A 72089-nucleotide genomic window follows, 5' to 3' on the forward strand; every position below is an offset into this window, starting at 1 on the left:
GCAAATTAAAAATGTCATGGTATTTTATAATTGAAAAAAATGCTGCCACTTTCCTTGATCAAAACGAAAATTTCCATTAAATTTGGAACCCCTGGATCTATAACTATTTAGGGGAAACTCCCAGGGGCGGACTGACAACTCATGGGGCCCCCGGGCAATAGGAGATTATGGGGCCCCCAGATAATCAGAGATTATGGGGCCACACAGTAGACACAAACACACACACACACAGTATACAATCACACAGTATACACAGACATGTTTCTATTGGCTGAGAAGGTACTGGAGAGGTGGGGCAGCTATAATCTCAGGATTTTTAGACCAAAAGGATGTCGGTAAGGGACATTTCAGAGACAGATGTTAAAAAAACAACACACATTTTTACATACTGTCCCTGGTTTACTGAGGCTGGCAACCCTGATGGGCCCCCCTAGTGGCATGGGGTCCTCGGGCAGTGCCCGAGTGGCCCAATGGTCAGTCCGCCCCTGGAAACTCCTTCTCGTCCAACATGGTCAACATAACCCTTTATGCCTCACTATATTGATTATCCCTTCCTAGGCAGAGTTTGAACTTTATGTCGCTCCAATCCTTTTTCTTTTTCAATCTCCTTTTCCTTTTCTTTTCCTCACTTCCCTTTTTTATGTTTGATTCTTATTGTATTTTATTATTACATTTTTTTCTGCATAAATTGTAGTTTCTTTCACCCCATAAGTTAATGTCTTATAGTTGTTTTTTTCCTGGGATCCTTATTTATGCTGATTTTATTTTTATTTTTTGTACAATTAATTCCCACCCTTTTATTCACCTAACTACATCAAACAATTATTTAAATCATCTTACCAACAATTGTATTTTGTGTGATGCATGATGCCTTTTTGTTGTGACTTTTCTTCTGTTATGCTGCTAATATACAGTATGTCAATTACTTTTTTTAATTCTAAAATTCAATAAAAATCTTAAAAAGAAAAAGAAAATCAATTGCAGCCATCACATAAGAACTGGGGATCTGCAATATATTAGAGTTTTATTTGGTTTATATATACAAAATGTAGTTCTTGTCAAAAACTTTTTGTCTAGTTTTGAATAAAGTGGGGAAAGTATTAGAACTATCATCAGATTTTTTGGCTATACCTTTATTTTCTGTCCTGCTGATGACATTGTACCAAACAGAAAGCGAGGGCAACTCTCCAAAAGCAACACATAAACAAATCTATTTTTTATAGTTCCATGAACAACGACAGATAAAATGCAGTCAGCTTTGGATATTGTTTGCCTTGACTTACTATTCCGGCTTTCCTGTTGAGTAAAATAAAGCTTATTAATGTCAAATCTATTTATTTTTAATCAGTTGGCAAAATCCTACTTTCAATCAGGATGAAGAGTTCATGTCCAAGCATACTTTGTTGGGAGCCATTATGCTATGCCAAATAAATGACTTGAAACATGTTTGGACACGGATGTGAATTGAACAGAAAAGCCATGAAGAGCCCTATTCATCTTGTCTATGACCCTCTTGGTAAAAGATGCTGCATGAAAAGATCTCCATATAATAAATGGAATTAGGGGGAGTTGAGAGAAAAGACACATATTTTACAATTCACAAAAGCAGTGATAATAAGCAATCTATTAAAATTGCCCTCAGCTTCCATGAAGGCAATTGTAACTTTTTTCTAGGGCCTCTTCAGAAGGCTTTTTTCCTTTTACCTTTATGGAATTATTCTAAATTGTTTTCCAGAATTACTTCTCCACACCCTTGAATACAGAGGCTCCCCAAGCATAAAATAGAAGTAAAGGGCCATTCTTTCTAGTGTCTGAGGATGAATACTAGCAGTTACAATGAATGATGAGATAGGATGATAATTGCAAAGATAGGCTAGGTTCACTCCTGTGCTTCTGCTTCGTCATGTGTTTTTTTTTTGGTGTGTTTTTGCAGCACATTGTTGATACATTGCAATGTATTTTGTACATGTTTTCATGCTTTATGCCACATACACACGACCGGACTTTTTGACAGCAAAGGTCCGACGGAACGAGTCCATCGGACAATTCGATCGGTTTGTGGGGTCCATCGGACTTTAGAAATAGAACATGTTTTAAATTCTCCCACCGGAACTCCGCCGGACCTAGAAATCCGTTCGTGTGTATGCTAGTCCGACGGAAAAAAAAACAACGCTAGGGCAGCTATTGGCTACTGGCTATGAAGTTCCTTATTCTAGTCCGGTCGTACGTCATCACGTTCAAATCCGTCATTCGGAAAGTCCGTCAGAACTCCACCGAAAGTCCGTCGGAAAGACCCTCGGACCTAGTCCCTCGAAAAGTCCGGTCATGTGTACGCAGCATTATGTTTTCTTTTTGTTTTGGCCAATGACAAGCAATAAAAGATTTTTATGCATAGTTAGCAACAATAAAGCAAGACTGTTTGTATATAGAAGTATCATTTTAATAAGCATATGTTAGCATCTGCATTAAAGATTTGTCCAGAAGAAACTTGTTTGCTTTCTTTCTCTGTGGTCAAGGAACTCATCTAATCCTCGTGTACCGCTCAGGAAATGTCCTGCTACATCCTCTACAATCTTTGTAAGTGTTGTCAGATGGGTCATAGACAAAGGTCTTGCCCTCACCAGCCAGATTAGCTATTCTGTGATCTTCCTACTTCTGTGTTATATGCAGCCAGTAGAGTAGATGTTACTAGGAGGAGGTGTTGTGTTGTCATGCTACACATCACATCAAAAATGCATCTACATGCTTTTTGATGGGCTTCCATTGAAGTCTTTAGTTCCACAATTGCACCATCAGCACAAAAAGAAATGCCTGCAGCTTTTCCACAATTCAACTGAAAGCACATGAGAGTGAATAGGCTCCATAGAACCGAATGAGCTTGTTGTGCGGTGTTGCACTTTACCAAACGGGAAACAAATTTGCACATGTGTGATCGAAGTCCTATAAAAAGACAATGTGAAAATGATGCTGTTACCTTAATAGCTTATACCTAGCTCTAGTGGTTAGTATGTTACCAGCTTAAAACCGATCTACTCCAAGAAATGGTGGTAATGTAATGGCCACTGAGTAATGTGGGGGACCAGGAGACTGACGCTTCCAGTCAGTGAGTTTGCATCATCAGAATGGTATTCGGCAATTCGGCAATGTTTGCAGTGGGAGAGGCAAATTATACTTTCTTTTTAACAGAGCAAACTTTAATTCATATCTTTTTTTTTTAACAACAGAGTCACTTTAAACAGTTATAAAATATATAATAAATGCTAGATACTTTAGAAACAATGCAGTATTTCTGCAGTAATACTAGACCTCATGTTGTGTAGGGATGAGCAAATCTACATGGGTTCAAGTTTCCAATGGTTCAGCAAAACCTGTTTGAAATGATTCCATCTCCTTCTGTCCTAGTGACAAATGGTCAATTGTATGGAAAATAAGGCTAAATCTCCCCACTGGGAACTCATGTGTCAATAAAGCCTCAAGGAAGGTTTCAAAGCTTTCTTACACTATCTAAAAGTTTTTAAAATGTTTTGTCTGGAGTTCCTTTTTACGATGTCATCCCTCTTACAGCAATGAACATAGTCAATAATTCTAATTAAATCAGTGCAATTGCATCTGAGTTATATAAGGCCGCTTGATTGTAATTGCGATGAATCTTTGGGCTGATTACCATTAGAAGTAGAAGAGCAGAGCCTTGTCAATAATCTCTCATTTACCAACACATGGTTAAACACAGAACCTTCTAGTGGCGTGCGGATGTAAGTAATATACAGTTTATGCTATATATACAGTGCCTTGAAAAAGTATTCAAACCCCTTGAAATTTTCCACATGTTGGCATGTTACAGCCAAAAACGTAAATGTTTTTTTTTTCATTGGGATTTTATGTGATAGACCAACACAAAGTGGCACATAATTGTGAAGTGAAAAGAAAATGAAAAATGTTTTTCAATTTTTTTTTTTTTACAAATAAATATCTGAAAAGTGTGGCATGCATTTGTATTCAGCCCCTTTACTCTGATACCCCTAACTAAAATCTAGTAGAACCATTTGACTTCAGAAGTCACCTAATTAGTATATGGTCCACCTGTGTATAATTTAATTTCAGTATAAATACAGCTGTTCTGTGAAGCTCTTTGAGATTTGTTAGAGAGCCTTGGCCAGAGAGAGCATCAAGTCAACATCTCAAGTAAGAAGAAGAGAAGAAGAGAAGGCGGTGGTGGCGACAGAAGACCGGGCCACCGCTAGTAAAAAAGCTGGAGGAGTCCGGCGAAAAGACCCCCCCCCCAAGATGGAAGACTACAGGAGCTGTCCAATAAATTATTCTAAAAACATGTGTTGTGTTTTTTTCTTTTTTTTTTTTACACTTTTTTCACCAGGTGAATGGGTAGGGGTACCCCAATACTCATTCACATAGGGTGGAGGGCCAGTATCTGGGGCCCCCTTATTAAAGGGAGCTTCCGGATTCCGATAAGCCCCCCGCCCGCAGACCCCGACAACCAACGGCCCTTGTCCTCATCAACACGGGAACAAGGTGCTTTGGGGTGGGGGGGCGCAGGGCCCCCCTTCCCCAAAGCACCCCCCATGTTTAGGGCACGCGGCCTGGTACGGCTCAGGAGGGGGGGCGCTCGCTCGTCCTTACCCCCTTTCCTGACTGGCCAGGCTGCGTGCTCGGATAAGGGTCTGATATGGACTTTGGGGGGAACCCCACGACGTTTTTTCGGCGTAGGGCTTACCCTTTAAGCCCATACCAGGTGAGAGGGCCAGCAAGGTGTCAATCTCGCCAATGGAGGTGGCGACATTGACCTCCTTTGCTAGTCCCGTCTACCTGGAGCCGAGTTCAAAATGAACGGACTTTTCTCTGTGTGTGGGCAAGTCCATTCATTTCAAAAGTCCGGCGGACTAGCACACAGATGGGCGGACAATTTTGAGTCAAAACTTCTTTCTAAGTCCGCCAGAGCCCACACATGGGCGGATTGTCCGGCGGACTCTGGTCGCCGGAACAAGTCCACCATATAGTCTGATTGCGTGTGCGTGCCATTAGGATGCAGCAGCTGTACAAATACAGCCAGGGATCCTAATTTGACAAGTGTGCAGGTGTGGTGAGTGGCCCCGAATGCACTCTTTATGTGTTTGGACCCATACACCTGCATCCACACACCTGTCAAATTAGGACCTGCAGCAGTGTTTGTACAGCTGCTGCATCCCCATAGTGTAACATAGCTCGGCTACACACAGCTCCAGCTACATAAAAAGAAACACTGATTCACACTGTACAAGCCACAGCACCCATGTGAATCAGCTCTAAGATCTCATCCACACATGGAGCTTTATTTAACAACTCAATAAAAGATGTACTTTTAGATTTAGCAGGAACTTTGTAAATTATGTTGTGTATGTGTCCGCTAATTTTAGGGGGGGGGGGGGGGGCTGTCATCCACCCTGCTGACCCTGTACACTTCCCTGTTGACTCCTGTCCTATACCATGATAACCACTGTACACTGCCCTGCTGAGTGCTGACCCCTGTCTTCTACCCTGCTGACCTCTATCCTCTGGCTTACTGACCCTCTGTACACTGCCCTACTGCCCCCTGTCCTTTGCCCTGCTAGTCCCTGTACATTGCCCTACAAACTAAAAGCCTCTGTAAACTGCCACACAAACTGCTAACCTTATCCTTTGCCATGCTGACCCTGTGTACACTGCCCTGCTGATCTTCCATCCTCTGCCCCCTAACATTTTTTGCTGCATCCCTACATCAGACAAGCTAGATTTGGACCTGATATACACACTACACTTTAAGGGCTCTCCCAACTCTTCTCTTATTCTTTCCCTGCTCCTGTCCTACACACTGCTAACCCCCCCCCCCGTACACTGCCCTGCTGACCCCTGTCTTCTACCCGGCTGACCCCTATCTTCTGGCTTACTGACCCTCGGTACACTCCCTTGCGGCCCCCTGCCCTCTGCCCTGCTGATACCCAGTACCCTGCTCTGCTGCCCTTATGCACCCTGTCCTTTGCCCTGCTGATCCCTGTGCACTGCCCTACAAACTTAAAGCCTCTGTACACTGCCGCACAAACTTCTATCCTTATCCTCTACCCTGCTGACCCCCTGTACACTGCCCTACTGATCCCATCCTCTACCCCCCTGTTTTTTTTTTGTTTTACTGTACCCCAACATCAGGCAGGCTAGATCTGGCCCTGATATACACATTACACTATAAGGGCTCTCTCAACTTTCCTCTTATTTTTCAATAAACACCCTTCTCATGTCCCCACCTTGCAGATCCCTGAGGACCGTTGCCACATGAATACCAAGAATTTGTTTACAATGTCATTACACCATCAATAGCTTAAAATGTTAAAACAGGTCTGGATGGATCCATTGACTACTTTACACAACATGTAGACCTTGTCATTTGCATTTATACAGATTGAAATTCAGAGCATTCATTATGGATATTTATTCATCTGATCTGTCTTTTCTATTAAACGCAACTTTTTTCCAAGCAGTTTATTCACAAATAAAAATATACTATACCTGCCATAGTCACATATTATAATTTACAAAATTTGTTTGCCGGATCTCTTTTTTTTCCAATACAATTTTAACACAAAGGCAGCAGACGGCAAATGGCAGTCGGTACTTCCCATTAACATTTGTTGGGCTGGGGACCTTGTATTACACCAACACATTTATCTTGTAATACATGTTCCTCTAATTCTCCAAACAGAGCTATGTGTGTGGTAAATAATTTCTATCATTTATTATTCATATTGCTCATCAAATTATAATAATTGCACAGCTTCATGTTTTATTCAGCTGTTCAGTACTCCAAAGGAGTCAGAGATGCAGTCAATATTTAGTCAATACAACTCGGGTGCTGAGGAAAATGATTGAATCCAGGGGATCTGCATGAGAAATGTTGTCTTTCCCGGCAATGAGTATTTGTCGTCAAAATACTCATCAGAAGTTTGAATGGCGCAGCATAGTTATTTTGATAGCGAGAATCTCTCAAGGAAGAAATTATCTGTCTAGTGTCTCATCTGAATTACTAGATTTTTAGATTGATGAATTCCTAAAATAATGGAACTGCTTTTCGGCTTTTCAGTTTCTCTGCATCCTACTTGGAGTATGAATTAATGCAGATGTAAAGTAAACTTGCAAAAGAATTATAAGTCACATCTTTCACTCTAAAAAAATTATTTCATTAGTAAACATTTTTAAACTGCTTCCGGACGCCCCACGTACTTCAGAGCCTAATCATAATACATGATTTAATTTTCCTGATCTGGGGCGCACCCTGGCGATCAGCTCTGGCTGTGATTGGACACAGCAGGAGCCAATCAGCAGGTTTGGTGGGCCCATGTCTGCCGAGACCCACCAATCATTACTGAGACAGACAGAACAGTGGTCTGCCTTACGTAAACAAGGTAGATCGCCACTCTGTGACAGGGCAAGACAGAGATCTTGTGTTTCTGCTAATCAGGAACATGGATCTCTGTATTCTTACAGTACAAGCACCTCTCCCAAAGCATTCCCTGGGGACACATTTAACCCTTTGATTGCCCTTGATGTAAAACCCCTTCCCTGCCAGTGTCATTAGTACAGTAACAGTGCATATTATTTAGGACTATTCAATGTGCTGGTGTCACTGGTCCCCAAAAAAACGTCACTTAGTGTCTGATTCGTCTGCCACAATGTTGCAGTCCCTCTATAAGGTGCTTATTACTACCATTACCTATAGTACGTGGTGATGTGTGCAATAAGCTTGTGTACCTCTTTCCAGAATGGCTGGGGGGAGTCACAGTCCCACCATATGTGGAGCATGGTTTTCTTTGCCTTCCTGCATCTCCAGCATGTATCTGGGATAGATGGGGAGAATTTATGCAAGCGTGATGGGGTCCTATACCAGCGTGTCTCAATTTTATAGCCATTTTCCTGCATGGCAACATTGAGGGAACCCTTGTGGACATATTCATTAATGCGGGTCCTATCATCATCAGTGAGGGAGACCTGGAGGTCAGACTCCCAGGCAATGCATGCTGAATCTAGGGTGCTGGGGGTATCTTCTATGAGTATATTATATATACACAAAATCAGATGTCTTTGTCGGTCGGTTGTGTATATAGTGTTTCAAAGAGCGTCAATTGTCTCGTCCATGTCTCTGTTGTCATCTGGGCGGAAAGGAAATGTTGGATCTGTCTATACGACCAGAACAGAAAAGAGTTGGAAGGGGATGAAGCTACTAAGTCCTCATAGGAGCGTGGGGATCCGCGGGTAAAGAACTGATGTGCCATTATTTTATCATGTGGCCATTCCTGACTGAAGAAAGAAGTTGAGACTCCCGAAGTAAACCAGGGCTTCCCCTCAATGGAGTTAGGGGTCCTGGGACTGAAGAAACCCTTGCAGTTTTTATCGCTCGCCCAAAGGCCCCAAGAGACAGATGTATAAGGGGGTGTATCACCAACTCTGGTGTATTGGATATGTTTTATAACAGAAAGTAAAAAATATTGTTTTCTTTTTCAAAATTATCTGTCTTATTTAGTGTATAGCGCAAAAAATAAAAACTGCAGAGGTGAACAATTACCACCAAAAGAAAGCTGTATTTGTGGGGAAAAGAGGACATCAATTTTATTTGTGTACAGCGTTGCCTGACAGCGCAATTGTCAATTAAAATAATGCAGTGGCGTATTGTAAAAAAAAAATGGCCTGCTCATGAAGGGGGGTAAACCTTCCAGGGCTGGAGTGGTTAAGCACGTTTTGTAGTGGTTGCGTGACTTCTCTCCTCCGTTTCCTCATCCATTGAACAAAGGCTGTATAGGAGATAAGCATTTATACTTCTTTTCTTCTCTTTTACGTCATCACACTAGGGTTAAAGACTTGCTCTGTTATGTTTGCTACACCTTGGTTTTGAAGACTTTGTATTAGGCCTGTGAAGGTTTTCATTTATTGAGGTAATGGTATAGCTAGTAGCAGTAGCTAGTCACTTCATTCTGCCTTGTTCTTAGGGCTCCATTCACACCTGAGCGTATCAATTTACTGGCGTTTTTCTGGCATTTTTAACCACTTCAGCCCCGGACCAATTGTCAGCCTAAGGACCAGAGGTCTTTTTACAATTTCGCACTGCACTGCTTTAACTGGTAATTGCGCGGTTATGCAATGTTGTACCCAAACGAAATTTGCGTCCTTTTCTTCCCACAAATAGAGCTTTCTTTTGATGGTATTTGATTGCCTCTGCGATTTTTATTTTTTGCGATATAAAAGGAAAAAGACCCAAAATTTCGAGAAAAAAAGATATTTTCTACTTTTTGTTATAAGAAAAAATGAATAAACTCAATTTTAGTCATACATTTAGGGCAAAATGTATTCAGCCACATGTCTTTAGTAAAAAAAATGTCAATAAGTGTATATTTATTGGTTTGCGCAAAAGTTATAGCGTCTACAAACTAGAGTACATTTTCTGGAATTTACACAGCTTTTAATTTATGACTGCCTATCTCATTTCTTGAGGTGCTAAAATGGCAGGGCAGTACAAACCCCCCCCCCCCAAATGACCCCATTTTGGAAAGTAGACACCCCAAGGAAATTGCTGAGGGAGAATGTTGAGCCCATTGAATATTTTTTTTTTGTCCCAAGTGATTGAATAATGACACAAAAAAAATGTTTTTTTTCAAAAAGTTGTCACTAAATGATATATTGCTCACACATGCCATAGTTATATGTGGAATTGCACCCCAAAATATATTCTGCTGCTTCTCCTGAGTACGGGGATACCACATATGTGGGACTTTTTGGGAGTCTAGCCGCGTACGCCATACCCGGAAACCAATCACTGCCTTCAGGAATTCTAAGGGTGCAAATTTTTGATTTCACTCCTCACTACCTATCACAGTTTCAAAGGCCATAAAATGCCAAAATAACACAACCCCCCCCCCCCCCAAATGAACCCATTTTGGAAAGTAGACACCCCAAGGAAATTGCTGAGGGGCATGTTGAGCCCATTGGATATTTTTTTTTGTCCCAAGTGATTGAATAATGACACAAAAAAAAAAAAGTTTACAATAAGTTGTCACTAAATGATATATTGCTCACACATGCTATGGGCATAAGTGAAATTACACCCCAAAATAAATTCTGCTGCTTCTCCCGAGTGTGGGGATACCACATGTGGGGGACTTTTTGGGAGCCTTGCCACGTACAGGACCCCGAAAACCAAGCACTGCCTTCAGGATTTAAATATAAAACGCTACAAAAAAAACTGTTAGCGATCGCAGGCCTGACTTTGCGAACGCTGCAGTTATGTGTTTAGTGTTTTGTAAGTGACAGTGATCGATCGATACTGCACTTGGGTGGGCTGGGCGGAGGGGCAAAACGCAGATGCTAGCAGGTATCTGGGCTGATCCCGCTAACAATGCATTTTTTTGGAACCCTAAACTGCTGGGGACGCTAGTATAGATCTGATCAGATCAGATATTGATCTGTTCAGATACTATACCACTACGGGAGGTGTATGCTTTGCGAGTGGGTGTTAGCGGTACTGGCACTAACCTAACGCTGCCTGGGGCGACGCAGACCCTGACCCTAAAACCTAATTGATATCACCTGCCGGGTGATCAGGGGGTTAAACCTTTATTGGGTAATAAATGGTGGGTGCCCTGATGCTATAAAAAGCAAAGTAACTAACCAGAGTCACCCGTAATACTTATACAGTGATCACTGGTGAAAGGGTTAACTAGGGGCAATCAGGGGGTTAAAATCTTTATTAGGTAGTATATGGGGGTCCCTGGCGCTATATAAAAACCTGACGTGGAACCTAAATAACTAACTGGCTAACCAGCGTCACCAGTGGCACTTATACAGTGATCGCTGGTGAAAGGGTTAACTAGGGGCAATCAGGGGGTTAAACCCATTATTGGGTAGTATATCAGGGTACCTAGCGCTATAAAAACCTGGCAGTGAACCTAAAAAATAACTAGCTACCTAGCGACACTAGTGACACTAAGGCAGCGATCAGAAAAACGATCGCTTAGCGATACTGGCAAAAGGGGGTGAAAGGGTTAACTCTAGGGGCAATAAGGGGGTTAAACCTTTATTAGGGGGGTAGGGGGCTACCCTGGACCTAACACTAACTGCCCTGACAGTTTTTACTGTCACAACTGACACTAAATGCAGTGATCAGTAAATAAATGATCACTGCAATCAGTGACACTGTGACTGGGGGGGGGGGGGGGGGGTGATCAGGGGGGGGGGGGGGATTTGTTTGCCTATGTGTACCTACATGTCAGTGTAGTGTTTGGTGCACTTACTTTCTCTGTTCTCCTCGCAGTCTGGTCAAAAAGACCGCCCAGAGGAGAATGACATCACTTCCTCCCTGCCTGTGTTTACAATACACAGCGGGGGAAGCTTCTCATTCGCCAGGAGCGATCGAGAGGCATACCAACGGCCATCCCCTCATCCCAAATCGCTCCTGAAGCGAAAAACAGACCGCCTCATCCAGCGGGAGGGGGTCCGATCAGATCCCCCACCTGCTGGAAGGCAAGCACGTACATGTACGTGCTTGTGCCTGTCGGTGCCATTCTGCCAACGTACATTGCCATGCGGTGGTCCTTAAGTGGTTAAAAGTTTTTTTGCAGCTTTTACAAGCATTTTTAAAGCATTTTAGAAGTGTATTGCAAGCATTTTACAGCTACAGATGTTTTTGTTTAGTCAATAGAAAGCATTAGGGGGAGGAGAAATTAGGGGTAGAGAGCTGTTATTTGAGCAGAAAATGCTCATAAAATGCTTGTAAAACGCTCAAGTCAGGCGCTTCTATTGAAGTCTAAGGGGACAAAAATGCTTGTAATTTGCCAAAAAAGAAGTTCTGGTACTTTTTTGAGCGACAGGCATTTTGCTTTAGGTGACAGAAAGCTCAGATGTGAGCAGGGGCCATTGAAATGATTAGGAATTCGCTTGTTCAGTTTTTTTGTTCTACAAGCTTCAAGCAGCAAATCGCTCAGTGTGAAATGGGTCTGAGAGCCAGTTCACACAGGGGCGACACGACTTCCAGGACGACTTTGTGAGGCAACTTGGAGACGACTTCAACGCGACTTAGACACGACCTGGGGCAACTTACAACACGACTTTAAGTAGCCCCAGGCCAGGCGACTTTTGCCGAGGCCAATCAGAGAATGAGCTCTGAAGGGGGAACTCCACACCAAATTTATGAAAAAAATTTGGCGTGGGTTCCCCCTCCGAGAGCATACCAGGCCCTTAGGTCTGGTATGGATTCTAAGGGGAACCCCCTACACCGAAAAAACGGCGTGGGGTCCCCCCCAGATCCATACCAGACCCTTATCCGAGCATGCTACCCGGCCGGCAAGAAAAGGGGGTGGGGACGAGCGAGCGCCCCCCTCCTGAGCCGTACCAGGCCGCGTGCCCTCAACATGGGGGGTGCCTTGGGGAAGGGGGGGCCGCGCTGCCCCCCCGCGCTGCACCCTGTCTCCATGTTAATGAGGACAAGGGCCTCTTCCCGACAACCCTGGCCGTTGGTTTCGGGGTCTGCGGGCGGGGGGCTTATCGGAATCCGGGAGCCCCCTTTAATAAGGGGGCCCCTGGATACCGGCCCCCCACCCTATGTGAATGAGTATGGGGTACAATGTACCCCTACCCATTCACATGTGAAAAAAAATGTTTAAAAAAAAAACACAACACAGGGTTAAAATAGTTTATTGCACAGCTCCGGGGGTCTTCGGGGGTCTTCTCGCCGGACTCCTTCGCTATCTTCTGCTAGCCCTTTTGCTAGCGGAGGAGCCCGGCTTTCTTCTTCGTCGCCGCAGCCCTCTTCTTCCGACTTCGGGGGTCTTGTCCCCCTCTTCGGTTCTTCTTGCCGGGCCACCGCTTCTTCTTCCAGCTCTTTTACTAGCGGTGGCCCGGTCTTCTGTTGCCACTGTCGCTGACGCCGCTGCTGCCGCCGCCGCCGCCACCGCTGCCGCCTTCCGTTCTTCTTCTTCTGGACATGTTGACTCAACGCTCTCTCCGGCCTCAATGCCAGGGACGCGGTGCGCGGCGACTTATATAGGGACAAGGGGCGGGGTCACCGATTGATGTTACAGTCCCGGAGGATGCTGGGACTGTGACATTGTAAGGGGGTGGGGTCACCATGTGACATCAACCGGTGATCCCGCCCCCTTGTCCCTATATAAGTCGCCGCGCACTGCGTCCCTGGCATTGCAGCCGGAGAGAGCGTCGAGTCAACGTGTCCAGAAGAAGAAGAAGAACGGAAGGCGGCAGCGGTGACGGCGGCAACGGCGGCGACAGAATACCGGGCCACCGCTAGTAAAAGAGCTGGAAGAAGAAGCGGTTAGTGATGGACGAACTTCCGACGGGACGTTTCGCTAACGCGGACCGCAAACGCAGCCGATAGTTCGCGAACCGGAACGTTCGCGGCGGGCCCCATTGACTTCAATGGGAGGCGAACTTTGCAAACCTACAGGTCAAATTTGCAGCCACAAAATAATTAATAGCTGTGCAAACATAGTCCCACCACATGGCCAATGACATAACACATGTATGAGGTGAATCTGGGATTGATAACTACAAGCATTCTTTTTTTATATGGGAAATTGTTGTGACAATTCAGGAGTGTGGAGCGCATGAAGGCAATGGAGGAGAGGGAAGGTCAGGGTAGGCAAAGAAGAGGGTGCAGGAGATGATCACCAGCAGCGTGACATACAGCAATGAACCCTGCACCGTGATAGAGTCATCTGACATCAGCACCGTGATAGAGAGCACTGACATCAGCAGCGTGACATACAGCAATGACACCTGCACCGTGATAGAGAGCACTGACAACAGCACCGTGATAGAGAGCACTGACATCAGCAGCGTGACATAAAGCACTAACACCAGCACCGTGATATACAGCACTGACAGCAGCACCGTGATAGAGAGCACTGACATCAGCAGCGTGACATACAGCAATGACACCTGCACCGTGATAGAGTGATCTGACAACAGCACCGTGTTAGAGAGCACTGACATCAGCAGCGTGACATAAAGCACTAACACCAGCACCGTGATATACAGCACTGACAGCAGCACCGTGATAGAGAGCACTGACATCAGCAGCGTGACATACAGCACTGACACCTGCACCGTGATAGAGTCATCCGACACCAGCACCGTGATAGAGAGCACTGACATCAGCAGCGTAACATAAAGCACTAACACCAGCACCGTGATATATATCACTGACAGCAGCACCGTGATAGAGAGTACTGACATCAGCACCGTGATATACAGCACTGACACCTGCACCGTAAGCAGCCCCAGGAGGAAGTCAGCATAGCACAGGAATGGTGGGAGCCCCTCATAATAAGCATAGCACAGGGATGGTGGGAGCCCCTCATAAAATGCACAACAGAGGTACACCCCCAGGAGGAAGTCAGCACAGAACAGGGATGGTGGGAGCCCCTCATAATAAGCAGCCCGTACCCTCCCGCACAGGAGGGTACGGGCATATAGTACGGTGTGATTTTTTTGGACAAGGGGCGGGGTCACCGATTGATGTTACAGTCCCGCGGATGCTGGGACTGTGACATTGTAAGGGGGTGGGGTCACCATGTGACATCAACCGGTGATCCCGCCCCCTTGTCCCTATATAAGTCACCGCGTCCCTGGCATTGCAGCCGGAGAGAGCGTCGAGTCAACGTGTCCAGAAGAAGAAGAAGAAGAAGAACGGAAGGCGGCAGCGGTGACGGCGGCAACGGCGGCGACAGAATACCGGGCCACCGCTAGTAAAAGAGCTGGAAGAAGAAGCGGTTAGTGATGGACGAACTTCCGACGGGACGTTTCGCTAACGCGGACCGCAAACGCAGCCGATAGTTCGCGAACCGGAACGTTCGCGGCGGGCCCCATTGACTTAAATGGGAGGCGAACTTTGCAAACCTACAGGTCAAATTTGCAGCCACAAAATAATTAATAGCTGTGCAAACATAGTCCCACCACATGGCCAATGACATAACACATGTATGAGGTGAATCTGGGATTGATAACTACAAGCATTCTTTTTTTATATGGGAAATTGTTGTGACAATTCAGGAGTGTGGAGCGCATGAAGGCAATGGAGGAGAGGGAAGGTCAGGGTAGGCAAAGAAGAGGGTGCAGGAGATGATCACCAGCAGCGTGACATACAGCAATGACCCCTGCACCGTGATAGAGTCATCTGACATCAGCACCGTGATAGAGAGCACTGACATCAGCAGCGTGACATACAGCAATGACACCTGCACCGTGATAGAGAGCACTGACAACAGCACCGTGATAGAGAGCACTGACATCAGCAGCGTGACATAAAGCACTAACACCAGCACCGTGATATACAGCACTGACAGCAGCACCGTGATAGAGAGCACTGACATCAGCAGCGTGACATACAGCAATGACACCTGCACCGTGATAGAGTGATCTGACAACAGCACCGTGTTAGAGAGCACTGACATCAGCAGTGTGACATAAAGCACTAACACCAGCACCGTGATATACAGCACTGACAGCAGCATCGTGATAGAGAACACTGACATCAGCAGTATGACATACAGAAATGACACCTGCACCGTGATAGAGTCATCTGACACCAGCACAGTGATAGAGAGCACTGACATCAGCAGCGTGACATAAAGCACTAACACCAGCACCGTGATATACAGCACTGACAGCAGCACCGTGATAGAGAGCACTGGCATCAGCAGCGTGACATACAGCAATGACACCTGCACCGTGATAGAGTCATCTGACACCAGCACCATGATAGCGAGCACTGACATCAGTAGCGTGGCATAAAGCACTAACACCAGCACCGTGATATACAGCACTGACAGCAGCACCGTGATAGAGAGTACTGACATCAGCACCGTGATATACAGCACTGACACCTGCACCGTAAGCAGCCCCAGGAGGAAGTCAGCATAGCACGGGGATGGTGGGAGCCCCTCATAATGAGCATAGCACAGGGATGGTGGGAGCCCCTCATAATGAGCATAGCACAGGAATGGTGGGAGCCCCTCATAATATGCACAGCAGAGGTACAGCCCCAGGAGGAAGTCAGCACAGTACAGGGATGGTGGGAGCCCCTCATAATAAGCAGCCCCAGGAGGATGTCAGCATAGCACAGGGATGGTGGGAGCCCTCATAATAAGCAGCCTCAGAAGGATGTCAGCATAGCACAGGGATGGTGGGAGCCCCTCATAATAAGCAGCCCCAGGAGGAAGTCAGCACAGCACAGGGATGGTGGGAGCCCCTCATAATAAGCAGCCCCAGGAGGAAGTCAGCACAGCACAGGGATGGTGGGAGCCCCTCATAATAAGCCTAGCACAGGGATTGTGGGAGCCCCTCATAAAATGCACAGCAGAGGTACAGCCCCTGGAGGAAGTCAGCACAGCACAGGGATGGTGGGAGCCCCTCATAATAAGCAGCCCCAGGAGGAAGTCAGCACAGCACAGGGATGGTGGGAGCCCCTCATAATGAGCATAGCACAGGGATGGTGGGAGCCCCTCATAATGAGCATAGCACAGGGATGGTGGGAGCCCCTCATAAAATGCATAGCAGAGGTGCAGCCCCAGGAGGAAGTCAGCACAGCACAGGGATGGTGGGAGCCCCTCATAATAAGCAGCCCCAGGAGGAAGTCAGCACAGCACAGGGATGGTGGGAGCCCCTCATAATGAGCATAGCACAGGGATGGTGGGAGCCCCTCATAATGAGCATAGCACAGGGATGGTGGGAGCCCCTCATAAAATGCACAGCAGAGGTACAGCCCCAGGAGGAAGTCAGCACAGCACAGGGATGGTGAGAGCCGCTCATAATAAGCAGCCCCAGTAGAAATATGACACCGCTCAACCTCTTCAAATAGGAGGGTACGGGCATATAGTACAGTGTGCTTTTTTTGGACAAGGAAGTGAGCCAAATGAAGAAAGAAGGTCTGTGTGCTCGATTAAAAAAGTTGTTTATAAACATATACATGGTCTACTGGTCACATGTGTTGAATTCCTCCGAGATCCATGCCTCATTCATTTTTAGAAATGTGAGGTAGTTAACACTGTCGTGAGATAGGCGAGTATGCTTATCGGTCACGATCCCCCCTGCTGCACTCAACGTCCTTTCGGACAGGACACTGGACGAGGGGCAAGCCAACAGTTCGATTGCAAATTGGGCAAGCTCTGGCCAGAGGTCAAGCCTGCCCACCCAGTAGTCCAGGGGTTCATCACTCCTCAGAGCGTCCACATCGGCCGTTAACCCGATGTAGTCGGACACCTGACGGTCTAGGCTTTCCCTGATGCTGGATCCGGATGACACCTGTCGATGGGTCGGCTGAAAGAATGACCTCATATCCGAAGTCACCAACACATCTTCAAACCGGCCTCTTCTTGCAGGCGCTGTTGGATTGGTACCCGCAACTCCTTCTCTGGGAGTGGGAATTGCTCCTCTGCCAGCGCACACAAAAGCAGAATGCAGCATTTCTCGAAGCAAGGCCTGGAAGTGCTGCATTCTGACAGCCCTCTGTGGCGGCGGTAGCATTTCCGCCATTTTGTGTTTGTACCGGGGGTCTAAGTACGTTGCCACCCAGTACTGGTCCATGACCCTTATGCTTTTTATACGGGGGTCCCTATTAAAACACTGGAGCATGAAGGTCCCCATTTGCACTAAACTTGAAGCGGTGTGGTGGCCTGGCTCCTGCTCATCATCCAGGATAATGTCGTCCTCTTCATTCTCCTCTCCCCATCCACGCACAACAACAGGGATCCCAGAAAGGTTTAAAGCATGCTCTTCTTGCTCCTCCTCATCCGCCCCGGAACCATCCTCCTCTGACTCCTCTTCAGACTCCTGTTGTTGACTTGTCTCAGATAAAGTAGCCCCCCCTGGGAATTCATCCAGCATTGCGACTTCCTCATCTTCCCGCTCCTGGTCCTCCACAGCTTGATCAATGACACGCCGCAATGCACGCTCCATAAAGAAGGCATAAGGTACCATGTCACTGATGGCGCCATGGCTGCGACTGACCAGTTTGGTGATCTCCTCAAATGGCCGCAGAAGTCTGCATGCGTCACGCATGAGCAGCCACTGGCAAGGTGAAAAAAACCCCAGCTCCCCAGAACCTGTTCTGCCGCAGAGTCCATTCAGGTGGACGTTAACTGCACGTTTCTGCTGGAGCAGCCTATCAAGCATATAGAAGGTTGAGTTCCATCGCGTCGGGCAATCACAAATAAGACGTCTGACCGGCAGATTGTGTCGCCGCTGAATGTCAGCAAGGCGAGCCATGGCCGTGTAAGATCTTCTAAAATGGGCCGAGATTTTCCTTGCCTGCCGCAAGATGTCATGGACCCCAGGGTATTTGACAACGAATCGCTGCACGACCAAGTTTAAGATGTGTGCCATGCATGGCACGTGCGTGCTTTTGCCCTGTTTTAATGCGCTAAGCAGATTGGCACCGTTGTCACACACCATTTTACCAATTGTCAAATTGAGCGGTGTTAGCCACTGATCTGCCTGTGAACGCAAAGCTAAAAAGAGTGTCGGGCCAGTGTGGCTCTTGGCTTCGGCACAACAGACGCAGCACGGCATGGCAACGTCTCACCTGGCATGTCGAATAGGTTCTGGGGAGCTTGGGCGGCGCAGCGGAAGAGACGCTAGCAGCGGAAAAGGAGGAGTCAGCCGAGGAGGAGAGGGAGGAGGATGGAGTAGGAGGAGGAGGAGAAGAAGAGCCAGGCCTGCATGCAATCCGTGGCGGTAAAAACAAATCTACACGGGTGCCACGGGTTGCATGCTTGACGGCCGTCAGAAGGTTCACCCAGTGGGCAGTAAAAGTGATATACCTTCCCTGCCTGTGTTTGCTAGACCACGTGTCTGTGGTCAGATGTATCTTGGCACCGACACTGTGTGCCAGAGATACATTCACTTGCCGCTGAACATGGCCATATAGCTCTGGGATGCCCTTCTCTGAGAAATACTTCCTTCCTGGGACCTTCCATTGTGGTGTTCCAATGGGCACAAATTTTCGAAAGGCCTCTGAGTCCACCAGTTTATATGGCAGTAGTTGGCGGGCTGTCAGTTCTGACAAGCCAGCCGTCAACCGTTGGGCAAGAGGGTTATCCGGCGTCATAATTTTTTTACGCTCGAACATTAGGCCCACGGAAGTCTGCCTTTTTGCAGAAAAACGTGAGCTTGGCGTGATGGAAGGTGGAGTGGAGGACAATTGTGAGGAGAGAGGAGAAGGAGAAGTAGAAGACGAGGCTGGACAGTGAGAGCCTGGAGTGTGGCTTTGTGTGTTCCGTTGCTCCCACTGGGCTCGGTGATGGCTGCTCATGTGCCTTCTTAAGGTGGTCGTCTCTAGGTGAGTGTTGGGCTTACCGCGACTAATGCGTTGACTGCAAAGATTGCAGATGGCAACGCTATTGTCAGCAGCGGACACGTTAAAAAAAGCCCACAATGCGGAGCTATGTGCCGGTGTCCTGGGAGCGCCAGAAGTGACCGTACATGGTCGATGACTCGCTCCTGATACATTTGCAGTCTGCTTTGTCCCTCCTGTGCAATGTAAGTTATTCCTGCTTCTCCTCCCTATCTGCTGGTCCATATCTCCCTCTGAACTCCCCTCCTCTTCCTCTCTTGTGGGCACCCACGTGACATCACTAGACACGTCATCATCGACGTCACCTTTCCCACCGCTATAAGTAGAGATCTCGGAGTAGGCAGCAACACCGGGGACCAACCTCCTCTTTGGGCTGATCTGGGCACTGTCGTCAGACTGCTGAGTAGCGATTGTTGCTACCTCCTCTTCCTGATCCAATACCAAGAGTGGCTGCGCATCAGAAATGTCTTGATATGGATCGGAAAATAATTCCTGTGACTCAAGCGGAAGGTATGTGGTGGTGGTGGTGGTGTTGTTGGTTGTAGTGTCTTTGGGGGTGCACATAGCAGAGAGTGAAGAAGAGGGTGCAGATCGAGAGGATGAGAAGGGTGCAGAAGAGTAAGGCTGAGTGAGCCACTCAACCAAGTCTGGTGCGTCCTTTAAAGTAATTGAACGCACCTTCTGCAACTTCCCACTTTGGCTCAAGCCTGTTGCTCCTGCCCTACCCCTACCACCCCTGTGGAAGGGCCTGCCTCTTCCTCTGCCTGTCATTTTTTAAATGACCCTGTGACAAAACTCTCAGTCCCTATACTGATGAAGGACTGCTGCAGTATAGGGCAGCGGTCAGCAGTAGTGCACCTCAACCCTATGTATTGTGGACCTATACCAGAATTAAGGAATAGCAGACTGTACCTCACTCAACCCTATGTACTGTAGTACCCTATACCTTACCAGTCCTTATAAGGACCTTTGTGGAACAAGTAGGTTGTGACTGATTAGCAGACTGTACGTCAGTCCCTATACTGATAAAGGACTGCTGCAGTATAGGGCAGAGGTCAGCAGTAGTGCACCTCAACCCTATGTATTGTGGACCTATACCAGTCCTTAAGGAATAGCAGACTGTACCTCACTCAACCCTATGTACTGTAGTACCCTATACCTTACCAGTCCTTATAAGGACCTTTGTGGAACAAGTAGGTTGTGTGTGACTGATTAGCAGACTGTACGTCAGTCCCTATACTGATGAAAGACTGCTGCAGTATAGGGCAGCGGTCAGCAGTAGTGCACCTCAACCCTATGTATTGTGGACCTATACCAGTCCTTAAGGAATAGCAGACTGTACCTCACTCAACCCTATGTACTGTAGTACCCTATACCTTACCAGTCCTTATAAGGACCTTTGTGGAACAAGTAGGTTGTGACTGATTAGCAGACTGTACGTCAGTCCCTATACTGATAAAGGACTGCTGCAGTATAGGGCAGCAGTCAGCAGTAGTGCACCTCAATCCTATGTATTGTGGACCTATACCAGTCCTTACAGAATAGCAGACTGTACCTCACTCAACCCTATGTACTGTAGTACCCTATACCTTACCAGTCCTTATAAGGACCTTTGTGGAAAAAGTAGGTTGTGACTGATTAGCAGACTGTACGTCAGTCCCTATACTGATAAAGGACTGCTGCAGTATAGGGCAGCAGTCAGCAGTAGTGCACCTCAACCCTATGTATTGTGGACCTATACCAGTCCTTACAGAATAGCAGACTGTACCTCACTCAACCCTATGTACTGTAGCACCCTACACCAGGTTACCAGTCCTTATAAGGACCTTTGTGGAACAAGTAGGTTGTGTGTGACTGATTAGCAGACTGTACGTCAGTCCCTATACTGATGAAGGACTGCTGCAGTATAGGGCAGCGGTCAGCAGTAGTGCACCTCAACCTTATTTATTGTGGACCTATACCAGTCCTTACAGAATAGCAGACTGTACCTCACTCAACCCTATGTACTGTAACACCCTACACCAGGTTACCAGTCCATATAAGGACCTTTGTGGAACAAGTAGGTTGTGACTGATTAGCAGACTGTATGTCAGTCCCTATACTGATGAAGGACTGCTGCAGTATAGGGCAGCGGTCAGCAGTAGTGCACCTCAACCCTATTTATTGTGGACCTATACCAGTCCTTACAGAATAGCAGACTGTACCTCACTCAACCCTATGTACTGTAACACCCTACACCAGGTTACCAGTCCTTATAAGGACCTTTGTGGAACAAGTAGGTTGTGTGTGACTGATTAGCAGACTGTACGTCAGTCCCTATACTGATGAAGGACTTCTGCAGTATAGTGCAGCGGTCAGCAGTAGTGCACCTCAACCCTATGTATTGTGGACCTATACCAGTCCTTAAGGAATAGCAGACTGTACCTCACTCAACCCTATGTACTGTAGTACCCTATACCTTACCAGTCCTTATAAGGACCTTTGTGGAACAAGTAGGTTGTGACTGATTAGCAGACTGTACGTCAGTCCCTATACTGATAAAGGACTGCTGCAGTATAGGGCAGCGGTCAGCAGTAGTGCACTTCAACCCTATGTATTGTGGACCTATACCAGTCCTTAAGGAATAGCAGACTGTACCTCACTCAACCCTATGTACTGTAGTACCCTATACGTTACCAGTCCTTATAAGGAGCTTTGTGGAACAAGTAGGTTGTGTGTGACTGATTAGCAGACTGTACGTCAGTCCCTATACTGATGAAGGACTGCTGCAGTATAGGGCAGCGGTCAGCAGTAGTGCACCTCAACCCTATGTATTGTGGACCTATACCAGTCCTTACAGAATAGCAGACTGTACCTCACTCAACCCTATGTAATGTAGCACCCTACACCAGGTTACCAGTCCTTATAAGGACCTTTGTGGAACAAGTAGGTTGTGTGTGACTGATTAGCAGACTGTACCTCAGTCCCTATACTGATGAAGGACTGCTGCAGTATAGGGCAGCGGTTAGCAGTAGTGCACCTCAACCCTATGTATTGTGGACCTATACCAGTCCTTACAGAATAGCAGACTGTACCTCACTCAACCGTATGTACTGTAGCACCCTACACCAGGTTACCAGTCCTTATAAGGACCTTTGTGGAACAAGTAGGTTGTGTGTGACTGATTAGCAGACTGTACGTCAGTCCCTATACTGATGAAGGACTTCTGCAGTATAGTGCAGCGGTCAGCAGTAGTGCACCTCAACCCTATGTATTGTGGACCTATACCAGTCCTTAAGGAATAGCAGACTGTACCTCACTCAACCCTATGTACTGTAGTACCCTATACCTTACCAGTCCTTATAAGGACCTTTGTGGAACAAGTAGGTTGTGACTGATTAGCAGACTGTACGTCAGTCCCTATACTGATAAAGGACTGCTGCAGTATAGGGCAGCGGTCAGCAGTAGTGCACTTCAACCCTATGTATTGTGGACCTATACCAGTCCTTAAGGAATAGCAGACTGTACCTCACTCAACCCTATGTACTGTAGTACCCTATACCTTACCAGTCCTTATAAGGACCTTTGTGGAACAAGTAGGTTATGTCTGATTAGCAGACTGTACGTCAGTCCCTATACTGATAAAGGACTGCTGCAGTATAGGGCAGCGGTCAGCAGTAGTGCACCTCAACCCTATGTATTGTGGACCTATACCAGTCCTTACAGAATAGCAGTCTGTACCTCACTCAACCCTATGTACTGTAGCACCCTACACCAGAGTACCAGTCCTTATAAGGACCTTTGTGGAACAAGTAGGTTGTGTGTGACTGACAAGCATACTGTACGTCAGTCCCTATACTGATGAAGGACTGCTGCAGTATAGGGCAGCGGTCAGCAGTAGTGCACCTCAACCCTATTTATTGCGGACCTATACCAGTCCTTACAGAATAGCAGACTGTACCTCACTCAACCGTATGTACTGTAGCACCCTACACCAGGTTACCAGTCCTTATAAGGACCTTTGTGGAACAAGTAGGTTGTGTGTGACTGATTAGCAGACTGTACGTCAGTCCCTATACTGATGAAGGACTTCTGCAGTATAGTGCAGCGGTCAGCAGTAGTGCACCTCAACCCTATGTATTGTGGACCTATACCAGTCTTTAAGGAATAGCAGACTGTACCTCACTCAACCCTATGTACTGTAGTACCCTATACCTTACCAGTCCTTATAAGGACCTTTGTGGAACAAGTAGGTTGTGACTGATTAGCAGACTGTACGTCAGTCCCTATACTGATAAAGGACTGCTGCAGTATAGGGCAGCGGTCAGCAGTAGTGCACTTCAACCCTATGTATTGTGGACCTATACCAGTCCTTAAGGAATAGCAGACTGTACCTCACTCAACCCTATGTACTGTAGTACCCTATACCTTACCAGTCCTTATAAGGAGCTTTGTGGAACAAGTAGGTTGTGTGTGACTGATTAGCAGACTGTACGTCAGTCCCTATACTGATAAAGGACTGCTGCAGTATAGGGCAGCGGTCAGCAGTAGTGCACCTCAACCCTATGTATTGTGGACCTATACCAGTCCTTACAGAATAGCAGTCTGTACCTCACTCAACCCTATGTACTGTAGCACCCTACACCAGAGTACCAGTCCTTATAAGGACCTTTGTGGAACAAGTAGGTTGTGTGTGACTGACAAGCATACTGTACGTCAGTCCCTATACTGATGAAGGACTGCTGCAGTATAGGGCAGCGGTCAGCAGTAGTGCACCTCAACCCTATTTATTGCGGACCTATACCAGTCCTTACAGAATAGCAGACTGTACCTCACTCAAACGTATGTACTGTAGCACCCTACACCAGGTTACCAGTCCTTATAAGGACCTTTGTGGAACAAGTAGGTTGTGTGTGACTGATTAGCAGACTGTACGTCAGTCCCTATACTGATGAAGGACTTCTGCAGTATAGTGCAGCGGTCAGCAGTAGTGCACCTCAACCCTATGTATTGTGGACCTATACCAGTCTTTAAGGAATAGCAGACTGTACCTCACTCAACCCTATGTACTGTAGTACCCTATACCTTACCAGTCCTTATAAGGACCTTTGTGGAACAAGTAGGTTGTGACTGATTAGCAGACTGTACGTCAGTCCCTATACTGATAAAGGACTGCTGCAGTATAGGGCAGCGGTCAGCAGTAGTGCACTTCAACCCTATGTATTGTGGACCTATACCAGTCCTTAAGGAATAGCAGACTGTACCTCACTCAACCCTATGTACTGTAGTACCCTATACCTTACCAGTCCTTATAAGGAGCTTTGTGGAACAAGTAGGTTGTGTGTGACTGATTAGCAGACTGTACGTCAGTCCCTATACTGATAAAGGACTGCTGCAGTATAGGGCAGCGGTCAGCAGTAGTGCACCTCAACCCTATGTATTGTGGACCTATACCAGTCCTTACAGAATAGCAGTCTGTACCTCACTCAACCCTATGTACTGTAGCACCCTACACCAGAGTACCAGTCCTTATAAGGACCTTTGTGGAACAAGTAGGTTGTGTGTGACTGACAAGCATACTGTACGTCAGTCCCTATACTGATGAAGGACTGCTGCAGTATAGGGCAGCGGTCAGCAGTAGTGCACCTCAACCCTATTTATTGCGGACCTATACCAGTCCTTACAGAATAGCAGACTGTACCTCACTCAACCCTATGTACTGTAACACCCTACACCAGGTTACCAGTCCTTATAAGGACCTTTGTGGAACAAGTAGGTTGTGTGTGACTGATTAGCAGACTGTACGTCAGTCCCTATACTGATGAAGGACTTCTGCAGTATAGTGCAGCGGTCAGCAGTAGTGTACCTCAACCCTATGTATTGTGGACCTATACCAGTCCTTAAGGAATAGCAGACTGTACCTCACTCAACCCTATGTACTGTAGTACCCTATACCTTACCAGTCCTTATAAGGAGCTTTGTGGAACAAGTAGGTTGTGTGTGACTGATTAGCAGACTGTACGTCAGTCCCTATACTGATGAAGGACTGCTGCAGTATAGGGCAGCGGTCAGCAGTAGTGCACCTCAACCCTATGTATTGTGGACCTATACCAGTCCTTACAGAATAGAAGACTGTACCTCACTCAACCCTATGTACTGTAGCACCCTACACCAGGTTACCAGTCCTTATAAGGACCTTTGTGGAACAAGTAGGTTGTGTGTGACTGATTAGCAGACTGTACCTCAGTCCCTATACTGATGAAGGACTGCTGCAGTATAGGGCAGTGGTCAGCAGTAGTGCACCTCAACCCTATGTATTGTGGACCTATACCAGTCCTTACAGAATAGCAGACTGTACCTCACTCAACCGTATGTATTGTAGCACCCTACACCAGGTTACCAGTCCTTATAAGGACCTTTGTGGAACAAGTAGGTTGTGTGTGACTGATTAGCAGACTGTACGTCAGTCCCTATACTGATGAAGGACTGCTGAGTATAGGGCAGCGGTCAGCAGTAGTGCACCTCAACCCTATGTATTGTGGACCTATACCAGTCCTTAAGGAATAGCAGACTGTACCTCACTCAACCCTATGTATTGTAGTACCCTATACCTTACCAGTCCTTATAAGGAGCTTTGTGGAACAAGTTGGTTATGACTGATTAGCAGACTGTTTGTCAGTCCCTATACTGATAAAGGACTACTGCAGTATAGGGCAGCGGTCAGCAGTAGTGCACCTCAACACTATGTATTGTGGACCTATACCAGTCCTTAAGGAATAGCAGACTGTACCTCACTCAACCCTATGTACTGTAGTACCCTATACCTTACCAGTCCTTATAAGGACCTTTGTGGAACAAGTAGGTTGTGACTGATTAGCAGACTGTATGTCAGTCCCTATACTGATAAAGGACTGCTGCAGTATAGGGCAGCGGTCAACAGTAGTGCACCTCAACCCTATGTATTGTGGACCTATACCAGTCCTTAAGGAATAGCAGACTGTACCTCACTCAACCCATGTACTGTAGCACCCTATACCTTACCAGTCCTTATAAGGACCTTTGTGGAACAAGTAGGTTGTGTGTGACTAATTAGCAGACTGTATGTCAGTCCCTATACTGATGAAGGACTGCTGCAGTATAGGGCATCGGTCAGCAGTAGTGCACCCCAACCCTATGTATTGTGGACCTATACCAGTCCTTAAGGAATGGCAGCCTGTACCTCACTCAACCCTATGTATTGTAACACCCTACACCAGGTTACCAGTCCTTATAAGGACCTTTGTGGAACAAGTAGGTTGTGTGTGACTGATTAGCAGACTGTACGTCAGTCCCTATACTGATGAAGGACTGCTGCAGTATAGGGCAGCGGTCAGCAGTAGTGCACCTCAACCCTATGTATTGTGGACCTATACCAGTCCTTACAGAATAGCAGACTGTACCTCACTCAACCCTATGTACTGTAGCACCCTACACCAGGTTACCAGTCCTTATAAGGACCTTTGTGGAACAAGTAGGTTGTGTGTGACTCATTAGCAGACTGTACGTCAGTCCCTATACTGATGAAGGACTGCTGCAGTATAGGGCAGCGGTCAGCAGTAGTGCACCTCAACCATATGTATTGTGGACCTATACCAGTCCTTAAGGAATAGCAGACTGTACCTCACTCAACCCTATGTACTGGAGTACCCTATACCTTACCAGTCCTTATAAGGACCTTTGTGGAACAAGTAGGTTGTGTGTGACTGATTAGCAGACTGTACGTCAGTCCCTATACTGATAAAGGACTGCTGCAGTATAGGGCAGCGGTCAGCAGTAGTGCACCTCAACCCTATGTATTGTGGACCTATACCAGTCCTTACAGAATAGCAGTCTGTACCTCACTCAACCCTATGTACTGTAGCACCCTACACCAGAGTACCAGTCCTTATAAGGACCTTTGTGGAACAAGTAGGTTGTGTGTGACTGACAAGCATACTGTACGTCAGTCCCTATACTGATGAAGGACTGCTGCAGTATAGGGCAGCGGTCAGCAGTAGTGCACCTCAACCCTATTTATTGCGGACCTATACCAGTCCTTACAGAATAGCAGACTGTACCTCACTCAAACGTATGTACTGTAGCACCCTACACCAGGTTACCAGTCCTTATAAGGACCTTTGTGGAACAAGTAGGTTGTGTGTGACTGATTAGCAGACTGTACGTCAGTCCCTATACTGATGAAGGACTTCTGCAGTATAGTGCAGCGGTCAGCAGTAGTGCACCTCAACCCTATGTATTGTGGACCTATACCAGTCTTTAAGGAATAGCAGACTGTACCTCACTCAACCCTATGTACTGTAGTACCCTATACCTTACCAGTCCTTATAAGGACCTTTGTGGAACAAGTAGGTTGTGACTGATTAGCAGACTGTACGTCAGTCCCTATACTGATAAAGGACTGCTGCAGTATAGGGCAGCGGTCAGCAGTAGTGCACTTCAACCCTATGTATTGTGGACCTATACCAGTCCTTAAGGAATAGCAGACTGTACCTCACTCAACCCTATGTACTGTAGTACCCTATACCTTACCAGTCCTTATAAGGAGCTTTGTGGAACAAGTAGGTTGTGTGTGACTGATTAGCAGACTGTACGTCAGTCCCTATACTGATAAAGGACTGCTGCAGTATAGGGCAGCGGTCAGCAGTAGTGCACCTCAACCCTATGTATTGTGGACCTATACCAGTCCTTACAGAATAGCAGTCTGTACCTCACTCAACCCTATGTACTGTAGCACCCTACACCAGAGTACCAGTCCTTATAAGGACCTTTGTGGAACAAGTAGGTTGTGTGTGACTGACAAGCATACTGTACGTCAGTCCCTATACTGATGAAGGACTGCTGCAGTATAGGGCAGCGGTCAGCAGTAGTGCACCTCAACCCTATTTATTGCGGACCTATACCAGTCCTTACAGAATAGCAGACTGTACCTCACTCAACCCTATGTACTGTAACACCCTACACCAGGTTACCAGTCCTTATAAGGACCTTTGTGGAACAAGTAGGTTGTGTGTGACTGATTAGCAGACTGTACGTCAGTCCCTATACTGATGAAGGACTTCTGCAGTATAGTGCAGCGGTCAGCAGTAGTGTACCTCAACCCTATGTATTGTGGACCTATACCAGTCCTTAAGGAATAGCAGACTGTACCTCACTCAACCCTATGTACTGTAGTACCCTATACCTTACCAGTCCTTATAAGGAGCTTTGTGGAACAAGTAGGTTGTGTGTGACTGATTAGCAGACTGTACGTCAGTCCCTATACTGATGAAGGACTGCTGCAGTATAGGGCAGCGGTCAGCAGTAGTGCACCTCAACCCTATGTATTGTGGACCTATACCAGTCCTTACAGAATAGAAGACTGTACCTCACTCAACCCTATGTACTGTAGCACCCTACACCAGGTTACCAGTCCTTATAAGGACCTTTGTGGAACAAGTAGGTTGTGTGTGACTGATTAGCAGACTGTACCTCAGTCCCTATACTGATGAAGGACTGCTGCAGTATAGGGCAGTGGTCAGCAGTAGTGCACCTCAACCCTATGTATTGTGGACCTATACCAGTCCTTACAGAATAGCAGACTGTACCTCACTCAACCGTATGTATTGTAGCACCCTACACCAGGTTACCAGTCCTTATAAGGACCTTTGTGGAACAAGTAGGTTGTGTGTGACTGATTAGCAGACTGTACGTCAGTCCCTATACTGATGAAGGACTGCTGAGTATAGGGCAGCGGTCAGCAGTAGTGCACCTCAACCCTATGTATTGTGGACCTATACCAGTCCTTAAGGAATAGCAGACTGTACCTCACTCAACCCTATGTATTGTAGTACCCTATACCTTACCAGTCCTTATAAGGAGCTTTGTGGAACAAGTTGGTTATGACTGATTAGCAGACTGTTTGTCAGTCCCTATACTGATAAAGGACTACTGCAGTATAGGGCAGCGGTCAGCAGTAGTGCACCTCAACACTATGTATTGTGGACCTATACCAGTCCTTAAGGAATAGCAGACTGTACCTCACTCAACCCTATGTACTGTAGTACCCTATACCTTACCAGTCCTTATAAGGACCTTTGTGGAACAAGTAGGTTGTGACTGATTAGCAGACTGTATGTCAGTCCCTATACTGATAAAGGACTGCTGCAGTATAGGGCAGCGGTCAACAGTAGTGCACCTCAACCCTATGTATTGTGGACCTATACCAGTCCTTAAGGAATAGCAGACTGTACCTCACTCAACCCATGTACTGTAGCACCCTATACCTTACCAGTCCTTATAAGGACCTTTGTGGAACAAGTAGGTTGTGTGTGACTAATTAGCAGACTGTATGTCAGTCCCTATACTGATGAAGGACTGCTGCAGTATAGGGCATCGGTCAGCAGTAGTGCACCCCAACCCTATGTATTGTGGACCTATACCAGTCCTTAAGGAATGGCAGCCTGTACCTCACTCAACCCTATGTATTGTAACACCCTACACCAGGTTACCAGTCCTTATAAGGACCTTTGTGGAACAAGTAGGTTGTGTGTGACTGATTAGCAGACTGTACGTCAGTCCCTATACTGATGAAGGACTGCTGCAGTATAGGGCAGCGGTCAGCAGTAGTGCACCTCAACCCTATGTATTGTGGACCTATACCAGTCCTTACAGAATAGCAGACTGTACCTCACTCAACCCTATGTACTGTAGCACCCTACACCAGGTTACCAGTCCTTATAAGGACCTTTGTGGAACAAGTAGGTTGTGTGTGACTCATTAGCAGACTGTACGTCAGTCCCTATACTGATGAAGGACTGCTGCAGTATAGGGCAGCGGTCAGCAGTAGTGCACCTCAACCATATGTATTGTGGACCTATACCAGTCCTTAAGGAATAGCAGACTGTACCTCACTCAACCCTATGTACTGGAGTACCCTATACCTTACCAGTCCTTATAAGGACCTTTGTGGAACAAGTAGGTTGTGACTGATTAGCAGACTGTACGTCAGTCCCTATACTGATAAAGGACTGCTGCAGTATAGGGCAGCGGTCAGCAGTAGTGCACCTCAACCCTATGTATTGTGGACCTATACCAGTCCTTAAGGAATTGCAGACTGTATCTCACTCAACCCTATGTACTGTAGTACCCTATACCTTACCAGTCCTTATAAGGACCTTTGTGGAACAAGTAGGTTGTGTGTGACTGATTAGCAGACTGTACGTCAGTCCCTATACTGATGAAGGACTGCTGCAGTATAGGGCAGCGGTCAGCAGTAGTGCACCTCAACCCTATGTATTGTGGACCTATACCAGTCCTTACAGAATAGCAGACTGTACCTCACTAAACCCTATGTACTGTAACACCCTACACCAGGTTACCAGTCCTTATAAGGACCTTTGTGGAACAAGTAGGTTGTGTGTGACTGATTAGCAGACTGTACGTCAGTCCCTATACTGATGAAGGACTTCTGCAGTATAGTGCAGCGGTCAGCAGTAGTGCACCTCAACCCTATGTATTGTGGACCTATACCAGTCCTTAAGGAATAGCAGACTGTACCTCACTCAACCCTATGTACTGTAGTACCCTATACCTTACCAGTCCTTATAAGGACCTTTGTGGAACAAGTAGGTTGTGACTGATTAGCAGACTGTACGTCAGTCCCTATACTGATAAAGGACTGCTGCAGTATAGGGCAGCGGTCAGCAGTAGTGCACTTCAACCCTATGTATTGTGGACCTATACCAGTCCTTAAGGAATAGCAGACTGTACCTCACTCAACCCTATGTACTGTAGTACCCTATACGTTACCAGTCCTTATAAGGAGCTTTGTGGAACAAGTAGGTTGTGTGTGACTGATTAGCAGACTGTACGTCAGTCCCTATACTGATGAAGGACTGCTGCAGTATAGGGCAGCGGTCAGCAGTAGTGCACCTCAACCCTATGTATTGTGGACCTATACCAGTCCTTACAGAATAGCAGACTGTACCTCACTCAACCCTATGTAATGTAGCACCCTACACCAGGTTACCAGTCCTTATAAGGACCTTTGTGGAACAAGTAGGTTGTGTGTGACTGATTAGCAGACTGTACCTCAGTCCCTATACTGATGAAGGACTGCTGCAGTATAGGGCAGCGGTTAGCAGTAGTGCACCTCAACCCTATGTATTGTGGACCTATACCAGTCCTTACAGAATAGCAGACTGTACCTCACTCAACCGTATGTACTGTAGCACCCTACACCAGGTTACCAGTCCTTATAAGGACCTTTGTGGAACAAGTAGGTTGTGTGTGACTGATTAGCAGACTGTACGTCAGTCCCTATACTGATGAAGGACTTCTGCAGTATAGTGCAGCGGTCAGCAGTAGTGCACCTCAACCCTATGTATTGTGGACCTATACCAGTCCTTAAGGAATAGCAGACTGTACCTCACTCAACCCTATGTACTGTAGTACCCTATACCTTACCAGTCCTTATAAGGACCTTTGTGGAACAAGTAGGTTGTGACTGATTAGCAGACTGTACGTCAGTCCCTATACTGATAAAGGACTGCTGCAGTATAGGGCAGCGGTCAGCAGTAGTGCACTTCAACCCTATGTATTGTGGACCTATACCAGTCCTTAAGGAATAGCAGACTGTACCTCACTCAACCCTATGTACTGTAGTACCCTATACGTTACCAGTCCTTATAAGGAGCTTTGTGGAACAAGTAGGTTGTGTGTGACTGATTAGCAGACTGTACGTCAGTCCCTATACTGATGAAGGACTGCTGCAGTATAGGGCAGCGGTCAGCAGTAGTGCACCTCAACCCTATGTATTGTGGACCTATACCAGTCCTTACAGAATAGCAGACTGTACCTCACTCAACCCTATGTAATGTAGCACCCTACACCAGGTTACCAGTCCTTATAAGGACCTTTGTGGAACAAGTAGGTTGTGTGTGACTGATTAGCAGACTGTACCTCAGTCCCTATACTGATGAAGGACTGCTGCAGTATAGGGCAGCGGTTAGCAGTAGTGCACCTCAACCCTATGTATTGTGGACCTATACCAGTCCTTACAGAATAGCAGACTGTACCTCACTCAACCGTATGTACTGTAGCACCCTACACCAGGTTACCAGTCCTTATAAGGACCTTTGTGGAACAAGTAGGTTGTGTGTGACTGATTAGCAGACTGTACGTCAGTCCCTATACTGATGAAGGACTTCTGCAGTATAGTGCAGCGGTCAGCAGTAGTGCACCTCAACCCTATGTATTGTGGACCTATACCAGTCCTTAAGGAATAGCAGACTGTACCTCACTCAACCCTATGTACTGTAGTACCCTATACCTTACCAGTCCTTATAAGGACCTTTGTGGAACAAGTAGGTTGTGACTGATTAGCAGACTGTACGTCAGTCCCTATACTGATAAAGGACTGCTGCAGTATAGGGCAGCGGTCAGCAGTAGTGCACTTCAACCCTATGTATTGTGGACCTATACCAGTCCTTAAGGAATAGCAGACTGTACCTCACTCAACCCTATGTACTGTAGTACCCTATACCTTACCAGTCCTTATAAGGACCTTTGTGGAACAAGTAGGTTATGTCTGATTAGCAGACTGTACGTCAGTCCCTATACTGATAAAGGGCTGCTGCCGTATAGGGCAGCGGTCAGCAGTAGTGCACCTCAACCCTATTTATTGTGGACCTATACCAGTCCTTACAGAATAGCAGACTGTACCTCACTCAACCCTATGTACTGTAACACCCTACACCAGGTTACCAGTCCTTATAAGGACCTTTGTGGAACAAGTAGGTTGTGTGTGACTGATTAGCAGACTGTACGTCAGTCCCTATACTGCTAAAGGACTGCTGCAGTATAGGGCAGCGGTCAGCAGTAGTGCACTTCAACCCTATGTATTGTGGACCTATACCAGTCCTTAAGGAATAGCAGACTGTACCTCACTCAACCCTATGTACTGTAGTACCCTATACCTTACCAGTCCTTATAAGGAGCTTTGTGGAACAAGTAGGTTGTGTGTGACTGATTAGCAGACTGTACGTCAGTCCCTATACTGATAAAGGACTGCTGCAGTATAGGGCAGCGGTCAGCAGTAGTGCACCTCAACCCTATGTATTGTGGACCTATACCAGTCCTTACAGAATAGCAGTCTGTACCTCACTCAACCCTATGTACTGTAGCACCCTACACCAGAGTACCAGTCCTTATAAGGACCTTTGTGGAACAAGTAGGTTGTGTGTGACTGACAAGCATACTGTACGTCAGTCCCTATACTGATGAAGGACTGCTGCAGTATAGGGCAGCGGTCAGCAGTAGTGCACCTCAACCCTATTTATTGCGGACCTATACCAGTCCTTACAGAATAGCAGACTGTACCTCACTCAACCGTATGTACTGTAGCACCCTACACCAGGTTACCAGTCCTTATAAGGACCTTTGTGGAACAAGTAGGTTGTGTGTGACTGATTAGCAGACTGTACGTCAGTCCCTATACTGATGAAGGACTTCTGCAGTATAGTGCAGCGGTCAGCAGTAGTGCACCTCAACCCTATGTATTGTGGACCTATACCAGTCTTTAAGGAATAGCAGACTGTACCTCACTCAACCCTATGTACTGTAGTACCCTATACCTTACCAGTCCTTATAAGGACCTTTGTGGAACAAGTAGGTTGTGACTGATTAGCAGACTGTACGTCAGTCCCTATACTGATAAAGGACTGCTGCAGTATAGGGCAGCGGTCAGCAGTAGTGCACTTCAACCCTATGTATTGTGGACCTATACCAGTCCTTAAGGAATAGCAGACTGTACCTCACTCAACCCTATGTACTGTAGTACCCTATACCTTACCAGTCCTTATAAGGAGCTTTGTGGAACAAGTAGGTTGTGTGTGACTGATTAGCAGACTGTACGTCAGTCCCTATACTGATAAAGGACTGCTGCAGTATAGGGCAGCGGTCAGCAGTAGTGCACCTCAACCCTATGTATTGTGGACCTATACCAGTCCTTACAGAATAGCAGTCTGTACCTCACTCAACCCTATGTACTGTAGCACCCTACACCAGAGTACCAGTCCTTATAAGGACCTTTGTGGAACAAGTAGGTTGTGTGTGACTGACAAGCATACTGTACGTCAGTCCCTATACTGATGAAGGACTGCTGCAGTATAGGGCAGCGGTCAGCAGTAGTGCACCTCAACCCTATTTATTGCGGACCTATACCAGTCCTTACAGAATAGCAGACTGTACCTCACTCAAACGTATGTACTGTAGCACCCTACACCAGGTTACCAGTCCTTATAAGGACCTTTGTGGAACAAGTAGGTTGTGTGTGACTGATTAGCAGACTGTACGTCAGTCCCTATACTGATGAAGGACTTCTGCAGTATAGTGCAGCGGTCAGCAGTAGTGCACCTCAACCCTATGTATTGTGGACCTATACCAGTCTTTAAGGAATAGCAGACTGTACCTCACTCAACCCTATGTACTGTAGTACCCTATACCTTACCAGTCCTTATAAGGACCTTTGTGGAACAAGTAGGTTGTGACTGATTAGCAGACTGTACGTCAGTCCCTATACTGATAAAGGACTGCTGCAGTATAGGGCAGCGGTCAGCAGTAGTGCACTTCAACCCTATGTATTGTGGACCTATACCAGTCCTTAAGGAATAGCAGACTGTACCTCACTCAACCCTATGTACTGTAGTACCCTATACCTTACCAGTCCTTATAAGGAGCTTTGTGGAACAAGTAGGTTGTGTGTGACTGATTAGCAGACTGTACGTCAGTCCCTATACTGATAAAGGACTGCTGCAGTATAGGGCAGCGGTCAGCAGTAGTGCACCTCAACCCTATGTATTGTGGACCTATACCAGTCCTTACAGAATAGCAGTCTGTACCTCACTCAACCCTATGTACTGTAGCACCCTACACCAGAGTACCAGTCCTTATAAGGACCTTTGTGGAACAAGTAGGTTGTGTGTGACTGACAAGCATACTGTACGTCAGTCCCTATACTGATGAAGGACTGCTGCAGTATAGGGCAGCGGTCAGCAGTAGTGCACCTCAACCCTATTTATTGCGGACCTATACCAGTCCTTACAGAATAGCAGACTGTACCTCACTCAACCCTATGTACTGTAACACCCTACACCAGGTTACCAGTCCTTATAAGGACCTTTGTGGAACAAGTAGGTTGTGTGTGACTGATTAGCAGACTGTACGTCAGTCCCTATACTGATGAAGGACTTCTGCAGTATAGTGCAGCGGTCAGCAGTAGTGTACCTCAACCCTATGTATTGTGGACCTATACCAGTCCTTAAGGAATAGCAGACTGTACCTCACTCAACCCTATGTACTGTAGTACCCTATACCTTACCAGTCCTTATAAGGAGCTTTGTGGAACAAGTAGGTTGTGTGTGACTGATTAGCAGACTGTACGTCAGTCCCTATACTGATGAAGGACTGCTGCAGTATAGGGCAGCGGTCAGCAGTAGTGCACCTCAACCCTATGTATTGTGGACCTATACCAGTCCTTACAGAATAGAAGACTGTACCTCACTCAACCCTATGTACTGTAGCACCCTACACCAGGTTACCAGTCCTTATAAGGACCTTTGTGGAACAAGTAGGTTGTGTGTGACTGATTAGCAGACTGTACCTCAGTCCCTATACTGATGAAGGACTGCTGAAGTATAGGGCAGTGGTCAGCAGTAGTGCACCTCAACCCTATGTATTGTGGACCTATACCAGTCCTTACAGAATAGCAGACTGTACCTCACTCAACCGTATGTATTGTAGCACCCTACACCAGGTTACCAGTCCTTATAAGGACCTTTGTGGAACAAGTAGGTTGTGTGTGACTGATTAGCAGACTGTACGTCAGTCCCTATACTGATGAAGGACTGCTGAGTATAGGGCAGCGGTCAGCAGTAGTGCACCTCAACCCTATGTATTGTGGACCTATACCAGTCCTTAAGGAATAGCAGACTGTACCTCACTCAACCCTATGTATTGTAGTACCCTATACCTTACCAGTCCTTATAAGGAGCTTTGTGGAACAAGTTGGTTATGACTGATTAGCAGACTGTTTGTCAGTCCCTATACTGATAAAGGACTACTGCAGTATAGGGCAGCGGTCAGCAGTAGTGCACCTCAACACTATGTATTGTGGACCTATACCAGTCCTTAAGGAATAGCAGACTGTACCTCACTCAACCCTATGTACTGTAGTACCCTATACCTTACCAGTCCTTATAAGGACCTTTGTGGAACAAGTAGGTTGTGACTGATTAGCAGACTGTATGTCAGTCCCTATACTGATAAAGGACTGCTGCAGTATAGGGCAGCGGTCAACAGTAGTGCACCTCAACCCTATGTATTGTGGACCTATACCAGTCCTTAAGGAATAGCAGACTGTACCTCACTCAACCCATGTACTGTAGCACCCTATACCTTACCAGTCCTTATAAGGACCTTTGTGGAACAAGTAGGTTGTGTGTGACTAATTAGCAGACTGTATGTCAGTCCCTATACTGATGAAGGACTGCTGCAGTATAGGGCATCGGTCAGCAGTAGTGCACCCCAACCCTATGTATTGTGGACCTATACCAGTCCTTAAGGAATGGCAGCCTGTACCTCACTCAACCCTATGTATTGTAACACCCTACACCAGGTTACCAGTCCTTATAAGGACCTTTGTGGAACAAGTAGGTTGTGTGTGACTGATTAGCAGACTGTACGTCAGTCCCTATACTGATGAAGGACTGCTGCAGTATAGGGCAGCGGTCAGCAGTAGTGCACCTCAACCCTATGTATTGTGGACCTATACCAGTCCTTACAGAATAGCAGACTGTACCTCACTCAACCCTATGTACTGTAGCACCCTACACCAGGTTACCAGTCCTTATAAGGACCTTTGTGGAACAAGTAGGTTGTGTGTGACTCATTAGCAGACTGTACGTCAGTCCCTATACTGATGAAGGACTGCTGCAGTATAGGGCAGCGGTCAGCAGTAGTGCACCTCAACCATATGTATTGTGGACCTATACCAGTCCTTAAGGAATAGCAGACTGTACCTCACTCAACCCTATGTACTGGAGTACCCTATACCTTACCAGTCCTTATAAGGACCTTTGTGGAACAAGTAGGTTGTGACTGATTAGCAGACTGTACGTCAGTCCCTATACTGATAAAGGACTGCTGCAGTATAGGGCAGCGGTCAGCAGTAGTGCACCTCAACCCTATGTATTGTGGACCTATACCAGTCCTTAAGGAATTGCAGACTGTATCTCACTCAACCCTATGTACTGTAGTACCCTATACCTTACCAGTCCTTATAAGGACCTTTGTGGAACAAGTAGGTTGTGTGTGACTGATTAGCAGACTGTACGTCAGTCCCTATACTGATGAAGGACTGCTGCAGTATAGGGCAGCGGTCAGCAGTAGTGCACCTCAACCCTATGTATTGTGGACCTATACCAGTCCTTACAGAATAGCAGACTGTACCTCACTAAACCCTATGTACTGTAACACCCTACACCAGGTTACCAGTCCTTATAAGGACCTTTGTGGAACAAGTAGGTTGTGTGTGACTGATTAGCAGACTGTACGTCAGTCCCTATACTGATGAAGGACTTCTGCAGTATAGTGCAGCGGTCAGCAGTAGTGCACCTCAACCCTATGTATTGTGGACCTATACCAGTCCTTAAGGAATAGCAGACTGTACCTCACTCAACCCTATGTACTGTAGTACCCTATACCTTACCAGTCCTTATAAGGACCTTTGTGGAACAAGTAGGTTGTGACTGATTAGCAGACTGTACGTCAGTCCCTATACTGATAAAGGACTGCTGCAGTATAGGGCAGCGGTCAGCAGTAGTGCACTTCAACCCTATGTATTGTGGACCTATACCAGTCCTTAAGGAATAGCAGACTGTACCTCACTCAACCCTATGTACTGTAGTACCCTATACGTTACCAGTCCTTATAAGGAGCTTTGTGGAACAAGTAGGTTGTGTGTGACTGATTAGCAGACTGTACGTCAGTCCCTATACTGATGAAGGACTGCTGCAGTATAGGGCAGCGGTCAGCAGTAGTGCACCTCAACCCTATGTATTGTGGACCTATACCAGTCCTTACAGAATAGCAGACTGTACCTCACTCAACCCTATGTAATGTAGCACCCTACACCAGGTTACCAGTCCTTATAAGGACCTTTGTGGAACAAGTAGGTTGTGTGTGACTGATTAGCAGACTGTACCTCAGTCCCTATACTGATGAAGGACTGCTGCAGTATAGGGCAGCGGTTAGCAGTAGTGCACCTCAACCCTATGTATTGTGGACCTATACCAGTCCTTACAGAATAGCAGACTGTACCTCACTCAACCGTATGTACTGTAGCACCCTACACCAGGTTACCAGTCCTTATAAGGACCTTTGTGGAACAAGTAGGTTGTGTGTGACTGATTAGCAGACTGTACGTCAGTCCCTATACTGATGAAGGACTTCTGCAGTATAGTGCAGCGGTCAGCAGTAGTGCACCTCAACCCTATGTATTGTGGACCTATACCAGTCCTTAAGGAATAGCAGACTGTACCTCACTCAACCCTATGTACTGTAGTACCCTATACCTTACCAGTCCTTATAAGGACCTTTGTGGAACAAGTAGGTTGTGACTGATTAGCAGACTGTACGTCAGTCCCTATACTGATAAAGGACTGCTGCAGTATAGGGCAGTGGTCAGCAGTAGTGCACTTCAACCCTATGTATTGTGGACCTATACCAGTCCTTAAGGAATAGCAGACTGTACCTCACTCAACCCTATGTACTGTAGTACCCTATACCTTACCAGTCCTTATAAGGACCTTTGTGGAACAAGTAGGTTATGTCTGATTAGCAGACTGTACGTCAGTCCCTATACTGATAAAGGGCTGCTGCCGTATAGGGCAGCGGTCAGCAGTAGTGCACCTCAACCCTATTTATTGTGGACCTATACCAGTCCTTACAGAATAGCAGACTGTACCTCACTCAACCCTATGTACTGTAACACCCTACACCAGGTTACCAGTCCTTATAAGGACCTTTGTGGAACAAGTAGGTTGTGTGTGACTGATTAGCAGACTGTACGTCAGTCCCTATACTGCTAAAGGACTGCTGCAGTATAGGGCAGCGGTCAGCAGTAGTGCACTTCAACCCTATGTATTGTGGACCTATACCAGTCCTTAAGGAATAGCAGACTGTACCTCACTCAACCCTATGTACTGTAGTACCCTATACCTTACCAGTCCTTATAAGGAGCTTTGTGGAACAAGTAGGTTGTGTGTGACTGATTAGCAGACTGTACGTCAGTCCCTATACTGATAAAGGACTGCTGCAGTATAGGGCAGCGGTCAGCAGTAGTGCACCTCAACCCTATGTATTGTGGACCTATACCAGTCCTTACAGAATAGCAGTCTGTACCTCACTCAACCCTATGTACTGTAGCACCCTACACCAGAGTACCAGTCCTTATAAGGACCTTTGTGGAACAAGTAGGTTGTGTGTGACTGACAAGCATACTGTACGTCAGTCCCTATACTGATGAAGGACTGCTGCAGTATAGGGCAGCGGTCAGCAGTAGTGCACCTCAACCCTATTTATTGCGGACCTATACCAGTCCTTACAGAATAGCAGACTGTACCTCACTCAACCGTATGTACTGTAGCACCCTACACCAGGTTACCAGTCCTTATAAGGACCTTTGTGGAACAAGTAGGTTGTGTGTGACTGATTAGCAGACTGTACGTCAGTCCCTATACTGATGAAGGACTTCTGCAGTATAGTGCAGCGGTCAGCAGTAGTGCACCTCAACCCTATGTATTGTGGACCTATACCAGTCTTTAAGGAATAGCAGACTGTACCTCACTCAACCCTATGTACTGTAGTACCCTATACCTTACCAGTCCTTATAAGGACCTTTGTGGAACAAGTAGGTTGTGACTGATTAGCAGACTGTACGTCAGTCCCTATACTGATAAAGGACTGCTGCAGTATAGGGCAGCGGTCAGCAGTAGTGCACTTCAACCCTATGTATTGTGGACCTATACCAGTCCTTAAGGAATAGCAGACTGTACCTCACTCAACCCTATGTACTGTAGTACCCTATACCTTACCAGTCCTTATAAGGAGCTTTGTGGAACAAGTAGGTTGTGTGTGACTGATTAGCAGACTGTACGTCAGTCCCTATACTGATAAAGGACTGCTGCAGTATAGGGCAGCGGTCAGCAGTAGTGCACCTCAACCCTATGTATTGTGGACCTATACCAGTCCTTACAGAATAGCAGTCTGTACCTCACTCAACCCTATGTACTGTAGCACCCTACACCAGAGTACCAGTCCTTATAAGGACCTTTGTGGAACAAGTAGGTTGTGTGTGACTGACAAGCATACTGTACGTCAGTCCCTATACTGATGAAGGACTGCTGCAGTATAGGGCAGCGGTCAGCAGTAGTGCACCTCAACCCTATTTATTGCGGACCTATACCAGTCCTTACAGAATAGCAGACTGTACCTCACTCAAACGTATGTACTGTAGCACCCTACACCAGGTTACCAGTCCTTATAAGGACCTTTGTGGAACAAGTAGGTTGTGTGTGACTGATTAGCAGACTGTACGTCAGTCCCTATACTGATGAAGGACTTCTGCAGTATAGTGCAGCGGTCAGCAGTAGTGCACCTCAACCCTATGTATTGTGGACCTATACCAGTCTTTAAGGAATAGCAGACTGTACCCCACTCAACCCTATGTACTGTAGTACCCTATACCTTACCAGTCCTTATAAGGACCTTTGTGGAACAAGTAGGTTGTGACTGATTAGCAGACTGTACGTCAGTCCCTATACTGATAAAGGACTGCTGCAGTATAGGGCAGCGGTCAGCAGTAGTGCACTTCAACCCTATGTATTGTGGACCTATACCAGTCCTTAAGGAATAGCAGACTGTACCTCACTCAACCCTATGTACTGTAGTACCCTATACCTTACCAGTCCTTATAAGGAGCTTTGTGGAACAAGTAGGTTGTGTGTGACTGATTAGCAGACTGTACGTCAGTCCCTATACTGATAAAGGACTGCTGCAGTATAGGGCAGCGGTCAGCAGTAGTGCACCTCAACCCTATGTATTGTGGACCTATACCAGTCCTTACAGAATAGCAGTCTGTACCTCACTCAACCCTATGTACTGTAGCACCCTACACCAGAGTACCAGTCCTTATAAGGACCTTTGTGGAACAAGTAGGTTGTGTGTGACTGACAAGCATACTGTACGTCAGTCCCTATACTGATGAAGGACTGCTGCAGTATAGGGCAGCGGTCAGCAGTAGTGCACCTCAACCCTATTTATTGCGGACCTATACCAGTCCTTACAGAATAGCAGACTGTACCTCACTCAACCCTATGTACTGTAACACCCTACACCAGGTTACCAGTCCTTATAAGGACCTTTGTGGAACAAGTAGGTTGTGTGTGACTGATTAGCAGACTGTACGTCAGTCCCTATACTGATGAAGGACTTCTGCAGTATAGTGCAGCGGTCAGCAGTAGTGTACCTCAACCCTATGTATTGTGGACCTATACCAGTCCTTAAGGAATAGCAGACTGTACCTCACTCAACCCTATGTACTGTAGTACCCTATACCTTACCAGTCCTTATAAGGAGCTTTGTGGAACAAGTAGGTTGTGTGTGACTGATTAGCAGACTGTACGTCAGTCCCTATACTGATGAAGGACTGCTGCAGTATAGGGCAGCGGTCAGCAGTAGTGCACCTCAACCCTATGTATTGTGGACCTATACCAGTCCTTACAGAATAGAAGACTGTACCTCACTCAACCCTATGTACTGTAGCACCCTACACCAGGTTACCAGTCCTTATAAGGACCTTTGTGGAACAAGTAGGTTGTGTGTGACTGATTAGCAGACTGTACCTCAGTCCCTATACTGATGAAGGACTGCTGCAGTATAGGGCAGTGGTCAGCAGTAGTGCACCTCAACCCTATGTATTGTGGACCTATACCAGTGCTTACAGAATAGCAGACTGTACCTCACTCAACCGTATGTATTGTAGCACCCTACACCAGGTTACCAGTCCTTATAAGGACCTTTGTGGAACAAGTAGGTTGTGTGTGACTGATTAGCAGACTGTACGTCAGTCCCTATACTGATGAAGGACTGCTGAGTATAGGGCAGCGGTCAGCAGTAGTGCACCTCAACCCTATGTATTGTGGACCTATACCAGTCCTTAAGGAATAGCAGACTGTACCTCACTCAACCCTATGTATTGTAGTACCCTATACCTTACCAGTCCTTATAAGGAGCTTTGTGGAACAAGTTGGTTATGACTGATTAGCAGACTGTTTGTCAGTCCCTATACTGATAAAGGACTACTGCAGTATAGGGCAGCGGTCAGCAGTAGTGCACCTCAACACTATGTATTGTGGACCTATACCAGTCCTTAAGGAATAGCAGACTGTACCTCACTCAACCCTATGTACTGTAGTACCCTATACCTTACCAGTCCTTATAAGGACCTTTGTGGAACAAGTAGGTTGTGACTGATTAGCAGACTGTATGTCAGTCCCTATACTGATAAAGGACTGCTGCAGTATAGGGCAGCGGTCAACAGTAGTGCACCTCAACCCTATGTATTGTGGACCTATACCAGTCCTTAAGGAATAGCAGACTGTACCTCACTCAACCCATGTACTGTAGCACCCTATACCTTACCAGTCCTTATAAGGACCTTTGTGGAACAAGTAGGTTGTGTGTGACTAATTAGCAGACTGTATGTCAGTCCCTATACTGATGAAGGACTGCTGCAGTATAGGGCATCGGTCAGCAGTAGTGCACCCCAACCCTATGTATTGTGGACCTATACCAGTCCTTAAGGAATGGCAGCCTGTACCTCACTCAACCCTATGTATTGTAACACCCTACACCAGGTTACCAGTCCTTATAAGGACCTTTGTGGAACAAGTAGGTTGTGTGTGACTGATTAGCAGACTGTACGTCAGTCCCTATACTGATGAAGGACTGCTGCAGTATAGGGCAGCGGTCAGCAGTAGTGCACCTCAACCCTATGTATTGTGGACCTATACCAGTCCTTACAGAATAGCAGACTGTACCTCACTCAACCCTATGTACTGTAGCACCCTACACCAGGTTACCAGTCCTTATAAGGACCTTTGTGGAACAAGTAGGTTGTGTGTGACTCATTAGCAGACTGTACGTCAGTCCCTATACTGATGAAGGACTGCTGCAGTATAGGGCAGCGGTCAGCAGTAGTGCACCTCAACCATATGTATTGTGGACCTATACCAGTCCTTAAGGAATAGCAGACTGTACCTCACTCAACCCTATGTACTGGAGTACCCTATACCTTACCAGTCCTTATAAGGACCTTTGTGGAACAAGTAGGTTGTGACTGATTAGCAGACTGTACGTCAGTCCCTATACTGATAAAGGACTGCTGCAGTATAGGGCAGCGGTCAGCAGTAGTGCACCTCAACCCTATGTATTGTGGACCTATACCAGTCCTTAAGGAATTGCAGACTGTATCTCACTCAACCCTATGTACTGTAGTACCCTATACCTTACCAGTCCTTATAAGGACCTTTGTGGAACAAGTAGGTTGTGTGTGACTGATTAGCAGACTGTACGTCAGTCCCTATACTGATGAAGGACTGCTGCAGTATAGGGCAGCGGTCAGCAGTAGTGCACCTCAACCCTATGTATTGTGGACCTATACCAGTCCTTACAGAATAGCAGACTGTACCTCACTAAACCCTATGTACTGTAGCACCCTACACCAGGTTACCAGTCCTTATAAGGACCTTTGTGGAACAAGTAGGTTGTGTGTGACTGATTAGCAGACTGTACGTCAGTCCCTATACTGATGAAGGACTGCTGCAGTATAGGGCAGCGGTCAGCAGTAGTGCACCTCAACCCTATGTATTGTGGACCTATACCAGTCCTTACAGAATAGCAGACTGTACCTCACTCAACCCTATGTACTGTAGCACCCTACACCAGGTTACCAGTCCTTATAAGGACCTTTGTGGAACAAGTAGGTTGTGTGTGACTGATTAGCAGACTGTACGTCAGTCCCTATACTGATGAAGGACTGCTGCAGTATAGGGCAGCGGTCAGCAGTAGTGCACCTCAACCCTATGTATTGTGGACCTATACCAGTCCTTACAGAATAGCAGACTGTACCTCACTCAACCCTATGTACTGTAGCACCCTACACCAGGTTACCAGTCCTTATAAGGACCTTTGTGGAACAAGTAGGTTGTGTGTGACTGATTAGCAGACTGTACGTCAGTCCCTATACTGATGAAGGACTGCTGCAGTATAGGGCAGCGGTCAGCAGTAGTGCACCTCAACCCTATGTATTGTGGACCTATACCAGTCCTTACAGAATAGCAGACTGTACCTCACTCAACCCTATGTACTGTAGCACCCTACACCAGGTTACCAGTCCTTATAAGGACCTTTGTGGAACAAGTAGGTTGTGTGTGACTGATTAGCAGACTGTACGTCAGTCCCTATACTGATGAAGGACTGCTGCAGTATAGGGCAGCGGTCAGCAGTAGTGCACCTCAACCCTATGTATTGTGGACCTATACCAGTCCTTACAGAATAGCAGACTGTACCTCACTCAACCCTATGTACTGTAGCACCCTACACCAGGTTACCAGTCCTTATAAGGACCTTTGTGGAACAAGTAGGTTGTGTGTGACTGATTAGCAGACTGTACGTCAGTCCCTATACTGATGAAGGACTGCTGCAGTATAGGGCAGCGGTCAGCAGTAGTGCACCTCAACCCTATGTATTGTGGACCTATACCAGTCCTTACAGAATAGCAGACTGTACCTCACTCAACCCTATGTACTGTAGCACCCTACACCAGGTTACCAGTCCTTATAAGGACATTTGTGGAACAAGTAGGTTGTGTGTGACTGATTAGCAGACTGTACGTCAGTCCCCATACTGATGAAGGACTGTTGCAGTATAGGGCAGCGGTCAGCAGTAGTGCACCTCAACCCTATGTATTGTGGACCTATACCAGTCCTTACAGAATAGCAGACTGTACCTCACTCAACCCTATGTACTGTAGCACCCTACACCAGGTTACCAGTCCTTATAAGGACCTTTGTGGAACAAGTAGGTTGTGACTAATTAGCAGACTGCAGCAGAAGGGCAGCAGTCAAGTATAATATTCTTTCTATATTTGGAAGAAAGAATATTATACGTGTACAAGCCTATTACCATACCACTGATACCAGTCCTGAAAAGAACCTTTGTGGACCTAATATAGTAACAGCTACTGATTAAACTGACCCTCACTGCCTCACACACAGCTTCCTGCCTGTCCCTATATAAACTGACAAAACAGAGGCTGCTGGAACAATAACTGGAATAGCACTTTTGTGGACCTGATAGTAACAGCTAATGACTAAACTGACTGTCCCTGCAGCACACACCGTCCTGTCCCTTTCTCTAAACTGACAAAAGACACTCAGGCTGCTGCAACAATCACTAGCACAGCACTGCCTCAAACCTATATCCTGAACTACACCTAACACCTATACCAGTCCTGAAAAGAACTTTTGTGTACCAAATAGCTAGCGATTTGGGTCACTGCAATCTCTCCCTGCTTCTCACAGCAACCTCTCCCTATAGTGACAGAAGAAAGAATGTAAAATGTCTGCCGGATCGGGTGTATATATAAGTTAGGGGGAATTTCCAAGTGTCCATGTGCAGTAATTTCTCAATTGGCTGTCCTGTACCCCATGATGGATGTGTCATCATAGGTCAAAGTTCTTTTACACAGAAAACACGGAAGTCCAATAGACTGCGAACAGCCGAAATTCACAGCGAAACGACCGCCGGGCGAACCGTTCGGCCATCACTAGAAGTGGTGGCCCGGCAAGAAGAACCGAAGAGGGGGACAAGACCCCCGAAGTTGGAAGAAGAGGGCGGCGGTGACGGAGAAGAAAGTCGGGCTCCTCCGCTAGCAAAAGGGCTAGCAGAAGATAGCGGAGGAGTCCGGTGAGAAGACCCCCGAAGACGGAAGACCCCCGGAGCTGTGCAATAAACTATTTTAACCCTGTGTTGTGTTTTTTTTTTAACATTTTTTTTCACAGGTGAATGGGTAGGGGTACATTGTACCCCATACTCATTCACATAGGGTGGGGGGCCAGTATCCGGGGGCCCCCTTATTAAAGGGGGCTCCCGGATTCCGATAAGCCCCCCGCCCGCAGACCCCGACAACCAACGGCCAGGGTTGTCGGGAAGAGGCCCTTGTCCTCATCAACATGGGGACAAGGTGCTTTGGGGTGGGGGGGCAGAGCGGCCCCCCCTCCCCCAAGGCAGCCCCCCATGTTGAGGGCACGCGGCCTGGTACGGCTCAGGAGGGGGGGCGCTCGCTCGTTCCCACCCCCTTTCCTGGCCGGCCGGGTAGCATGCTCGGATAAGGGTCTGGTATGGATCGGGGGGACCCCCACAACGTTTTTTCGGTGTAGGGGGTTCCCCTTAGAATCCATACCAGACCTAAGGGGTCTCCTGGATTCCGATAAGCCCCCCCGCCCGCAGACCCCTACAACCAACGGCCAGGGTTATCGGGAAGAGGCCCTTGTCCTCATCAATATGGGGACAAGGTGCTTTGGGGTGGGGGGCCATGCGTCCTGGTATGGCTCAGGAGGGGAGGGGGCGCTCGCTCGTCCCCACCCCCTTTCCTGGCTGGCCGGGTAGCGTGCTCGGATAAGGGTCTGGTATGGATCTAGGGGGGACCCCACGTCATTTTTTCGGCGTAGGGGGTTCCCCTTAGAATCCATACCAGACCTAAGGGTCTGGTATGCTCTCGGAGGGGGAACCCACGCCAAATTTTTTTCATAAATTTGGCGTGGAGTTCCCTCTTGAGAGCTGATAATTCTGTCAGAGTCGCCTCCGTATAGACGGAGATCCGACTTGGAGGCGACCTCCATTGAAATCAATAGGTACCAGTCGCCTACAAGTCGGATTGAAGTAGTACAGGAACCTTTTCTGAAGTCGGAGCGACTTCAGTAGCGTGCATTAAGACTCATTCACTTACATTGATTTTTAAATGTTGACGACCTGAGGCGACTAGGGGCGACCTGAAGTCGGATCTGAGTCGCCCCTGTGTGAACCGGCTCTTAATGTTAACACTGCTTCACCAGTCATCCAAGTGGCTTCCTTAGTTCTAATATTCTACCTATTCTAGCCTCTTTAAAGCTAAACACAAGAGGCCTGTTTCGCCTGCCCATGATTTTGTAATACACAACCCTGTCCGGCAGGACAGGAGACCTTACTTTATTCTGCTGCAGTTCAGTAACTTTAAAAGTCTTCCCCCCACCCCTACCTTTGATTGATGTCTCTAAGAAAAGTTCTGAATCTGACTTTTTTTTTACAATAGTGTTTATATATATGAGAAACATCAAGAAGAATCCACCATAGCAAGCAGAAAGGCTCTGTGGCTACAAGGTTCCTGACAAGGTGAATTGGTGCTACAGTATATAGCTATATAGCTGATAAAGAAAGGTCTGTGCATGCACACTCCTGGCCAGAGCTGTGTGCATCCATTCAAACACAGAGCCCCCAGCAAGCCATGCCCTATTTATCCCCCCTGTTGTAGACTATTCCCCCTAGCTGTTGTAGACTATTCCCCCTATTCTCGCCATATTCTCAACAACCTGGAAATTCAGGGAATGTCAAGGATCGTCAAGGGACTGGCACTGATGACAATAGACAGTAGGTAAGTATTTGGGGTTGGGGGCTTGTAAATGTACTGGGGCATTAAGAGGTGAAAATCCCTAGTCTTCAGTACTACTTTACAGCGATTGTAAAGTCTCGTCTTTTTTTTTTTCTAATAACAAACATGTTATACTTACCTGCTCTATGCATTTGGTTTTGCACAGAGCAGCCCGGATCCTCCTCTTCTCCGGTGCCTCTTTACTGCTCCTGGCCCCTCCCTCCTGTCGAGTTTCCCCATAGCAAACAGCTTGCTACGGGGGCACTTGAACCAAGCTGCAGCTCTGTGTATCCATTTAGACATGGAGCTACCATGAGGCCTCGTCCCTTCCTTCACCTATTTGGCCAACTGATTGACAGCGGCGGGAGCCAATCGTGCTGTGTGTCTGAGTCCCGGATGGCCAAGGGATTCTTGAACATTGCTGGACAGAGATCGACCTCAGGTAAGTATCAGGGGGTGCTGGGGAGGCTGCTACACACAGAGGGCTTTTTATCTTAATTCATAAAATGCATTAAGATAAAACAACCTTCTGCCTTTACAATCCCTTTAAAGTGAAACTAAATGATATGCTTATTCCCAACAAGTAATTCATACACATTCACTACTTAATGACCCTGCAATCCATGTATCATAGATTATTATTATAATTATTATAATAGGTGTTTATTTATTCAAATGTGTTTTCCATAAACACACACAAGAAAACAATAATCAGAAAACATAAAACAAAATAAAAGACACCACTGGAAAAGACATATTCAGTAAATATCCGCAGTGTACAGAGTTATACCGTAAAAATAGTTAACCAAGTATATCCCATCCAGAACTCACTCATTCCCAAGGAAAATAATGTAGATGGGTGGGGGAGGAGGAAGAAAATCAGTTGTACCTCTTATGCCGCGTACACACGACCGGACTTTCCGGCAGAAAAGGTACGATGGTCTTCATGACAGACTTTCAATGAAGTTATAACAGACTTCCAAACAAACAGACTTGCCCACACACGAACAGACTAAAAGGAAGGAAAGGAAGTTCAATAGCCAGTAGACAATAGCTGCCTTTGCGTTGTATTTGGTCCGTCGGACCAGCATACAGACGAACGGTTTTCCTGATAGGAATTGAGTCCATGGGACAGATTTGAAACATGTTCTATTTCGAGGTCTGTCTGAATTATTTAAAGAAAAACGATCAGACTATCCCACACATGATTGGACTATCTGACGGACTGATTCCATCGGACCTATTCTGCCAAAAAGTCCAGTCTTGTGTATGCGGCATTAGAAATTATGGGTGCCAAGAACCCCTCAGAAGGAAAATCATCCACACCCATACTCACTCATGCAACATACATATCATTATTATAGATTATTTTCTGCCTTTGTAATGTCCTTGGTAAGCTTTTTAACCTCTCCTTTACCTTTCATATTCTTTGGTTTGAAATGCAATGCATATTAGTTGCAGTCTTGTGCACTACTCTATGCACACTACACATCCTATAGGCCCAAGTCCTTACTCCATCTTGGGAGCAAGCAAGAGGGGGGGGCAACGTTCCTATATATATATATATATATATATAGGGATTATAGGGATTATGGAGATAAAACGTACCATCCTCTAAGCACTTGTACACACGGTCGGACATTCCGACAACCAAAAAAATCAGACGGATTTTGTCTGAAACTGTTGCATACACACAGTCGGACAAAGTTGTCAGAAAATCCGATCATACTTAACGTGATGACGTTATTTCGTTAGGACGGGACTACGTTCAGGCTAGTAGCCAATAGCTTTGGTCTAGGAATTTGATCTGAGCATGCGTGGCACTTTGTCCGATCGGAATTCTCTAGACATGATCGGATCATGTTGTCGGAAAATTTTATAGCCCAGCTGGAAAACACGAACAGACTAAAAGGAAGGAAAGGAAGTTCAATAGCCAGTAGACAATAGCTGCCTTTGCGTTGTATTTGGTCCGTCGGACCAGCATACAGACGAATGGTTTTCCTGATAGGAATTGAGTCCATGGGACAGATTTGAAACATGTTCTATTTCGAGGTCTGTCTGAATTTTTTAAGGAAAAACGATCAGACTATCCCACACATGATTGGACTATCTGACGGACTGATTCCATCGGACCTATTCTGCCAAAAAGTCCAGTCTTGTGTATGCGGCATTAGAAATTATGGGTGCCAAGAACCCCTCAGAAGGAAAATCATCCACACCCATACTCACTCATGCAACATACATAGCATTATTATAGATTATTTTCTGCCTTTGTAATGTCCTTGGTAAGCTTTTTAACCTCTCCTTTACCTTTCATATTCTTTGGTTTGAAATGCAATGCATATTAGTTGCAGTCTTGTTCACTACTCTATGCACACTACACATCCTATAGGCCCAAGTCCTTACTCCATCTTGGGAGCAAGCAAGAGGGGGGGGGCAACGTTCCTATATATATATATATATATATATAGGGATTATAGGGATTATGGAGATAAAACGTACCATCCTCTAAGCACTTGTACACACGGTCGGACATTCCGACAACCAAAAAAATCTGACGGATTTTGTCTGAAACTGTTGCATACACACAGTTGGACAAAGTTGTCAGAAAATCCGATCATACTTAACGTGATGACGTTATTTCATTAGGACGGGACTACGTTCAGGCTAGTAGCCAATAGCTTTGATCTAGGAATTTGATCTGAGCATGCGTGGCACTTTGTCCGATCGGAATTCTCTAGACATGATCGGATCATGTTGTCGGAAAATTTTATAGCCCAGCTGGAAAACTTGGTCCGTCGGATACTCCGACGGAAACAGTCCGATGGAGCCCACACACTGTCGGATTATCCGACAACACAGTCCTATCGGACATTGTCCATCGGAATGTCCAACCGTGTGTACAAGGGCTAATAGGAAGTTAAATCACAGCAGCAAAAAAAAAGGAATCTGTAAATCTGGAGGAGGATGAGAGCAATAAAGGCTACTTTTTGAAGTTAGGAAAATATAATTGAATATACAGTATACTGTATTTTGTAACCAGAAGTTAAGGCTCCCTTAAGTTTGGTTGGATTGAACCTTTCATTTTATTTGTGACAGATATCTAGAGGAAGCCGGTCATTGAACAGAAGCATGTTATTTGTAATTTGAGAGATTCTACTCTTCTTTTCTTTCCTTAGAGTGTTTTTTTTTTCCCATGGATCAGCACATATTGTTCACAACAACAAACTTGGATACAATATTGTTATGTAAGATTCTGACCTTGATAATCTTTCTTTTCTGACCCTGTGTACTTAATGGAATTTGTCATTACATGAGAATCTCAGCACAAGAGCTAAATATTATGATAATGTTACAAGTAAAGTCATGTACTTCACATCGTGATTCCGAACCTTTGGCCAATTAGGGCTTTGGCAAGTGGCATGCTGTTGAGAGAATTAACCATCTCCAAATGTTGGGTTCATTGTGAGCTGTCATCTGGCATAAGGCATGATGTGGGTGGCATTTTAACACTTATCAAAAATAATATACTAGCACAGTTAAAAAACATAGTGATTAAGCGTTTTGATTATGCCCTTCGCTGTCCTTGTCTATGGACTCTGAAGCAAACAAAGGCCCGATTGGAGTATAAAAGTGATGGGAGGGGAAAAGTCTAGCCAAATGACCTCTTCCTTTTAACAAGTTTTCTCTGTGTTATATAGAGAATACTCCATCAGAAACTGAAGGCTCTTCACCATGACCTGATTTTTATCGTTGTGAAGTAAACATTGACATGCTCTGTGGAAAGCGGAATGCATTATCTACTGTTTTTTTTTTTTTCATAAATAGATGTGGGGGGCAATGTTCATTCTTTTCTTTTTAAGCCATGATGCCTCACGGAAAATAAAAGAAAGGTCTGGGTGTCACCAGTGACAAAACTCCATCCCTAATAGTACAATAAAAACATAGGTATCACCTTTTGGGACATTATATGAGACACAATTGGCCGATGAAATTGACAAATATAAATACATTAAAAAACATTTATTGCAGAAATGATCACATATGAAAGTGTAGCATAAACAAAGGCAAAGCTGATACAATTTTGCGCAAAGATTGCCTTACATATGAAATACACGAGTATACATTCCATCTAATGCATTCAACGCATTTCGCGAGATGTGACTCGCTCTTCAGGGGTGGATGCATGTAGGATATATCTGAAAATGAATGACCAAAAAGGTAATGTAACACATGAAAAAATAATGGACAAACTTCCATATAAAGTCCCAAAGGGCGATACCCATGTTTTTATGATGCCTCACAGATGACCAATCAGATTTTAGTTTTTCAAGTAATAATGCTAACATCTAAAAAAACAAAGACCCTAAAGGCAAACTATCAAGTCTCTGGTGGGAGGCCGGGTTGCTGAGAGGGCACCCCTTGTGGCTGAGTGCAGCGTACCCCTGGGAGTGAGACAGGGAATACGGTGCCCAAAGGTGCACAGGTTGCCGGATACGGTTGCTGAGTCGCTGGGCTGCTGGGGTGCGCAGGTAAGCAGGTTGGGCAACCATGCATGGTGCAACCAGGAGCAGGGTCAAGCCAAGCCAGGGGTCATACACAGCAGGTCCAATCCGATACGATGTACAGCAGGATGAATCAGGAGCAGAGTTGGAAGCCAGGCTAAGGGTTAACACTGTGTGGACAAATGGAGATACAGGAGGTGCAGGCATGTGCGTAGTCAGGTCCAAGCCAGGGGTTGGTGCAGGTAGATAGCAAGGATAGTCAGGCAAGCCAAGTAGTCACTGGAACAAGGTAATCAGATGCAGGCAGCGGGTACAGGGAACACGGGAGCTGGCGATAATCCAGCAACCTGCTAATAGTTTGCAGCAGGCCTAAATAGACCAGCAGGCGCCAACTGCCATTACCGTGCACCCGTGCGCCTATGTGCGTTGGTGCGCGCCTAAGAGGACTGGCACATCTGCATGCACCGGCCATCTTCGCGCATCTGCGTGCGCGCTTGTGACCGGGAATTCGCCCCCGGTGCAACCGTAATGGTTTCTGGCAGGATCGCCAGTTCTGCAATTGCTTCCCTGACACAAACTGTTCTGAGAAGAATGTGAGGACTATTATTGCTGACTACTGTTGTTGACCTCAGCTTCTGAAAATACTATTTGCTTTGTTGTCATGCCATTCCTTTTACATTAGTAGTATCTGAGACTTTAACCTGGGTATGTAGTAGACATGGACACCATCAAAAAATTTGTTTTGTTTCCATCCGTTTCATTTCATATTAAAAAAAAAAAATTGTATTTTGTAATTTCGTAAATACCAATTTCCGTTAGATTCGTAAGCTTTTCGTTAAAATAACGAAAGTTCGTTATGATGATTTTATCATTATGAGGGGCTCTCACCATCCCTGTGCTGTGCTGACTTCCTGGGTTTTTAACCTTTAGTTTCGCTAACTTTTTGTAACAATTACACATTTTCGTATGAATTTATCAGTATGAGGGGTTCCCACCATCCCTGTGCTGTGCTTACTTCCTGGAGTTTTAACTTTTAGGTTTGTTAACTTTTTGTAACAATTACGAATTTTCATCATGAATTTGGATCCGAAATTCGTAAATGAAAATTCCTATTTTGTACAGAATTCATATGCATAAAAATTTGTATTTTGGATTCATACGAATGTACGAATTTCAGGAAATTTGTACAAATTTTCGATTCGTATGAAACTAATCGCTCATGTATAGTATGCAGTCCTTGTGTTCTAACTTCAGTATAAATTCAATGAAGAATTTATATTTTAGATCAGATGTTTAGAAAATATTAAAGGAGAAATCTAGCCAAAGCTTTTTTGGCTATAGTTCTCCTGTAGATCACAGGAGCGCAGTTCGTTCTGCACTCCTGTGATCCATTTTCAGCTGACAGCAACCCACTGTCAGCTGACGTCACTCAGCCAGTCCAGGCAATCTGCTGAGAGCCTGAGCCAGCTCCTCCCACCCTCTCCATGGCCTAGTGCTCCAGAGAGCGCTGGAGGGGCAGAGTAGAGAGCCGGTGACTGAGGCTCATGACTCTCTGCTCAGAACGGAGGGCAGAACTTAACAATCAGTCGTGTTTGATTGTTCAGTCCACCTAGGTGAGAAGAAATGTTTGGGTTTATTGAGGTCCATACTTCTCTACAGTTAGGCAGGCAGAGTTCTCAATAGGAGGTCAGCAACAGCAGACTACTTTTTGTGGAGAGGTTTCCATTTGAGGGTTCTTCTTGTTCTTTCAACTTAATCATATGATCACTCTAAAGACTAACTATTTTGTCATGTTCATCATCTATAAGGTGTCCTATATTACCTGCATTGGTCAGAAATGCATCTGTTTACCCCTGTTGATCTAGTTTACCTTTCTGGGGCTCAAAATCTCTGACTTTGAAGCTATTCCTCACCCCAAGAGCTAAGCCTATCCATCTGTTACCCCTATATCTATTGAGAGCACCCTTATTGGCTACTGAAGACCTTCCATTTGCATTTTGAATGTTGGTGGGTAGAGCTCAAATCTAGTGATGGACGAACTTCCGACGGGACGTTTCGCGAACGCGAAACGCGAACGGACACAAACGTTCGCGAAAACGACCGTTCGCCGCGGGCTCCATTGACTTCAATGGGAGGCGAATTTCGCAAACCTTTAGGTCGAATTTGCGGCCACGGGGTAATTATTAGGGGGTAGCACGTAGTCCCACCACCTGGACAATAGCATAATACATGTATGAGGTGAATTTGGGATCGATAACTACAAGCATTTTTTTTTTATTTGGGAAATTGTTCTGACAATTCAGGACTATGGAGCTAATGAAGGCAATGGAGGAGAGGGAAGGTCAGGGACCAGGGTAGGCAAACAAGAGGGTGCAGGAGATACAGAGCACTGACAGCAGCACCGTAATACAGAGCACTGACATCAGCACCGTGACATACAGCGCTGACAGCAGCTCCGTGACATACAGCGCTGACAGCAGCTCCGTGACATACAGCGCTGACAGCAGCTCCGTGACATACAGCGCTGACAGCAGCTCCGTGACATACAGCGCTGACAGCAGCTCCGTGACATACAGCGCTGACAGCAGCACCGTGACATACAGCGCTGACAGCAGCTCCGTGACATACAGCGCTGACAGCAGCTCCGTGACATACAGCGCTGACAGCAGCTCCGTGACATACAGCACTGACAGCAGCTCCGTGACATACAGCGCTGACAGCAGCTCCGTGACATACAGCGCTGACAGCAGCACCGTGACATACAGCGCTGACAGCAGCTCCGTGACATACAGCGCTGACAGCAGCTCCGTGACATACAGCGCTGACAGCAGCTCCGTGACATACAGCGCTGACAGCAGCTCCGTGACATACAGCGCTGACAGCAGCTCCGTGACATACAGCGCTGACAGCAGCTCCGTGACATACAGCGCTGACAGCAGCTCCGTGACATACAGCGCTGACAGCAGCTCCGTGACATACAGCGCTGACAGCAGCTCCGTGACATACAGCGCTGACAGCAGCTCCGTGACATACAGCGCTGACAGCAGCTCCGTGACATACAGCGCTGACAGCAGCTCCGTGACATACAGCGCTGACAGCAGCACCGTAAGCAGCCCCAGGAGGAAGTCAGCACAGCACAGGGATGGTGTGATCCCCTCATAATAAGAACCCCCAGGAGGAAGTCAGCACAGCACAGGGATGGTGGGAGCCCCTCATAATAAGAACACCCAGGAGGAAGTCAGCACAGCACAGGGATGGTGGGAACCCCTCATAATAAGCAGCCCCAGTAGAAATATGACACCGCTCAACCTCTTCAAAGAGGAGGGTAGGGGCATATAGTACGGTGTGCTTTTTTGGGTCAGGGAAGTGAGCCAAATGAATTAAGAAGGTCTGTGTGCTTGATTCCAAAAATTGTTTATAGACATATACATGGTCTACTGATCACATGTGTTGAATTCCTCCGAGATCCATGCCTCATTCATTTTTAGAAATGTGAGGTAGTTAACACTGTGGTGAGCTAGGCGAGTACGCTTATCGGTCACAATCCCCCCTGCTGCGCTGAACGTCCTTTCGGACAGGACACTGGATGAGGGGCAAGCCAACAGTTCGATTGCAAATTGGGCAAGCTCTGGCCAGAGGTCAAGCCTGCCCACCCAGTAGTCTAGGGGTTCATCACTCCTCAGAGCGTCCACATCGGCCGTTAACCCAATGTAGTCGGACACCTGACGGTCTAGGCGTTCCCTGATGCTGGATCCGGATGACACCTGTCGATGGGTCGGCTGAAAGAATGACCTCATATCCGAAGTCACCAACACATCTTCAAACCGGCCTCTTCTTGCAGGCGCTGTTGGATTGGTACCCGCAAATCCTTCTCTGGGAGTGGGAATTGCTCCTCTGCCAGCGCACGCAAAAGCAGAATGCAGCATTTCTCGAAGCAAGGCCTGGAAGTGCTGCATTCTGACAGCCCTCTGCGACGGCGGTAACATTTCCGCCATTTTGTGTTTGTACCGGGGGTCTAAGTACGTTGCCACCCAGTACTGGTCCTTGACCCTCATGCTTTTTATACGGGGGTCCCTATTAAAACACTGGAGCATGAAGGCCCCCATTTGCACTAAAGTGGAAGCGGTGTGGTGGCCTGGCTCCTGCTCATCATCCAGGATAATGTCGTCCTCTTCATTCTCCTCTCCCCATCCTCGCACAACAGGGATCCCAGAAAGGTTTAAAGCATGCTCTTCTTGCTCCTGCTCATCCGCCCCGGCACCATCCTCCTCTGACTCCTCATCAGACTCCTGTTGTTGACTTGTCTCAGATAGAGTAGCCCCCCCTGGGAATTCATCCAGCATTGCGACTTCCTCATCTTCCCGCTCCTGCTCCTCCACAGCCTGATCAATGACACGACGCAATGCACGCTCCAGAAAGAAGGCATAAGGTACCATGTCACTGATGGCGCCATGGCTGCGACTGACCAGTTTGGTGATCTCCTCAAATGGCCGCAGAAGTCTGCATGTGTCGCGCATGAGCAGCCACTGGCGCGGTGAAAAAAAACCCACCTCCCCAGAACCGTTTCTTTCGCAGAGTTCATACAGGTAGACGTTAACTGCACGTTTCTGCTGGAGCAGCCTATCAAGCATATAGAAGGTTGAGTTCCATCGCGTCGGGCAATCGCAAATAAGACGTCTGACCGGCAGATGGTGTCGCCGCTGAATGTCAGCAAGGCGAGCCATGGCCGTGTAAGATCTTCTGAAATGGGCCGAGATTTTCCTTGCCTGCCGCAAGATGTCCTGGACCCCAGGGTATTTGACAAGGAATCGCTGCACGACCAAGTTTAAGACGTGTGCCATGCACGGCACGTGCGTGATTTTGCCCTGTTTCAATGCGCTAAGCAGATTGGCACCGTTGTCACACACCACTTTACCAACTGTCAAATTGAGCGGTGTTAGCCACTCATCTGCCTGTGAACGCAAAGCTGAAAGGAGTGCCGGGCCAGTGTGGCTCTTTGCTTCCAGGCACAACAGACGCAGCACGGCATGGCAACGTCTCACCTGGCATGTGGAATAGGTTCTGGGGAGCTTGGGCGGTGCAGTGGAAGAGACGCTAGCAGCGGAAAAGGAGGAGGCAGCTGAGGAGGAGAGGGAGGAGGATGGAGTAGGAGGAGGAGAAGAAGAGTCAGGCCTGCATGCAATCCGTGGCGGTAAAACCAAATCTACACGGGTGCCACGGGTTACATGCTTGACGGCCGTCAGAAGGTTCACCCAGTGGGCAGTAAAACTGATATACCTTCCCTGCCCGTGTTTGCTAGACCACGTGTCTGTGGTCAGATGTATCTTGGCACCGACACTGTGTGCCAGAGATACATTCACTTGCCGCTGAACATGGCCATATAGCTCTGGGATGCCCTTCTCTGAGAAATACTTCCTTCCTGGGACCTTCCATTGTGGTGTTCCAATGGCCACAAATTTGCGAAAGGCCTCCGAGTCCACCAGTTTATATGGCAGTAGTTGGCGGGCTATGAGTTCTGACAAGCCAGCCGCCAACCGTTGGGCAAGAGGGTTATCCGGCGTCATCATTTTTTTACGCTCAAACATTAGGCCCACGGAAGCCTGCCTTTTTGCAGAAAAATGTGAGCTTGGCGTGATGGAAGGTGGAGTGGAGGACAATTGTGAGGAGAGAGGAGAAGGAGAAGTAGAAGACGAGGCTGGACGGTGAGAGCCTGCAGTGTGGCTTTGTGTGTTCCGTTGCTCCCACTGGGCTCGGTGATGGCTGCTCATGTGCCTTCTTAAGGCGGTCGTCCCTAGGTGAGTATTGGGCTTACCGCGACTAACGCGTTGACTGCAAAGATTGCAGATGGCAACGCTATTGTCAGCAGCGGACACGTTAAAAAAAGCCCACACTGCGGAGCCATGTGCCGGTGTCCTGGGAGCGCCAGATGTGACCGTACATGGTCGATGACTCGCTCCTGATACATTTGCAGTCTGCTTTGTCCCTGCTGTGCAATGTAAGTCATTGCTGCTTCTCCTCCCTATCTGCTGGTCCATATCTCCCTCTGAACTCCCCTCCTCTTCCTCTCTTGTGGGCACCCACGTGACATCACTAGACACGTCATCATCAACGTCACCTTCCCCACCGCTATAAGTAGAGTAGGCAGCAACACCGGGGACCAACCTCCTCCTTGGGCTGATCTGGGTACTGGCGTCAGACTGCTGAGTAGCGCTTGTTGCTACCTCCTCTTCCTGATCCAATACCAAGAGTGGCTGCGCATCAGAAATGTCCTCTTGATATGGATCGGAAAATAATTCCAGTGACTCAAGCGGAAGGTATGTGGTGGTGGTGGTGGTGGTCGTGTTGTTGGTGGTAGTGTCTTTGGGGGTGCACATAGCAGAGAGTGAAGAAGAGGGTGCAGATCGAGAGGATGAGGAGGGTGCAGAAGAGTAAGGCTGAGCGAGCCACTCAACCAAGTCTGGTGCATCCTTTAAAGTAATTGAACGCACCTTCTGCAACTTCCCACTTTGGCTCAAGCCTGTTGCTCCTGCCCTACCCCTACCACCCCTGCGGAAGGGCCTGCCTCTTCCTCTGCATGTCATTTTTTAAATGACCCTGTGACAAAACTCTTAGTCCCTATACCGCTGAAGGACTGCTGCAGTATAGGTGAGCGGTCAGCAGTGGTGCACGTCAACCCTATCTATTGTGGACCTATAGCGGTCCTTACAGAACAGCAGACTGTACCGCACTCAAGCCTATGTACCGTAGCACCCTATACCAAGTTACCAGTCCTTATAAGAACTTTTGTGGACCAAGCAGGTTGTGTATTAGTGTTTAGCAGACTGTACGTCAGTCCCTATACCGCTGAAGGACTGCTGCAGTATAGGGCAGCGGTCAGCAGTGGTGCACGTCAACCCTATCTATTGTGGACCGATAGCGGTCCTTACAGAACAGCAGACTGTACCGCACTCAAGCCTATGTACCGTAGCACCCTATACCAAGTTACCAGTCCTTATAAGAACTTTTGTGGAACAAGCAGGTTGTGTGTTAGTGATTAGCAGACTGTACGTCAGTCCCTATACCGCTGAAGGACTGCTGCAGTATAGGTGAGCGGTCAGCAGTGGTGCACGTCAACCCTATCTATTGTGGACCGATAGCGGTCCTTACAGAACAGCAGACTGTACCGCACTCAAGCCTATGTACCGTAGCACCCTATACCAAGTTACCAGTCCTTATAAGAACTTTTGTGGACCAAGCAGGTTGTGTATTAGTGTTTAGCAGACTGTACGTCAGTCCCTATACCGCTGAAGGACTGCTGCAGTATAGGGCAGCGGTCAGCAGTAGTGCACGGCAACCCTATCTATTGTGGACCGATAGCGGTCCTTACAGAACAGCAGACTGTACCGCACTCAAGCCTATGTACCGTAGCACCCTATACCAAGTTACCAGTCCTTATAAGAACTTTTGTGGACCAAGCAGGTTGTGTATTAGTGTTTAGCAGACTGTACGTCAGTCCCTATACCGCTGAAGGACTGCTGCAGTATAGGGCAGCGGTCAGCAGTAGTGCACGGCAACCCTATGTATTGTGGACCGATAGCGGTCCTTACAGAACAGCAGACTGTAACGCACTCAGGCCTATGTACCGTAGCACCCTATACCAAGTTACCAGTCCTTATAAGAACTTTTGTGGACCAAGCAGGTTGTGTGTTAGTGATTAGCAGACTGTACGTCAGTCCCTATACCAATGAAGGACTGCTGCAGTATAGGGCAGCGGTCAGCAGTAGTGCACGGCAACCCTATGTATTGTGGACCGATAGCGGTCCTTACAGAACAGCAGACTGTACTGCACTCAGGCCTATGTACCGTAGCACCCTATACCAAGTTACCAGTCCTTATAAAAACTTTTGTGGACCAAGCAGGTTGTGTGTTAGTGTTTAGCAGACTGTGCGTCAGTCCCTATACCGCTGAAGGACTGCTGCAGTATAGGGCAGCGGTCAGCAGTAGTGCACGGCAACCCTATGTATTGTGGACCGATAGCGGTCCTTACAGAACAGCAGACTGTAACGCACTCAGGCCTATGTACCGTAGCACCCTATACCAAGTTACCAGTCCTTATAAGAACTTTTGTGGACCAAGCAGGTTGTGTGTTAGTGATTAGCAGACTGTACGTCAGTCCCTATACCAATGAAGGACTGCTGCAGTATAGGGCAGCGGTCAGCAGTAGTGCACGGCAACCCTATGTATTGTGGACCGATAGCGGTCCTTACAGAACAGCAGACTGTAACGCACTCAGGCCTATGTACCGTAGCACCCTATACCAAGTTACCAGTCCTTATAAGAACTTTTGTGGACCAAGCAGGTTGTGTGTTAGTGATTAGCAGACTGTACGTCAGTCCCTATACCAATGAAGGACTGCTGCAGTATAGGGCAGCGGTCAGCAGTAGTGCACGGCAACCCTATGTATTGTGGACCGATAGCGGTCCTTACAGAACAGCAGACTGTACTGCACTCAGGCCTATGTACCGTAGCACCCTATACCAAGTTACCAGTCCTTATAAAAACTTTTGTGGACCAAGCAGGTTGTGTGTTAGTGTTTAGCAGACTGTGCGTCAGTCCCTATACCGCTGAAGGACTGCTGCAGTATAGGGCAGCGGTCAGCAGTAGTGCACGGCAACCCTATGTATTGTGGACCGATAGCGGTCCTTACAGAACAGCAGACTGTAACGCACTCAGGCCTATGTACCGTAGCACCCTATACCAAGTTACCAGTCCTTATAAGAACTTTTGTGGACCAAGCAGGTTGTGTGTTAGTGATTAGCAGACTGTACGTCAGTCCCTATACCAATGAAGGACTGCTGCAGTATAGGGCAGCGGTCAGCAGTAGTGCACGGCAACCCTATGTATTGTGGACCGATAGCGGTCCTTACAGAACAGCAGACTGTACTGCACTCAGGCCTATGTACCGTAGCACCCTATACCAAGTTACCAGTCCTTATAAGAACTTTTGTGGACCAAGCAGGTTGTGTGTTAGTGATTAGCAGACTGTACGTCAGTCCCTATACCAATGAAGGACTGCTGCAGTATAGGGCAGCGGTCAGCAGTAGTGCACGGCAACCCTATGTATTGTGGACCGATAGCGGTCCTTACAGAACAGCAGACTGTACTGCACTCAGGCCTATGTACCGTAGCACCCTATACCAAGTTACCAGTCCTTATAAGAACTTTTGTGGACCAAGCAGGTTGTGTATTAGTGTTTAGCAGACTGTGCGTCAGTCCCTATACCGCTGAAGGACTGCTGCAGTATAGGGCAGCGGTCAGCAGTAGTGCACGGCAACCCTATGTATTGTGGACCGATAGCGGTCCTTACAGAACAGCAGACTGTACCGCACCCAAGCCTATGTACCGTAGCACCCTAGACAGACCAAGTTACCAGTCCTGATAAAGAGCTTTGTGGAACAAGTGAGTTGTGAATGATTAGCAGACTGCAGCAGAAGGGCAGCAGTCAAGTATAATATTCTTTCTATATTTGGAAGAAAGAATATTATACGTGTACAAGCCTATTACCGTACCACTGATACCAGTCCTGAAAAGAACCTTTGTGGAACTAATAGTAACAGCAAGTCTTTAAAATTATCCTCACTGCCTGACACACTGCTTCCTGCCTGTCCCTATACAAATTGGCAAAAAAGAGTAGGCTGGAACGATTAGCTGGAACAGCTCTTTTGTGGACCTGATAGTAACAGCTAATGATGATGATGATGATGATGATGAAGAAAGACTAATCTGGCTGAGCTGTCCCTAAAATAGCAGCATACAGCGCTCTGTCCCTTTATCTAAACTGACAAAAGAAACTCAGGCTGCTGACCTAACACCTATACCAGTCCTGAAAAGAACTTTTGTGTACCAAATAGCTAGCGTTTTCTCTGTCCCTACTCCACACAGGATCCTTTCCCTACAGTGACAGAAGAAAGAATGTAAAATGGCCACCGGATCGGGTGTATTTATAGGTTAGGGGGAATGTCCAAGTGTCCATGAGCTGTCATGTCTCAATTGGTTGTCCTGTAACATATGATAAACGTGTCACGAAAGGTTAAAGTTCTTGTATACATTAAACACGTAAGTCCGCCGGGGCGAACGACGGAAAAAGGCGTTCGAACCCGCGGACGGCGAAAGTCGGAAATTCGCCGCGAAACGACCGCCGGGCGAACCGTTCGGCCATCACTACTCAAATCCACAAAGCAGGGCTTGGCTCCAAAGCCAGGGAAATCAGGTATCTAATTACAAAGGGAATTTGTGATTAGAGGATCACAAAAAAGGGTTTTCTGTCTAATAATGGATGGTGTGTTGTGCGTCTTGATCTTTGGCAGAACTTCAGTTTCACATTAAATAATGTCCACCTTTTGCAATGACAGCAGTATTGCTTTCACCGTTTCTTGGGATAGTCAGCCTCAAATGTATATTTTTCAAACGGGTAGCATGAAATTCCTAACTGCCAGCAACCAGCATTATTGCACCTCCAGGATCAGAAATGCAGATAGCATTTAAAGAATTTAACAATTTAGGCAACTTGGCCAGACTCAAAAAACATAAAAAAAATCCTAGCTCCTTCCTAGCAGAGAAAATAATGTGTGTCCAGATCCTCAAAATAGCTGTCATTATAAAAAAACTGCTTCCCCTCTGAATCTCTCTATAGAGTCAAGTGCTCTGACTTCCCCAATGTGAAAGCGTAATGCCACGTACACACAACCGGACTTTCCAGCAGACTAGATCCAACGGAATCAGTCCATCGGACATTCCGATCATGTGTGGGCTAATCCGTTTTTCATTAAAAATACCTAGAAATAGAACATGTTTCAAATCTGTCCGATGGACTCAATTCCTATTGGGAAAACAGTTTGTCTGTATGCTGGCCTGACGGACCAAATATGACGCAAGGGAAGCTATTGGCTACTGGCTATTGAACTTCCTTTTTTAGTCCCATCTTACATCATCACATTCAAAACGAACGGACTTTCGAACGGACTTAGTCCGTTCGTGTGTGGGCAGTCCGTTCATTCGGGAAAGTCCGTCGGGAAGACCATCTGACCTTTTCTGCCGTAAAGTCCGGTCCTGTGTACGTGGCATAAGAGACCCTTTGATAGCCGCTGCCTTCTCCATCAAGATTAGTCACAGAAATAGCATAAATGACCTTGATAAGGCCATATTCTCAGAGGCCAACTCCACCCTTTGTTCGCTAGACTGACTTTCCCAATGACCTTCTCTCACAATTCTCTCACCTTTTAAATGATCTACTGTTAAGATAAGATGGGGTATTTTCTACATTGTATCTTTTATTCTCTTGGAAACTACTGTCTTCTGTTAACCATTAGTATTTTTTTTTTACATTTCAGTGAAGCCTAAAACAATAAGTTAGCAGAATGGTACTTGCCACTGTAAAGCTTTTGTTTCGATTACAAATGTGCTTGCTACACAAAAGCAGATAGATTTCCCCTGGTACTTAGCAAAATGCTCAGTCTATGAGGTGTGAGGGATGGATTGATTGGGAAATCTATTAAACACATCTTACATTTTGAAAGCAATATTAACAGCAAAGTCAATGTTACCTGTGTGTGCAGTTTCATTGACTCGCCCATACCATGCTAAGTATCGGAAAACAAGTTTGTCAAAAAATGTCACAAAGGGGCAACAGGAGATCTTTTTTTATTGTTTCGGGTTGGCATAACATCTCAAGATATTGCAAACACATTATTCATATTGTCTGATCTGTAGAATTAGATTGTATGTTGCCTAAGCTTTCACTTTACAGTTGTAATAGCTTTATAAACATGAATCTGAATTGTATTGTTCTTTTATTTTTGCCATCTCCAATGTCTTACAAACCACCTATGTCATTGCTGTTATTTTTATATGTAAACCTTATAAATAAAGAATAAAAAAAAGAAGGAAAATCAAAAAGAAAACAAAAAGGTCTTGTATACAATGGGTAGCAACACAACATCATGCTACGTAGTTTGTTACCAAGTGTGGGGACTTTCTCAAGCAGTGCTGCTTGATAGATAGCACCGGCTATACTAATGTATATCCCATGTTGCAATGTTGACAAGTTCTCCTTGTGTATCAGACTGTTTTTCCTTCACATTCTTTAACTATGCAGAAAACACCCTTCTATTAGTGGTTAAATGTTGTGCCCGTATTTGCAAGAATTGATATGGTATTGAGAGGGATTTCCATACCGGTCTAACTCCCTGGCAAAGTTTGGCTGTTGTCTTTGATCATTTTTTTGTGCTTACAACCATGGGTTCTTCTGGATCATCTATTCATGATTTTTCTCTGGGCATGAAAGCAAAGGATTGATGATTATTTTCCTATTCCTTCATTTGCTACCTAGGTTATGTATAAATGAAAACTGCAATATATGATTATTTTCAGCTATTATGTTTGACATATGATCCACCAACATTTGATCTATGGATTTGTATAAACATCATATTTTTTTCACTTACATGATTCAAACAGGGAGCTCCGACACAAGATGGTATTGTATGAATTAATCTATAGATTGGTTCATGGGTCATTCCATACATCATACAGACAAATGTTGTTGCTTTATACACTAGAAGAATGCATTAAGGTTTTAATTACACAAGTCCATACTTTCATGGACTTTGTGCCATCTGCTTGAATAAGTATGGAGACATATATTCCCTACAGCTATATCTATGCTTAGGTAAATTGGGATATTACATTACACCCAGGAACATACCTATAAAGAATGAGGCTGGGTTCACACTGAAGCATGGAGTGGCTCACAGCATGAGTCCAGGCGCCGTTTCAGGTCCAATTTCAGTCCAAATTTTGGGCTGAATTCCGACCTGAAACGGACCAGAAGACGCACAGGACTCCCGGCAATTCGCTCCGGAGCAGCTCCAGAGATGTCTGAACCGGTTCAATAGTGAGACGGCCACAATCTCCTGACGTGCATTTGATGTGGGGAAATCCACATCCAATTTGCAACAGTGTGAACCCAGCTTCAAGCTTGGATGTTCAGTTTCATGGAATATCATACTGAACTGGAAGAAGTGTTCTGCTCACTTTATACGATCCAACTACTCTATTTGATTGTTGAGGCAATGAGTCCACCTAGGACTTAAAGTGATTGTAAAGTCTAATTTTTGTTTTATTACAATAACAAACATGTTATACTTACATGCCCAGTGCAGTGGTTTTGTACAGGGCAGCCTGGATCCTCCTCTTCTCGGGACCCTGACTGGAGCTCCTGGCCTCTCTCTCCTGTTGAGTGCCCCCTACAGCAAGCAGCATTCTATGGGGTCACCTGAGCCCACTCACAGCTCCCTGTGTCCATTCAGACACAGAGCTGTGGATTGGCACCACCCCTCTATATCTCCTAAGTGGCTAACTGAGTTTGATTGACAGCAGTATTAGCCAAATGGCACCACTGCTCTGTCTCAGCCAATCGGGAGGGAGAGTCTTGACGGCTGAGGCACTCATGGACATTGTTGGACAAAGACAGGGCTCAGGTAAATATTAGGGGGGCTGAGGGGAGCTGCAGCATGTATTAAGATAAAAAGCCTTCTGCCTTTACAATCACTTTAAAGTGATTGTAAATGATCACCTTGCAAAACAAGCCATTCAGTTTAACCACTTCACAAGAACTGATGCTTTAACTGAAAATTGTGCGGTCGTACGATTCTGTACCCAAACAAAATTAACGTTGTTTTTTTCCCACAAATCAAGCTTTCTTTTGGTGGTATTTAATCACCTCTTTGCGCTATAAACAAAAAAAGACTTTAATTTTTTTTGAAAAAATATATATATTTTTTTTTTTTTGCTATAATAAATGTCCCAGAAAAAAATGTAAAAAAACGAATTTCTTTCTCAGTTTAGGCCAATATGTATTCTTCTACATATTTCTACAAAAAAAAATCCCAATTAGCGTATATTGATTGGTTTGCGGAAAAGTTATTGCGTCTACAAAATAGGGAATAGATTTATGGCATTTTTATAATCTCAGGCCGCGTACACACGCGGGGACTGTTCGCCCAACTTTGTCCGTCAAACAGTTTCGGCAAACAGTCCGCTCAAAATTAGCATGGACGGACATGGCCACACACGACGAACGAACAGTTTGCTGAAACCGTGCGCGATGACGTGAACGGCACGTACGACGGGACGAAAAATACGACGTCCTATACACTGCATTATAACTTTCGGCGTGTAAATCCTTTCTGAGCATGCGCGGAACTTAGTTTGACGAACAAGCCTACACACGAGGGGACTGTTCGCTGAAACAAAGTTTCAGCGGACAGTTTTTCGGAATTTCCGAAAAACCTTGTTCAGCGGACTGTTCGCTGAAACTGTCCGCTGAAAGCCCACACACGAGCGGACTGTTTGCCGAAACACTGTTCAGCGGACAAAGTTGGGCGAACAGTCCCCGCGTGTGTACGCGGCCTCACTCTACTCCCCTGACAGAACAAGGATCTGTTTGTTTACACAGGCAGATCACCGTTCTATACAATGACAGCTATTCACGCTGGAGAGCCAACCTGCCGCAGTACAACTGCGGTAGCTGGTCCTTAAGTAGTTAAAATAGAAAAGAAATGCGAAACAATTTTGTATAGATATAAATATAATTTATAATATATACAGTACCTGCCGCTGATATTGTGTTTCTGGCACAATGGGATCATGCTGGAAATCCCCACTGAGAGGCTGTGCTTCTCGTGCTCACCCCCCACGAGATGTAATGCATCCATAGGTATCCATTGAGGGCGGTGAGCGGGAGGAGCGACAGAGCTCGGCACTGGCTCCCACGACGGGGCTCGCAGGTGTCAATCTCGCCACTAACAGCGGCGAGATTGACACAATATCGGCAGCACCTACTGTACACATTATAACATTATAAATACCTTTCTTCCCTTTTTTATGTATAAATGATCACATTTCCTCTGTTCTCAGCTGCATAAAAGTTGAGGGGAGGACTAGCAGCAGCACACTGAGCTTGCCAGTGAATGGCTGGGGGAGGGGGCATGTCAGGACAAGTCTGATCACTGGAGGAGAGTACACTGAGTTCCCAGCAGAGCTAGAGAACTGTCACGGTGTGCTATCATGCTTAGTGTGGTCAGTTTTTAAAAGGAAAGTAGACGGACTGGCAGGAACACCAGGGATTTCACATAAAGGAAGTAATACAAAGAGAACAGGATACTTTCTCATACAAGTACATGGTACAGCAGGCACCAGTGGCAGTGTGTCCATTAAGGGCGTCGGGGCACCACCCCTCTGTCACACCACTCCCTGTGTGCATTGCATGAATCTATCCATGGCCGCTGTAGCCATCCCCTATTTAGCATTCCAGCTCCTTTTTGGACACCGGACGCCTGAATTCCAGTGGCGGGGATGTTTTTTTTAAGCACCTGAATAGAGCCATAGGCTTTTATAGGCTTCAAAAATGTGGCCTTGGAGTTCAAAACATTGCGCTCGAAGTACACCCAGGTTTTAGAAAAGAGAATGAATATTCGCTTTTCTAACACTGAACCTCCTCTCAGCCAATAAGCAGGCGTGTGTCTAACACCCGTCACCTAATTGGCTGAGGGCACAGGCGCTCCAATTGGATGGAAGAAGGAAGAAAGAAGACAAGACAAATGGAGGACACAGCCACCACCGTCACCCACTGCTCATCCCACCATCCCACAGCTCGCCTCCGTTACCCGCTACCTGATGGGGTACGTTCCGGGCAGCGAATGGGCGGGGGGGGGGGGCAGGTTGGCTGTATTTGATGGGGCACAGTGGTGGCATTCGATGAGGCACAGTGGCAGCATTTGACGGGCTCAAGTGGCTGCAATTGAAAGGCCCAAGTGGCTGCATTTGATGTGACACAAGTGGCTGCATTTGATGGGGCGCAAGTGGCTCCATTTGATGGGCACAATGGCTGCTTTTGACGAACACAGTGGCTGCATTTGACAGGCACAGTGGCTATTATTATTCATAATTTGCTTGAATGAAAAATGTATTTATTAATAAGGACTACTATGCAACCCTTTTTATGCATGTGTTTTTATTTTTGGTATTTATTTAATAAAAAAATATATATTTTTCCATAAATTTGATTATTATGGTTATCTTTATTTCTTGGTCAAATGCTTTTGTGCATATTTAGAACACTACAAAGTAAGCTTTAAAAATGTTTTGAGAAAATCCTTAAGCAATCCAAACTGACCTGTTTGGATGGTGTCCCTATCACCAAACCACAATCCACGTCAAACTACTATGCCCAAAAGAATGGACATGCCTATAGTCTGTATAATAAGACATCCAATGGATGTGAATATAGAGGTTATTTAATGGAACACCGGCAGTCTAGCAAAAAAAAAAAAAAAAAAAATAGTTTTTAGTTATTGGTATCAAAATACAAAAAAGTTTCAAAATAAATGCAGTAAAAAATTCCACAAACTTCCACCTTTATAAGCCTTTTAATACCAGTGGTCCCATATCCATTAGTATTGATTGAAAGGTATACACAACAGGAGACTATTTGCTAGAAACACTCTGTTTTGGGTGCGCAGTATATGACGCCTCCCAATTCTTAAACTGTTAACTTTTGTTTGTGAAGGGAGGCCGTGGGGTTTTAAAACAAGAAAAGACAATAAAAAAAAAAATCCATAATAATCTTTTGAATTCGCAATGCAGTTGATGACTGTTTTAATGCCATTTTTTTAAAACTCTGACACATTTTGCACAAAGCAAAGCTGGAACTTTGCCTAAATGCAGAACACAAAAATCATTTATGCATCCCCACGCAGAGTATTATTTTATTATAAAAGAAATATAAAAATCTTGTACATAAAGACAGTTGCCTTTCTTCTGTACTTTTACTTTCTTTGTTTAGAAAAGATATTGATAATATGCCATTTACTGAAGTTGTAGAAATATATAATATAATTACAAAAAAAATACATGTTGTGTGTGTCTTTATCATTACTTTGCCGTTTTGTTTTCAGGTATGTGTAAAAAAAAAATTCCCAGCCTATTGTTTCTGTATATTTATAAAAAATATTCATAGTAAATGTTGCACTGAAATAGGTTTTCTATTTTTTACAGCAGCCTGAAATCTTGTGCACAACATCTCCCTCTACTGGGCAAAGTCTATATAAAACTGCACAACCTTTGAAAGCAAACACAGGTATTTATGTGATTATTTGATTTTCCAAAAACTTAGCAACTCTCATTTTGTTAATAAATTACTATAGTTTAGTGATATTTTATCAAATATTTCTTTAAAGATATATATATATTTTATGGTATATTGGTTGGCTTATACATTTTGTAAATTACATTTTCTGACTTTTAGCATATTGTAATGTGGGATCTGTAGATGGAAGGAAATGCTCCATCACTAACAATCTTCCCAGCGAGTTATTGACAAATTCTTAGAAAATTGGGTGAATTTTAAAGCTGAAAACCTGGCAGATAAAAAAAAAATGCTTTAATCCAGCTGTGCATAAAAATAAAAATAAAAAAAATAAATAAAAAATAAATAAAAATGTACAGCTCTATTTTTGTAGAAAATATTGCAAAGCCCCTCCTAAGCTAAACTGAATATTGACTTGAAAGGAGCTGTACACTGAAGATCTCCAGGCTCGATTTACAGTCCCCTTTGAGTCAATGGGGGCTCAATGCACTGATACAGCCAATGCTGAAGAGGATTTAGTCAGCTACGACTATAAATACGAAATGAGGCTGCAGTTCTGCAATGCAGGAGTATCACATTCCTGATATGTATCTGTGTTACCATGTTAAAACGTATCATGTTCTCTTTGTATTTAGGGTAGCCACCTGTCCGGGATTCACCCGAAAAGTCTGGGTTTTGAATCATGTGTCCGGGTTTCAGTCCACCTGAAATCCCAACACATTATTTAGACTGGGCTGTGGCTCCCCAAGTAACCAAGATAGTCACACACAAATCTGTTGCTATCTGGGAGCTGCGGGCGGCTGTCTGGGAGCAGGTTTGGCATCACTGTGGGGCAGGGTGATGATGTCAGCAAAAGCAATTTGGCCACACCCACATTTTGCTGCAGAACGCTATGTGCACTACATAACTAAGTGTTCTGGTTTGGCTAAAAGAAAAGGTGGCAACCCTATTTGTATTGCTTTCTTTGTGTGAAATATCCGGTGATCTTCCCAGTCCCTATGCTTTCCAATTTCAAACTGACCACGCCAGGCAGAACCACATTCATCCCAGTGTGTTCAGTTTTCTGGCTGTGCTGGGAGCTAAGCCTGTCTGTCCTTCAATAGCCCCCACACAGCTCTTCACTGGAAAGATCAGTGTGCTGCTGTTTCTCTGCCTCCTGATAAAAAATCTCCTGCAGTCTCCACTCCCACCTGTCTAAGCCCAACAGTTGTGAGAGTGTTTGTACGCAGCCATGCAGCCACATCCATATGGCTTTCATTTCCCTACTAAGTTTTCCTTGTATGGGGACTGTTTAAAAAGCAGCAGCATATGGCCAGGGGGCAGATAAAATAAGTGGTTGAGCCATCTAAATTCAACCATTATAGCTGAATTTTGTTTAGATTAGTTAACCTAGTAATTTCATTTCATTAGATTTGGCTGATTCGTTCAATTTATATTTGGGATTCATATACAGAATTCGTATTTGGAATTTGTTTTATTTATTTTTTAATCGGGTTGTGGTCAGGACTCTATGCAGGCCAGTGAAGTTCTTCCACTCCACTCCCTCATCCATGTCTTTATGGACCTTGCTTTGTGCACCGGTCCAAATCATTTGGTGGAGGGGGGATTATAGTGTAAATGGTTGTTTTTCAGAGATTGTGGTTGGCCCCTTAGTTCCAGTGAAGGGACCTCTTAAGGCATCAGCAAACCCAGACATTTTGGACAATTTAATGCTCCCAACTTTGTAGGAACAGTTTGGGGGTGGCCCTTTCCAATTCCAACATGACTGCACACCAGTGCACAAGGTAAGGTCCATAAAGATATGGATGAGCGAGTTTGGGGTGGAGTCCTGACCTCAACCCGATAGAACATTTTTGGGATGAATTCAATTGGAGACCACAAGCCAGTCCTTCTTGACCACATCGATGCTTGACCTCACGCATGCACCTGGAAAAATGGTCAAAAATTCCCATAGACACACTCCTAAACCTTGTGGACAGCCTTCCCAGAAGAGTTGAAGCTTTTATAGCTGCAAAGGGTGGGCCAACTCAATAGTGAACTCTACGTACTAAGATTGGGATGCCATTAAAGTTAATGTGCGCGTGAAGGCAGGCGGCCCAATACTTTTGGTAATATAGTGTAAATTTCTTAATAATTGCGAAAAATATAAATGCACTTTGTGAGCACCAAATGCCTTTACAAATCCAAACACTATTGTATAAAAGTATCCGTGACATTATCATT

The sequence above is a fragment of the Lithobates pipiens genome, unplaced genomic scaffold (genome assembly GCF_037356315.1).
Source record: "Lithobates pipiens isolate NorthernLeopardFrog02 unplaced genomic scaffold, aLitPip1_a1.2 Scaffold_10, whole genome shotgun sequence".
Taxonomy (NCBI): Eukaryota; Metazoa; Chordata; class Amphibia; order Anura; family Ranidae; genus Lithobates; species Lithobates pipiens.